At 31.9% G+C, this 69,446-nt stretch overlaps 10 protein-coding genes across 18 annotated transcripts; 5 read left to right on the forward strand and 5 right to left on the reverse strand.

The window, feature by feature from the left end:
* The first annotated feature begins 672 nt into the window (after window positions 1-672).
* Window positions 673-5,186, forward strand: LOC109340146. 2 transcript variants are annotated; one of them, XM_019577729.1, is made up of 8 exons: window positions 673-847; window positions 957-1,154; window positions 1,976-2,236; window positions 2,733-2,767; window positions 3,129-3,230; window positions 3,322-3,493; window positions 3,601-4,238; window positions 4,455-5,186. In XM_019577729.1, the coding sequence occupies exons 1-8, from the start codon at window positions 748-750 to the stop codon at window positions 5,040-5,042; spliced, it is 2,094 nt and encodes a 697-aa protein (XP_019433274.1). In that variant the 5' UTR covers window positions 673-747; the 3' UTR covers window positions 5,043-5,186. The 2 variants fall into 2 exon arrangements, with proteins under 2 accessions (XP_019433274.1, XP_019433275.1); XM_019577730.1 differs by having other exon boundaries at window positions 3,325-3,493.
* A 1,322-nt stretch (window positions 5,187-6,508) lies between these two features.
* LOC109340148 (40S ribosomal protein S23) lies at window positions 6,509-8,622 on the reverse strand. Its single transcript, XM_019577732.1, has 4 exons — window positions 8,503-8,622; window positions 7,455-7,610; window positions 7,228-7,354; window positions 6,509-6,864 (listed from the first exon to the last, which is right to left on the reverse strand). The coding sequence occupies exons 1-4, from the start codon at window positions 8,505-8,507 to the stop codon at window positions 6,724-6,726; spliced, it is 429 nt and encodes a 142-aa protein (XP_019433277.1). The 5' UTR covers window positions 8,508-8,622; the 3' UTR covers window positions 6,509-6,723.
* Window positions 8,623-9,467: 845 nt separating this feature from the next.
* LOC109340154 (interactor of constitutive active ROPs 2, chloroplastic-like) lies at window positions 9,468-27,768 on the reverse strand. Of its 3 annotated transcripts, none has more exons than XM_019577741.1 (5): window positions 27,764-27,768; window positions 15,477-15,482; window positions 12,437-12,489; window positions 10,392-12,058; window positions 9,468-9,787 (listed from the first exon to the last, which is right to left on the reverse strand). In XM_019577741.1, exon 4 carries the CDS (start codon window positions 11,753-11,755, stop codon window positions 10,409-10,411), a length of 1,347 nt encoding a protein of 448 aa, XP_019433286.1. In that variant the 5' UTR covers window positions 11,756-12,058; window positions 12,437-12,489; window positions 15,477-15,482; window positions 27,764-27,768; the 3' UTR covers window positions 9,468-9,787; window positions 10,392-10,408. The 3 variants fall into 3 exon arrangements, with proteins under 3 accessions (XP_019433286.1, XP_019433284.1, XP_019433285.1); XM_019577739.1 differs by lacking the exons at window positions 15,477-15,482; window positions 27,764-27,768 and adding exons at window positions 13,698-13,754; window positions 14,925-15,114 and having other exon boundaries at window positions 12,437-12,581; XM_019577740.1 differs by lacking the exons at window positions 15,477-15,482; window positions 27,764-27,768 and adding an exon at window positions 13,698-13,993 and having other exon boundaries at window positions 10,409-12,058; window positions 12,437-12,581.
* Window positions 16,447-22,063, forward strand: LOC109340155. Of its 2 annotated transcripts, none has more exons than XM_019577742.1 (6): window positions 16,447-16,921; window positions 18,419-18,607; window positions 18,762-19,001; window positions 19,652-19,869; window positions 20,364-20,618; window positions 21,693-22,063. In XM_019577742.1, exons 1-6 carry the CDS (start codon window positions 16,537-16,539, stop codon window positions 21,942-21,944), a joined length of 1,539 nt encoding a protein of 512 aa, XP_019433287.1. In that variant the 5' UTR covers window positions 16,447-16,536; the 3' UTR covers window positions 21,945-22,063. The 2 variants fall into 2 exon arrangements, with proteins under 2 accessions (XP_019433287.1, XP_019433288.1); XM_019577743.1 differs by having other exon boundaries at window positions 16,447-16,913; window positions 18,411-18,607.
* Window positions 23,220-27,569, reverse strand: LOC109340156 (protein IQ-DOMAIN 1-like). Of its 2 annotated transcripts, none has more exons than XM_019577745.1 (6): window positions 27,405-27,569; window positions 25,977-26,076; window positions 25,564-25,884; window positions 24,955-25,176; window positions 24,754-24,873; window positions 23,220-24,207 (listed from the first exon to the last, which is right to left on the reverse strand). In XM_019577745.1, the coding sequence occupies exons 2-6, from the start codon at window positions 26,049-26,051 to the stop codon at window positions 23,548-23,550; spliced, it is 1,398 nt and encodes a 465-aa protein (XP_019433290.1). In that variant the 5' UTR covers window positions 26,052-26,076; window positions 27,405-27,569; the 3' UTR covers window positions 23,220-23,547. The 2 variants fall into 2 exon arrangements, with proteins under 2 accessions (XP_019433290.1, XP_019433289.1); XM_019577744.1 differs by having other exon boundaries at window positions 27,360-27,569.
* Window positions 27,769-30,436: 2,668 nt separating the features above from the next.
* On the reverse strand, window positions 30,437-33,908 carry LOC109340149 (probable beta-1,4-xylosyltransferase IRX9). Its single transcript, XM_019577733.1, has 3 exons — window positions 33,103-33,908; window positions 32,237-32,468; window positions 30,437-30,691 (listed from the first exon to the last, which is right to left on the reverse strand). Exons 1-3 carry the CDS (start codon window positions 33,750-33,752, stop codon window positions 30,563-30,565), a joined length of 1,011 nt encoding a protein of 336 aa, XP_019433278.1. The 5' UTR covers window positions 33,753-33,908; the 3' UTR covers window positions 30,437-30,562.
* Window positions 33,909-39,890: 5,982 nt separating this feature from the next.
* On the forward strand, window positions 39,891-40,871 carry LOC109340152. Its single transcript, XM_019577736.1, has one exon. It carries the CDS (start codon window positions 39,891-39,893, stop codon window positions 40,869-40,871), a length of 981 nt encoding a protein of 326 aa, XP_019433281.1.
* A 6,205-nt stretch (window positions 40,872-47,076) lies between these two features.
* On the forward strand, window positions 47,077-48,816 carry LOC109340151. 2 transcript variants are annotated; one of them, XM_019577734.1, is made up of 3 exons: window positions 47,077-47,277; window positions 47,440-47,579; window positions 48,559-48,816. In XM_019577734.1, exons 1-3 carry the CDS (start codon window positions 47,196-47,198, stop codon window positions 48,577-48,579), a joined length of 243 nt encoding a protein of 80 aa, XP_019433279.1. In that variant the 5' UTR covers window positions 47,077-47,195; the 3' UTR covers window positions 48,580-48,816. The 2 variants fall into 2 exon arrangements, with proteins under 2 accessions (XP_019433279.1, XP_019433280.1); XM_019577735.1 differs by having other exon boundaries at window positions 47,081-47,277; window positions 47,443-47,579.
* A 4,736-nt stretch (window positions 48,817-53,552) lies between these two features.
* On the reverse strand, window positions 53,553-60,995 carry LOC109340161 (E3 ubiquitin-protein ligase MBR1-like). Of its 3 annotated transcripts, XM_019577751.1 has the most exons (8): window positions 60,906-60,995; window positions 59,675-59,728; window positions 56,351-56,522; window positions 55,475-56,221; window positions 54,996-55,390; window positions 54,718-54,816; window positions 54,486-54,623; window positions 53,553-53,868 (listed from the first exon to the last, which is right to left on the reverse strand). In XM_019577751.1, exons 3-8 carry the CDS (start codon window positions 56,448-56,450, stop codon window positions 53,716-53,718), a joined length of 1,632 nt encoding a protein of 543 aa, XP_019433296.1. In that variant the 5' UTR covers window positions 56,451-56,522; window positions 59,675-59,728; window positions 60,906-60,995; the 3' UTR covers window positions 53,553-53,715. The 3 variants fall into 3 exon arrangements, with proteins under 3 accessions (XP_019433296.1, XP_019433294.1, XP_019433297.1); XM_019577749.1 differs by lacking the exon at window positions 60,906-60,995 and having other exon boundaries at window positions 59,675-59,936; XM_019577752.1 differs by lacking the exon at window positions 60,906-60,995 and having other exon boundaries at window positions 56,351-56,541; window positions 59,675-59,936.
* Window positions 60,996-64,099: 3,104 nt separating this feature from the next.
* LOC109340147 (syntaxin-71-like) lies at window positions 64,100-68,028 on the forward strand. The gene is made up of 9 exons (XM_019577731.1): window positions 64,100-64,384; window positions 64,910-65,035; window positions 65,674-65,833; window positions 65,943-66,028; window positions 66,166-66,234; window positions 66,315-66,359; window positions 66,476-66,538; window positions 66,641-66,717; window positions 67,711-68,028. The coding sequence occupies exons 1-9, from the start codon at window positions 64,229-64,231 to the stop codon at window positions 67,724-67,726; spliced, it is 798 nt and encodes a 265-aa protein (XP_019433276.1). The 5' UTR covers window positions 64,100-64,228; the 3' UTR covers window positions 67,727-68,028.
* Window positions 68,029-69,446: the final 1,418 nt, after the last annotated feature.

Consider the following 69,446-nt stretch of genomic DNA (forward strand, 5'->3'; position numbering starts at 1 on the left):
CCGGTGTCTCATTAGTTATTATTTATATTTAAAAGTTAATAATAACTAATATATATTACTTTTAATTAACACATTAAATGATTAAAGATAATTTAATAGTATAAAACTTTGAAAAAGATTAATATAAGAGTTATTTACTATTTTATTATAACATTTTATATTTTATTATAATTAATGATTAAATATAAATAATATAAAATTAATATTATGATGAATATAATATATGTAACTCTTTATATAAAGAGCATACCTCATAGAGTATTTCCCATCTTTTTATAGCTTTTATACATAAACAATAACATGTAAATTTTTAAATAAAATAAGAGTATCACATTTATATATTATCAATCATTCTAATAAAAAATGTACGAAATAATCATTATATTATCTATATTTATATTTAATTATTATTGATTTTTTAAAAACTGAAAAAATATAATGTATGTATATAAATATTTACAGTAACACTATATAAATTTTATATTCTTTAAAGACATATATATATATATATATATATATATATATATATATATAATCATAATACCATTCACCAAACTTAATTAGAGTATAAAAGATAATCAATTATAAACCGGATCTGATATAATTACAGTATATAAAACTCATACATTTTTTATTCTCTTAATATAATTTTGAATTCAATCTCACTAATTCAAACAACGTTCAAATTTCAGAACTCAAACTTCTTCTCCCTCCTCCGTTCCTTCAACCACCGCCGTTTCGCTGACAATGACGGACGCCGCCGCCGTAGTCCAAAACCGACGCCTCAGTATAATCGACGTTTCCTCCGCCGACGATTCCCTCATCCTTCCCCTCTCTACACTCTCAGGTCAATTGAATCAAAACCTCACACTCATAACTCTTCATTCAAATTCAACCTACTCAATTTTTTTTGTTTTTGATCTAACTTTTTTTTATTATCTTTTTTGTGTTTTCAGAAAATGAAGAACAATTAGATATTTTCTACACTCCGAATTCCAAAATGTTTGAGGATGCTACTACCAAATTTGAACACTGGGATCGGAAACTTAATTCAAACGAAACAACACCGTCTGAAAGAGAAAACCCTAAGAAAAATACTAAGTGTAACTTGCGTAAAAGTTTAGCTTGGGACACTGCTTTTTTCACTAATGCTGGTACCTTTCTTTTGAATTATGTGTGTCATTGTTATCTAAAGGTATCCATTTTTTGCTACTGATCGGAGAAATGTAGCCGATGTGGTTGTAATTGTGGTTGCTACGAAGTTGTGGGGACTATTAAAAACATAAACTGCAGCCTCAACTATCGGTGTTGTTAAGATAAGTCTCACATCGTCAATATGACCGAGCTAATGCTTACATGGATTAGATAACCCTCACAACTATGGGCTAGCTTTTGGGGCTGCTTCTAGCCACTCTAATATGGTATTAGAGCCTGACCCTTCCGACAAAGCATTGGTCTAGTAGTGTAAGGTCTCGCTATATCTCCATAAAGACCAAAAGGTCAATGGTTCGATTCTTGGGAGCGACACTTGTTGGGAGGGACAACAATGCACCGCGAAAGAAATTAGTTTCTTACTCATAGGGTGAGGGGATACCCTTGGTAGTATACAAAAAAGAGTCTGATCCTCCTGATCAGTCCTGCAAATTTCATGCTCTCTAGATGTCCACTCGTGGGTGTTAGCTTTTGGGTTGAGTTAGGTCCGCCCATTCGGGTAGGTGTGGACCCAATTCAAGATCTTTCACCAGGTTAATGTTGTATGAATTGATGGTCAATGGCATATATTTGTTTAACATGTAGAACTTAGGTTTAAATGGTTAACCCTCCAATACACATGGGAAGCCACAAATTTATACATCATCAGCCAGGTGTAAATAGTGTAGTATATAGGGGTTGGTTTGTTAAATAGGATGTTGATTATGTATGAGTGCAAGTTAAAGTTACAATTGTGTTTGATGTGATTCATGTGTTACTCCAGGGGTTTTGGATGCTGAGGAGTTGTCTAGTATAATTGAAGGTGTTGAGAAGGATGAAAAGCGTGAAAATGAAGAGGATATGTACAAGTCATGTGATTCAATCTCTACACTAGGAAGTGATAGCTTGACCTTTGATGAAAGTGTGGAGGGCGATTTATTTGAAGATATAAGAGCTTCTATTCAGAAATCTTGCAAAAAATCCAAACTTGCAAGTGATCACTGCAAATTACCTTCAGGGATATCGGGTTTACAAATTGATAGCTGTAAGTCTCCGTTGTTGCACTCTCAACTTAGGTGTTTTGGCTTATTTGATGCAGATGTCTCTGCATTTAGCATATTTACAATCTATTTATTTACCTTGCCATATTTATAATTATAATCTATTTCTTTACCTTGCCATGTAGAATTTTGTGAACTATGAAATAAAAAAAGGATTTGTTTTTAAAAATATGAACATGGGAATAAATGTGGTGATTGTATGGAATAAAAAATATGATCGAAATATGTTGGTTCGATTCTATGTCACATAATTATTATCTAAAAGTGATTTGAGTTCTTGATAGAAGTTGGTTCTTGGTGATGAGGCATACAATAACCTTTTGAAATGCTCTTTTTCTCTTGCCGATTTGCACTTGTTGAGAAGTTTAAGAATTAGTAGGTTGGATTTTATTTATTCTACTCTGCTTATATTCTGGATTTCTGGTAAACTGATTTATCCTCAATTAGACAATTTAATGATCTCTTGCTCCTATTTTTCAGCTTCAAAAAAGGTTGGCATGCCTTCTCGCAACAAGGTACATTGCTTCAGTCAGAAACTAAGAAATTACTGTCATATATATGTTTGGAATTGGATGGTTCCTTCTTATCCAAATAATACATAAAGAAAAATGTCGACAGTGCCCCCTAATGGGTTGGTTCAGTTGTCTCACATCTCTTGAAACTGACTTAAATTCCACTTGTAGCTCTTTGATGTTGGGACATATCTAGGTCCCCGAAGTAACCCCATGGCTAAGGCGCCTAATATAAATTCTGGACATAGGGGCCATGACATGGTGGTGAAAATAGGCGCAATGTTTTCTGTTTGAAATAGTGATTTAACCTAAATGTTTTTCATTTTTGTAAAAAAAATCAGCAATACTTTTCTATTGATTTTAGATGAAAGCACAACCCACTTCTAAGATTCCAACTCCAAGTGCTGGCATGCAAGGATTAGGGAAGATGACAAAGAGGAATCCTATTGTTCCACAACTTCCACAGGTAACTAAAGAAAACCATTAGAAATCAGAAGTCATGAAATGAAGTTTGACTGACAATAACAATACCTGACTAATTTATTTTTATTTTTAAGAAGCCGGTTGCTATGAGGAGAGAGTCATCTATTTCAAGGCAATCAAAGGTAGCAGGAAAGTCTAGTTTAAGTTCAAGCTCAAACTCAAGTTCAATAATATCAGCCAAGAAAGTGTCAATTGGTGATATACATGACAAAAATGAAAAGGACAAGGCAAAACGAATAATTGGTGGTCAGAATTTTTGCTTCAACATGATTTTATTTTTAACTTACTCTTTGGCATAAGACTTGAATTTCTCTGAGCTGTAGTTAACTTCTAGTTTTATTTGACTTCTTCAGGTAGAGTTAGTTCAATGTCAAAAGCATCTGTTATTGGAGGTTCCCGAGTTAATGTGCCTAAGCCCACACCACCAGCCAAATCCCCTTCAGGGCCATCAGTATCAACCAAGACAAAATCAACAACTTTCTCACCTTCTGCTAACAATTCATCTGTCGGCAAATCTCCTTCCAATTCCATCAAAAGAAAAGTTGGCACTGGAACTTTAAAGCTACCCTCATCTATCTCAACTGTCAGAACACCATCAAGAATTGCTTCAAGCAATAAAATTGACACTGGGAATTCTAGTCTCTCACGCTTGACGCCTGTCACCAAACTCTCTTCTAGTATTTCACCCACCAGTTCTGTCAGTGACTGGTCTTCGGAGTTATCGTCATCAACTTTTATGACTAATCATATGTGTGATAGCTCAAGGACCAGCATTGATAGTTGCTCTAGCAGAAAAATCTTATCAGACAATGAGGCTGATCAAGGTACAAATTCTCAGGTCCTTCAGAGCAATAGCTTAGAAGGGCAGGAAATTACTGGGTTTATCAGTCAAACTGCAAGGAATTCTCCTGGAGGAACGGTTCTTCCTCCAGCTCGTGTGAAACCTTCAGGCCTTCGATTACCTTCACCCAAGATTGGCTTCTTTGATGGGGTAAGTTTTGCCCTTGTTTATATCTGATTTATTTTGAAATGAAGTTTCATAGTGGCTTAATGCTATTTCTTAAAGTTTAGAGATTCTGTATCATTATGGCTTTTGTCACAGCTTAAAATCTATGTATTTACTTTTCTAGCTGCAATTTTTTTCCATTTCTTTCTTCATCTATCCATTACACTGTATTTGTTGAATTAGTGTCATAATGTTATGCAGGTCAAATCTTCTGTGCGCACTCCACGCGGGGCGACGCAACCACACCCGGTTGTACCTCGTGGCTTGCGAAAACATGGAGTAGGAAGTCCAAGTAAATGCCAAAACAAAGCAAAGCTTGGAAAGCTGCAAGCAGTTAGATCCATTGTGTCAATTGAGTCCCGAAAACCCAATAATGAGCAAGTAAACGATTTGCATCCACTTAACGGTGTCAATGACCAGGAAAGTGCTCAATACGGCAATCAAGTTGATTGTTTGAGCAAACAAGTCGGACTTATGGACATAAATTTTGAGAAGGGGGAAAAGTTGAACGGTGATTCTCTTTTTTTCTCTCAGCCTGATATCAGCTTCGAAGATAAATCCAATGAGCTAGTGATATCAAGTCACAAAGAGCTATTGAAGAATTCATCAACTCCATGTCTATCTATTTCCCCTACCAGCTTCGATATGGCAGCTTCAATACGGACACCTTTAGCTGTCAAAGATTCCTTTTACAATATGGATGAGAGTGTTTTTACAGAATCCGCAGTGCCGGAGGTAAAACTGACCAACTTGGCTATAGTCGAGAGCATTATGGAAGAAAACAACTGAGGTGAGTTATTGAAGTAGAACTATATATTCTTAGAATTTGTTGTTTTGTGCCAAAAGTGTAACTAAAGGAGTATTGGATCTTGATGTGCTTTGTCCAAGACTCCAAGTCATGAATAGTAGCAAGTCTTTCATTTTGAAGGACACATGCTCTATAATGTAGTTGATTTTGATATGGGTGTTCTAGATTTCTTTCTATGTGGATTGTCTTGTATCCTTTTTTGGATTTTATGAAGGACGTGATGCTGTGTCTTAGTTGCCCATTATATTTCATTTTCTGCTTCTTACCAATGCCTTTTGGTTCAGCATTGTTGTATATACCCTTTCTTCAATCCCTTGGGAGGGGTAACCAAATACCTCGGAAGAAATTAATTCCTTACCAAAAAGGTGAAAAGATATCATTGGTAGTACAAAAAACAACAACCGTATAATCTGCTTGTAAATTTAGGCATGTTTGGGGTTGAAAATCTTGTGACAACAGCAAATCCGGTCCGGAGAAGAGGTTTGTTTTGCTCCCAATGATTTGTTTGCCTGGTTCAAGTGAAAGGTGATCAGTGATGATTAACCACACTCCATAAATACGCAGTTTTCCAGCTCATAGTTACAATGTTTCTTCTTTTAACCTATGTACTGCATACTATGGATTCGACTTACCACATTCTATGTACCAAGTTATAAAAGAAATCTTTGTAATAATAATGTAAAAATTGACGAAACATGTGGAGTACCAGACACCAAAACCGACACCACAAACCATGTAATTGAGTTCCCAGTAAATTGATTCTGACTCATCCACACCCACAATTGTATGTATGGAGAGAAAATTACACTCATGGAAATAACTACTGGACATTACACTGGGGTTAGCATTTCAATTATGCTGCTTTGTGAAAGTTGGTTTAATTTGCCACTATCATGCCATGAATTTGATCAATCATGCATTTTGAAATTGCTGTGTTTTCAAAGCCAATTATCTTTATGTTTTTTCAGCTAATTACTTAAGCCTAAATGGAGTAGAAAATTTAACCACTTGTAACTAGATTCGTCTACACTATGTGGCTTATTTAATTACTGCTTTCAGAACCACATGATAATTACCTTTAATTAATTTGGTGTTCCTTTCATTTCTATCATCTATGTAAAACCATCCCATTTTTTAAATCAAATATTCTATTTTCCTTCAGATTTATATTTCCATTATACTTGCACTTCGAAGTTTATTATTACTCATCTCAAAATATATTGATATATTTACATCCCTTAGTTTAAAAGGAGTTATGTGAAATACAACTAGTTCAAAACCCTAGTAAACAAATGAGTTTAATATCTATATATTATATTATCTGATGTGTGATACATATCTATTTCTCTATAAGATAGAAACATTTTATTCATTATAAAAATATATTATATTACATTTTGTATAATTACTACATAAACCCTTTCTTATATGAGAGATTGCGAGCTAAGAATAATAAATCATGACAAGTATTTGAAGCTGAACTTAACATTGATCTCATTACAAACCATAGTTGCTAAGATTCTAATCAAATGAAATTCAGCATAATAGCTATCAGAGATACAAAATTGTTCATAAAACTCATTGAATTCAATCTCATGAAGCAAAATTTATCACAGTTAAGATAAACTAGCAAAAAATATAGAGGTAAGTCATCCCATAAATTTAAGACCTTGGCTTCTCTTTCTTCTCCTTGAAGAGAGCCAAGAGAGATACACCAGACACTTTCACAACCTTGAATCTGACTCCGGGAATATCACCGACAGCATGACCTTTCCGTCCAAATCCAGCTATCAAGACTTCATCCTACAACACCATCACACAGCCCATATTAAACATTTGAATTCAATAGATTAGCAGATTTAAGAGTAGAGAAATGTAAAAGAAAACAGGAAAGACCATAGATGGAAGCATTTGGAAAAAAAGCTTATTCCGGCTTGAGATTTACTTATTTACATAACCATGTGAAATTTGCTAATGACATCACTATAAAGTATAAACTAGATAAAAATAAGCATTTGCAACTTCATTCTAAAAAACTTGTTGAATCAAGAGCTAGTTAAATTGTTTATCAAAACACACGCATAATGAATTTGAACACATTTGTAGATTTTACAGTGTATAGATGATAAGCAAAATAGCAAAGACTATATAATCAAGATCACTCACATTTTCTTCGATGTAGTTTAAACAACCATCATTTGGCACAAATGCAGCAATCTTCTTTCCATTTTTAATGAGTTGAACTCTGGCACATTTACGAATGGCAGAGTTGGGCTGCTTAGCCTCAATACCTCTGGCACATAGAACACCATAATAATTTGTTAACATCGGAAACTTCAATCGATCAAATATTTTTCAAAAATGATATAAATAATAAGTTAAACTGAACTTACATCTTTTCAAGAACAATACCCTTTGCATGGGATGAACCAGCAAAAGGCTTCTTCCATTCATTTCCGAGATGAGATTTCTTGTATGACTTGTCTGCCCACCTTTGCCTCCTACGGTGAGACTTCAGCTTGCGGGCAGCTCCCATTCCACGCGTCTTCCTGTAAAATCGATACACTAATAAGATTTAATTTTCAACATTTCATGTTATTATGTACATTAAAAACTAGCAGACCCTACACTTAGAAGAGCACAATTCAAAGAACAACAATGGAATAAGGAAATTACATTCCATTCATCTCAAAACCATGAATAGATAACGGAAGCTAGTGAGAGCTTATTTGAGCAAATGATCATAAGCTAACATAAATAGCTCATGAAAATATCTTATGACATTTTATAAGCTCTTTTCACCTTGCTCCAGTAAGCTTGCAATAAAAACTTCCAAAAATCAGCACTTTTAGCTTATTGAGCTATGTAATAAACACCAAATTAAGCTGCTTAATACAAATTCACCCGAAATTCAACAACAACAACAACAACAAATCCTTTATCCCACCAGGAGGAGTCAGCTATATATGGACCGAATGATGTTACAACACACTATCATAAATGTTGTTCATTAACTAAACATTGAGGTCCAAGTCCTTATTTATCATTGCCCATGTGGTTTTTCTCGGTCTCCCTCTACGAAGAGGACACTGGTGAATCTGTACACCGGTTAATGCAATATACAAGAAAAATATAATTTTTTTAATGTGGGAAGAAGCAATCAGAGAAGATTGAATTGCTACAATAAACCGAAGACAATATTAACTCCAACAACTCCACCATACCCAAGTACCCAACACAAGCCAATTATTACCATATTCACCAGCTTCATTTTTATAACAGATAAAAAATGATTTTTTTCCGACAAAAGGATCAAAATTGAGCTCAGAATTTAGAACCCTACATAGGCAATAATTCCCAAAGAGGAGTATAACATAATGAGTTTAAGAAAATGAAATTGTAAAGATAATTGGTGAACAATGTAGTGTAAATTTGAATTACCCCATGGTGATGTGTGATTATCTGGTCTTGAAGGAACTCTATGAAGATGGAGATTACCCAGTAGCCGCAATTCAAAACCCTAACCCTAGATATGGTGTGTCTTGTGTTTATATAGGCTCGGTCTTATGATTCTTATATTTCATTTTTATTTTTATGTTAACGTTCTATTGGGCTTACCCTTTCATTGATTTTAAGATTGATTTTTATTGAAGCCCATTGTTTCTTAAACATATTAAAGTATTTAAATACTCCACTAGATAGTTGAGTTTGAAAGTTGCAATTTAGAATATCTTTATGACTTCAGTTTTTGAGGAGAAAGAAGAAAAAAATAGAAGGTTCCATAACCATGAAATATATTTGGAAGATGGCTCCAAAGCCTTTGAGTACGAGTTGGAGTCATGTTAATTTGGGTTAGAATTGCCTAAGATGTATCGAGAAATTTTTTTATAAGTTAAGGTCCACCTATTTATCGAATGGGTTCTAATCGACTAAACTGGACAATTTTATTAGCTCTAACTAGAGAGATTTGATCATTGTTCATGTATATGAAAGTTTAGTTTTGTTGAAAGGCTTTGTATTTCATTTTGATAATTAATGTGTTAGTTTTCAATCATGGATTGGGAAACATATTGTAAAGTATATATGCCCCACAAGTGATACTACTAAGACATTTTATTTTGTCATTCTCTAACCATTTGATCATCCTAAATTTAGCATCGAAAATGATTTGGTAGAATAATTATCAATTTATACTCGTGTCAAAGCCAAACTTATTTGTTTTTATAAGTTGAACCTTTTATTTTGTCTAGATATCTCTCCTAACAAGTGTTGCTCCTAGGAATCAAACCCTTACAATTTGTTCATGCTAAAGATCTGAGCAACGCCTTGTTGGTTGATGGAATAATGTTTGTTACTACACAAGAGTGAATCATTTGTTGTGAAAACAAAAAATGATGATAACATACCATTGAATGAAGGATCTCTAATACTTACATGATGGATAAGTTCATCACAAAAGACCCACCAAATAAGCAATACTTAATTATAAAACAACAATATAAAACATTTCTTTAGTCACATTACCTTTTTTCATACATAATCTTGCTACTTACTAAGGATATAAAACATGAACACAAATATGACTTATATAGTAAGGTCTATAAACAATTAAACATTCATTGCATCATTAATAAGCCCTTTCATTTCAGTATATTTGATGCACCATGGTGAACTCTACAAGTTTCTTCACAGATATTTGATATTTCTCCAAGAAATCATATAATACCTGTCAATAACAACAAAAGAAGTTAATACGATACAAGCTATGAAGCATGATTTCAGAAACGTGTGTCGGGATACGATCGTATTCGATACGTCGATACACATTTTAAAAAAAATGTAGGATACGATACATTCAGTGATACATGTATAAAATAGTAAAAAATATATAAAATATGATAAAATTATAAGTGTAAATTAAAATATATAAAGTAAAATATATAATGGTAGTTATAAATCATTTTTCTCCAAAATTTTAAAACTAGAAAATATAGTAGAATAATTCATAAAATTGATAAAATGTATCTCAACTTATCCTATTTTTTTGTTGAAAACGTATTAAATACGTATCTTCATCTTCATTTTATTTATTTATTTATTTAAATTTTTGGATACTATAGAGATATGTATCATTCACGAATCCGAACATATTTGTATCGAATACGTGTCTCACACCAACACATGAGGGTGTTCAACGTATCCATGCATTAGAGGAAACAATGTATAAGTAAAACCATTTGGTCAAGAAAAGGTTAACATGTAGTCGCGTGACCGAAAATCGAGGCTCAATTTTCGGTTACACAACTCATGTATATTGAATGATACACTACCTGGGACAGATATCTACCTATTGGTGATTTTTCTTCCACAACACTCCAATCTTCTTCAACATGTTTGTATTTTTCTTCTTTGGCGAGTCGTCATCCATGTCTTCCGAGTAAGGTGAATTCACCTTGCCAGTAACAGAATTGAAGCTACTATCGAGTAAGCCATTCCTCTCCACAAATTTCCCATTGTTTCCGGGAGAAAGCATAGACGCAGCCGCTTCAGCAGCCTTTCTCCACTGATCTGATTGCACTTTCAATCTCCTTAGCTCTGCCTCCAACTCCGAATTCGCAGCTTGTGCAGCATCTAACTGCTCATTCACTCGCGCCACTCTTCGGTTAATTTCGTTGGCTTCTTCGGTTGTGCAGCCAAGTTTCTCCAAAGCCTCTTGCTCCGCAGCCGTTGCTGAATCAGCCTCATCAGCAGTTTTACTCTTCCCCAAGTCCTTCTTCATTTCCATCTTGAGCATACCGTTTTCCGTGGTTATATTTTGCAGCTGTGTCTCTCTATCTAATAATTTTTCCTTCAACTCAGAAATATCATCATCCAACGTTTTTAGCTCCATCACAAGTTCATATTCTCTTTCACTACATGGGTTTTCCTCGATCCTGGAATTTAACACCCCTTTCTCCTCTGATATACTCAGCAATTGAGATTCCTTGTCCAACAAGTTTTCCCTTAGCTCTTCAATATCAGCCTTAGCCCTCCTCAATTCCTCATACAACTCAGCCTCTCTCTGACCAGATTCGGATTTTGCACGTTCGAGATGTTCAAAAGCACATCTAATCTGCAGCGTGTTCTGTATATACTCTTCGTGGTATCTTACCTGAGCAACATCCAGTGCAGATTTTAATTGCCCTACTTCGGATTTGGCAGAGTTAAGCTCAGACTTGAGGTGGTTTATCTCCTCATTTTCTCGGGTAAGTCCTTTTTCATTAGTTGGACCTAAAATATTTTTGTTTGCAGCACTAGCCAAATCAGCCTGTAGTTTGTTCACAAGTCCTTCATATGATTTTGCTTGAGCTCTTGATTGCTCTAACTCTAGAGCTAAGGATTCGTAAGCTTCCGTTGCTTTGATACCATCTAATCGGAGTGTTTCCACGGTCTTGTTAGCCGTCTCCAATTGCATTTCCATTTTACTAACCACTTCCAACGCTTTGGATTCAGATTCTTTGCAACCACTTGCCTCATTTTTCAGCTTTTCCACTATAGATAGAGTTTCAGCAAGCTCCATTTTCAAGTCCTGAATCTCGGCATGAGCTGACTCTACATTATAAGTCTGAGTAGCTTCGGACTCGCATGCTCTTTCGAGCTGAATTTTCAGTTTCTGTATTTCATTCATGGCAGATAATAAAGCAGCTGAATCCATTGAATGCTGCTTCTGTACAGCCTCTAGTTCAGATTGCCATTCTCGATCTCGGTCCTGAGAAATTTTATGAAGCTCTTGGAGTCGATCTTCTTCAGAAGCAGAAAGGTCTAGAAGCTGTTGATGGGATTCCTCAAGCTCTTTTGACACAATTAAAAGCTGCTTTTTTGCCTCTTCACTCTCTTGTTGAGCTTTTCTCTTCCATGACTCGGATGAGTTAAGTTGATCCTTAACCCTCTTCAGATCTTCTTGAAGCTGAACAATCTGAGACTCCAAATCCTTGATCTTCTTAGTAGGTCGCTTCGTCTAGAGCCAGATGATAAAAAGAGTGATTATAGAGTGAATAATAAAATTTAATATAGTAAAACCTTAATATAGTCCTCTAGAGATTATGATGTGCCGTATAGATCCTTGAAAGTTTTTGCCACCGATTTCGTCATTGAAGATTTAAAATGTCCCCGCATTGGTCATAAACGAAACTTTTAGATTAACACTCTTTAATCTTTAAAGATCTTAATCCGTGACCAAAAACTTTGGAGAACCTATCTGGTGTCATGATAACCTTACGAGGATTAAAATGAGGTTTACTCAATTAAAAACTACAAGAGTATCAATATTTCGGATTTTATACATGGGAATCAAAGTGTGGAAATTCAGATTCAACCAAGAGTTAACTTCAAATACCTCAGCTATTGGACTTTGTGGTGCCCTTTGTTCAATCACCTTTGGAATCTTATCTTTGTCAGAATCCGATTTTGGTGTCTCTAACTTGCGAACCGTCTTCCGAGTTGTAGGAGATTTCTTTTGAGGCACTTTAGAAGTACCAGCTCTGCTTACATTCAGCCATAAACCAAGTAGTATTAGTATGCATATACAAATGTAGAATGTGGATAAACAAAACAAGATGACTTAAGATAGCACACTTATATAAAATGAGTTGCACCCCGATTTTCGGTTACACGACTATATGTCTTCAGGATATACAACCATATTCTCAAACACCACCATTCAAATACAAATCATGTGTTTTCAAGAATAGCTCAGTAACAAAATTTTCTGATTTAGCTATTTTTTCCCAAATGAATACCATATTACTACAATATGCATATGTTATGAACTTGAGCTTCAGTGTCACAAGATTCAACCCGATGAAGATGTAGACTAAAAGTTTTGACACTGAATTGTTTTGGCACGCTATCTTCTCACCTTATGGTAAGGAATTAATCCCTTTCGGGTTTCGTGGCTGCCCATCCCAACAAGTGTAACTCCTAAGAATCGAAACACTGATTGATATTATGATCATGAGCTAGTGAGAATTACTAAACAACAAGAATGATATAATGTTTATTAGAACAACCTATCTTCACAAATTTATCTTCCTTGACACCTTCAATTGAAAAATATCCTAACATGAAAATTAATAGTTTATATGTCATCCAATCCGAGTGGATCAGATAACATTAAAATTTTCACATTAAGTGAAACTAAATGAGGTCATGGTATGGTTGTTGCTTAGTAACTGTGATGTTACAGGTTCAAATCCTGGAAACAACTTCTCTCCTTACAGAGTAAGACCATTTTTTAAGTGAAACTAAAACCTTGGGCCAATTAAGCACCCTGGATTTGGCAATGGAGTAAAGAGCCATAAAAGATTGCCTCAAGCCCAAGAACTGGAGAAGTTCATTAAAAATAATTTATATTTTTTTTACCAACAAGGCATTGGTCTAGCAGTGTGAGGTCTCGCTAAATCCCTAGAATAACCAAAAGGTTAAATAAGTGCATCCATAATTATTTTTTCATTTTCTTTTTACAATGGAAAAATCCTAAATTTTCTTCATACATCCAAATCTAAAGAGGCATAATTAAATGTTGATAAAAAGTCCAAAAATAGCTATAAGATGTTACAAAAACTGGAATGCAGAAAAAGCTATAATGACAAACTTACCTTGATTTTGATGTCTGCATATTTGAACCTATACTTTAATGCACTGACCCACTCTTCCTACAATAGGAATCTGAGTAAGAAATAAAGACAAAAAAGACTATGATTTATAAGTATGAGAATGAGAAAAAGCAAGAATTAACATTCAACAAAAGAACCTAACAAACTTTTCAAACAAACAGCATATATTCCCTTCAAAGAAACTCTAAGTAATTAAACTAACTCCACTACTACCTAACAAATCCAAAACACAAGTAAATAAACAAAGTGAAGTAAAGAGAACCTTGAACCTTGTCAAGCTTTTCAAAATAGAAGATTATTATAGGTGAAGCTCAGAAAAGTTGTATCAGATTTTCTAGATTTTTTCTTTTGAGTTGAGTGAAACTTAAGTTTAGGAAACACTGTTTCAAATTGCTGACTGTAATATTACGGTTGCGATGACTGTTGCAAAGGCATCACACCGCAATGACGGTGTGACACCAAATCACTATGATGGGACTGTAACGCAATCGCGTCAGACCGCATTTGGGCCGCATCAGGCTGCAATGCAACTGCATCGGCCGGATTAGACCACATCGATATCAAAAATAGTTTTTTACTCACAAAATAATTCAAACCCCAACGACTGCAATCCACATTACAACGGCCATAATGACTACAATTGCAGTAACCACAACCATGACCATAATCATGACCGCGACCACAATTTAAAACACTATTAGGAAATGATGGAAGATACACAGATTTGAAGCATCCTATGATTGCACATGAATGTTTGTCCAAAACAAACCCAGATCTGCATGCAATCTGAAAAAATATCATTGATGGAATGAATAGTAAAATCAACATGTTATGTTGGCTAGAGAAAGTAGCATGAATCATAAAATAATGAACACACAAAAGAACAAAACAAGAAGATGAAAAAAACTAGAAAATTGTGTCTTCAACAAAGACCAAAAAAAAACACAACCAAGTTTTACATAGTGAGTTCTTCACTCATTCAAAACAAAAATGAAGTAACAGTTCTTGTTTGGAGCAAAATTAACTATATTAACTAACCTACCAACCCACAAACCAAAATTTACTAAAAACAAAAACTTTAGTGATAGATATAACTCTAAACTACATTACCCAGATGAAAAAATCAAATTTTGTTTGCAAAAATCATGAACACGTTACAAAATGTAACGAAATGCAAAATGGGAAGAATTAAGGAACACATAGTGTCACCAGAATTTTTGAGTGAGAATGTATGAAGAATGAAGCTTATGAAGGCTTGGTTTTAATGAAGAGAGAATGGTACTCTCTGAAAGGTGAAGATGATAGTGTGTGGGGATAGGTGAGAGTTTCTTTCTTTCATGTTCAGTTCAGTTCCAAAGTGAGTTTCCATACAAATAGCGTTGTTTCTAACATGGTGTGGCATCAACCTCATCATTACATTATTATTAATCGATTTTTCAATGTCTAACATTTGATTCTTAAGAGTGAAATTTGTTAATAGAGATAGTCATAAACTCGAAAATGATTAATCTCTTAGCAAAAGAAAAAAGAATATTTTTGCTGGTATAAAAAAAAAGGTACACTAAATTCTATCAAATTAAATTTTAAAACTTTTAATTTTGGAAGTCACATTTATACGACAATGATTAGTTTTTTTTACCTATAAATGGGTGAGGGGTGATTATACAAAAAAAATCATATATGAAGATCTTATTATCTCTATTTTTCTAACCTTCATATATTTATTTTTGTTGTTTGTAAATCTTCTCAAACTTATGTTACTTATTGCTTCCTTTTTTTGTTGGGTTTTTTATGTTACTATTTTAAGACTTTTCCATGATTATTTTTAATTTTATCAACATCCAATTATTATATCCATAATTAATTTTATTTTTCTTATCCCTTAAAAATAAATATGGGCATTTCAGTCAAAAAATACAATACAAAGGGATATGAGAAATAAAAGAGTTACTATTCTAAAATTGTGTTATTTGTTATGATTAATTAAAAAAAAAATAGGTTAAAAATTTAATATTTAAAGATTTTATGACTAATGATAATGACATGTATGCATCTAATTACACTCTACTATTGACTTATTTCTCTCACAATTTATATTATTATATGTATCATCACATATGATTAATTGAAAAAAAAATTGTGGATTAAATTATGAAATAAGAGATATACTTATTATGTCTTTAGAGAGATAAATAAAATTATGGAATAGGAAATGTGTTTACTTCTTTCTTCCATGCAACACGTGTCTCACTTTTCAAAACTTCAAACAACCACAAACTACTGCTTTTTTGTTGGCTTTATTTAGCAACCTAGCTTCCATATCAAGCATCAATAAAATAACAACTCTATTTGGTTAGATTCATATAATGATCAAAAAAATTAAGAGTTTTATTATCAGAGCGATATATGTGTTAAGAGAGGTATCTAGAAAACCAAAAAGAATTAGTTCTTATTCAAATGATGAAAAATAATATTGGTAATACAACAAAATATCAAGTATCAATAAATAACTTTTTATAATTTTTATTGGTACTATCATGTATAGGTAAAGGAAATAATCATTTTCGATGTGCATAATATTGCATGCAAATAAGTGTCACTCCAAGAATTCAAGTACAACAATTAACGACCTTATACTACTCTGACTAAAACTGATTAACTTTTTTTTACAATCTATGCATTCTCTTCATCATAATCTAATTTTCACAGCTTATCTTAACTACAATCACTTATTCAAATACTAACTAACTTACCTTAATCTAACTTCTTTTCTATTTTCTCACACACATTCACTTCCATCACTGTTATTTTTCGAGTTTCAATGGCGACTACCTCGTGGAGCGAGGAGCTAGCGAGTCTAGTGGAAGATCCCGGAGTTCGTTTCACCGGAGATCCAAATCCAACGGCGTCTTTCAAAACGACGTCGTTTGATGCAAGCAATGTTGAATCCGAGGAGAGTTTGAAGGATCAAGCTATTGGATTCTTAATGGCATGGTGTGAGATAGTTATGGAGTTAGGAAGAGGTTGTAGAGATATTCTTCAACAGAATTTGTTGAATGAAGATTCTTATGTTGTGAGAAAAATTGGAGGACCTTGTTCTAAGGTTTCTAAGAGATTGAGTTTTTTCAATCATTTTTTGCCTGAAGATCGTGATCCTCTTCAAGCTTGGTTTGTTGTATTCTCCGTTTTTGTTCTTGCGTTCGCAGGTTTTTATTTCTTCTTAATTTATTTATTTTTGGTTTTCTCATATCAACTTTCGATTCTAAGTTCATAGTCACTTGATACGTGGTTCTCTTTTCGTACGGGTGCGTGACTTGATACGTGGTTCTCTTTCCGTACGGGTACGGTTAGTACGCTACCCTGTCAAATACTGGTCAGAGGTATATTCAGTAGGGTTTTTATAGCTCTCTGCATAGTCGTTTCTAGTGGTATTTATTGTAGGTTTGAATCAAATTTTGTTTCACCACAAGAGAAATACCCAAGGATAAAAAAATGTATTGTTTGTTGTAACTCATTCATCTAGGTGAAGATACATTACCAATTATTCTTATTTTCTTTGACTTAAAATATAGGTAAAAATCCGGTTCGTTTCTTAAAGGGAAATAGTTCGCAAAAGAACCATTAATTGGTACGAGCAAACCAATTCGCGGTTCGCTACCGGAATGAGAGAATTGTGTTTTAATGTTCATAACTTGTTTTGAATGACTCTGAGCTGTTTTTGGTAAATAATGAATGGTTACTTCCTTGGTTCATTGCTATTTTGTAGATTTTGTTAGTTATTAGTCAATTTGGCCTTATGGGACTAAGGGGTGTTTGGAAGAGCTTATAGGGGCTTATTTGGGCTTGTGTTACTGTTTAAGCACTTGTGCAAGTGTTTGGATATAAAGAGCTTATGAAAATAGATTAACGTTGTTATAAGTTTTTTTAGCTTATTTTGATAAGCTAATCAAAGAAGCTTAGAGGGTGAGTTTGGCGCAATGTCAAGGTTGTTGCTTAGTATGGTTACATGTTCAAATCCTAGAAACAATCACTCTGCTTACGGGGTAAGGCTGCGTACATTTACCCTCATCAGATCCCACTAAGCGAGCCTCGTGCACTGGGCCATCTTTTTTTTAACCAGAGAAGCTTATGAAATAAGCATGTTAGAGCTTATAGGAAGGTCATAAGCTTAAACGCCTATTGAATTAGCATTTAATTAAGCTACATGCCCTAAAACTTTTAGTTATTTTACTGTTGCAACATTCCATTTTCTATTTTAAGCTTACTATCTAAACTTAGTTGTTCTAGGCTGTTGATTGTTTTGGAAGGATCATTCATTTCACTAGTGATCACTAATTTAGGTAGTAAATTCTTCATTGCTTTTTTCTCCCATTAGTATGTGTTGATGAGGAGAATATATGTATGTGTGTTCAAATGCTATTACCTTATATGGCTCCAAATCTTCAATGATAAAAAATACCATATGTATGACATATTTGAATTGCTATAACTGTAAACCAATGACTGTCAGCCCATTTCTTGCGATATGAACCTTGCATTTTTCCTATTATTGATTTTCTATCTCTCTGCCACTTCAGTCGATTCTCCTGTGTACTCTATCGTATTTTGGAACAAGTTCTGTGCAATTTCTTAGCAATGATCTTTTCCCGAGCGATATATCAATCTGGTATGATATTTACTGACTTTGTATAAGTTATTTGCAGCTATAAGTGTAGATCTCAATCGCGATCCATTAACGAAAGTGATGAAGGTGGCCATGCATCCTCCTAATGCTAGCCGCATACTACTTCCAGATGGTAGATACTTGGCTTATCATGATCAAGGTGTTCCAGCTGGCAGAGCTAGATTTTCCCTCATTGCTCCACATTCTTTTCGTTCATCTCGACTAGCAGGTATATTATGAGTGATAGTTTTTGTCAATCATAAAAATTGGCTTTGGTTAGAATGACATTTACGTTCCTATCTTTATCAGGAACTTAAACACCTATAAATTGTATACTTATCTATTATCTTGCTCTATTGCTTTTTTTCCCTGTCCAATTGAAGGTATACCTGGAATTAAACCATCATTGCTTGAAGAGTATGGCGTTCGCTTGGTCACATATGATCTTCCTGGTTTTGGGGAGAGTGATCCTCATCCTGGCAGGAATCTTAACTCATCAGCTATGGATATGTTGCATCTAGCGAATGCTGTCAATGTTAGCGATAACTTCTGGGTACTATGCCACTCAAGTGGATGTGTCCATGCTTGGGCTTCACTGAGATATATTCCTGAGAGAATTGCAGGTACACTCACCTTTTTAAAGCTTTTAGTGTCTACATAACTTTGGAGTGTTCATTGTAAATTTAACATCTGAAAATTGCTTGTAACTTATAGCAAACTAGTAATTTGTAAATTTTGGGAAGTATACAAATCATTAATGTTATGCATGTCCCATTTAACTTATAGCTTTTAGTGTCTACATTAACTTATATGCTGATTGTGGTTTTACCAATATAAGTAATTCCAGTTTCATTCTTTGTTCTATTGAACACAATTTTCCCCCTTCTCTACCCACCAAGGTCCCAAAATAATGAAAAGTGACATCATTGATTCTGATGTGATATATATGTGAAAACAACAACAACAATAAAACCTTTTCACAGCAGGTGGGTCAGCTACATGCAGGGGTGGAGTTAGGGTCAGATAGATTGATAGAATAAATTGCGGGAGGGGGTTCACCTTTAAAAGAATAAACAATAACAAAATTTATTACAGTATAAAGTATCAAATATTCAAAAGTTTCATGGGGTTGCCAATGCCTCTCTTCACTAATGCTGAGCTGTCCCGAGCTGCAGAGATCAAATGATGCCGCTTATTTTAATTTAAACCGTGTTTTCAAATATTCCCGTTAAATCTAAAGCAATGTGATTTATGATATTTTCTGAAATCACAGGTGCAGCAATGTTAGCTCCTATGATTAGTCCATATGAACCACACATGCTTAAGGATGAGTTGAAAAGAACTTGGGGCAGGTGGCTGCGTAGGAGGCAATTTATGTATTCCTTGGCTTATAGATTTCCGAAACTTCTCTCTTTTTTCTACCGGAAAAGCTTCTTGCCAGAAAACCATGATCGGATTGATAAGCTGTTATCTTTTTCACTAGGAAAGAAGGTGAGTGTGAGATAACCTTGACTTAATGTTGATAAGGATAAAAACATTCACTAATGCTGCATTTTTCATCAAATGACGTGAACACACTTTTTTGTATTGGCAATAGTTAAGTGGATTCATGTCAGCTAGAAAGAAACTATTGTTATTCAATGAAGTTGCCTGATATGTCAGATTGTGAAAATAGTCTCAATCAAATGACTAGAGTCGTCCCAATATATTTGTGTTTCTTGAAATATGCTTTATCCAACATTTGACTGGAAATATTTATTGTTTTTAATTATAAAATATTAGTTCGTGTTAAAGTTCTTTTGCTTTCTCCCTTGCCCCACTTCGTGAAACTAACATTTGAATTTAAATCTAAATTTTGAAAATAAATGTAAAACATGATACTAGGTACACTATCTCAGTTCAATAGCAGTTTTTGCAGGCATCCATGGAAGTTAAACATTTAGGGCTGTCTTGATCCGTTAACATAATCTTTTTTAAGTGTTCAGGACGAAATTCTGATCGAAGAACCAGCCTTTGAAGAGTTTTGGCAGAGAGATGTGGAGGAGTCAGTTCGTCAAGGAAAAGTCCAACCATTTATAGAGGAAGTTGTTCTGCAGGTATCGAAATGGGGTTTTGACATCGAAGAACTTCACGTGCAGAAGAAGTGTCAAACAAGAGGCATACTTCTTTGGTTGAAGTCCATGTACAGTGAGGCAGAATGTGAATTAGCAGGATTTCTTGACCCCATACACATTTGGCAGGTTCGAATACACGTATCTTTCTGCATTTCTGTTATTACTTTCTGTGTTTTCTATGATTATTTCTACAATATATTCTATTATTAGTTGCAATCTACTACCTAAGAGATACTTGAATTGACCCCTTATTTGCACATGTATCTCTAGTCATTTCTGACTCTGCTGGCTAAGTTGTAGATTTTAGAAGGTTCAGGAAGGGTATTGAGATAGCATACTTAAAATACATATCTTTAGTAACTTTCAAGATCAATAAATTTTTATAAATGCCAATTACCTTCCAAGAAATGTTTATACATTTGAAGACTTTGGTATTCAAGGTCATTTCTTTAACAACTCCATAAGACTTGACCATTATGAGCCTTCAAGGAATAAAATATATTGATTTCGGTCAACCAAGTCTTATACTAGCTAAATACACATTTCAAATTTAGTGGGCTTTTGGAATAGTTTAATAGAAAGCTTATTTGGGCTTATGAGAATAGCTTATGAAAATAATTTATAACCTTCCTCTAATCTCTTCACTTTATTCCAGCAAGGTTGTCAGAGAAGCTTACGAAAATAAGCTCTTTTTAGCCTATTTCAAAGGTGCTTATACATTGGAAGAGCTTATAGAGAACTTATTTGAGCTTATGACAATAGTTTATTTCAATAAACTTATTAAAGAAGCTTATGAAAATAGCTTATGACTTTCCTACGATCTTGTTTTAGCTTATTTCAAAAAACATATTGAATAATCACCAAATTAATCTGTTTACCAAACACGCTCAAGTTTGTTAAATATACACTTAATTAAGTTGTTTCCCTAAATATATCCCTATTTTGTAGTATGGAACAAAACATTCATAAATGGAACAAAACATGTATCTCTATTTATCCAATACTTCAATATCTATGCATTGTCAAGGTAAATATTTATACATGATCAATACATCATCCACCATTATTTTGTATTACTTTTTTGAAGCTTGAACGTAGAGAATATTCATTACGGTTTGTTAAATATACTCTTCCAATAGAATTCAACATGTTTCTTTACTATGTGTGTGAATCTCACCTTTCCCTTCCAATTCTCAACAGGGATTGGATGATAGGGTGGTCCCACCATCAATGACAGAATACATAGGACGGGTCCTACCAGAGGCCATGATCCATAAGCTCCCAAATGAAGGTCACTTCTCCTATTACTTTTTCTGTGATGAGTGCCACAAGCAAATATTCTCTACTCTTTTTGGAACTCCTCAAGGTCCAATAGAACAACAAAAGGAAACTGCATTTGAGGAAAATAATGAAGATGTCTTACACAAATCTTCACTTTTTAATATTGAATGACAAGAAACTGCTGATATAATACACAAGTTGTTAGGTTTGATGTAAATAACAACTACAGTTCCTTTGCATGGTGGAGCTTGAAAGAAGAGAATATTCACTATGGTTTCCAAAAATTGAGTTATAAGAGTTTTTGGATATAGGTAAAAGCGCTACAGATATTGATTTTTAATGCGTATCTTTGTTGTAGTGTGAGATTAGTATTCCTTCGATTTAACACTTAACTCAGAAGCAAGATCATGTCTAATTTGGACCACTCTATTTGTACACTTCGAATGACATATTTGGACAACATATATGAGTTACAAGTTATCCTAATCACTAATGGTGTAAGCCTACAAACATAACTTTAAAGGGGAAGAACATTTTTTGTAGAGAGATAATCGTCCATGATCTTCAACTGAGCCAGCAACTCTGCTCTTTTTCTTCCTGAAGGATGAGTAGAGAGATGATCTTTCGCCTATGAGTTGCCGCCGGTGACTTTTCCTGACTTTTTCATACAGTTTGGGTGCTACCCTTGGATCATATCCGGCTGAAGCAAGTAATAGCAGCCCTATGTAATCAGCTTCCATTTCCATTCTGCAAAATTGTGCATAAATAAGGTGAAGTAATGAAACTCTCTTAACACAATCCATGAAGATATTGCCACCATTTATCCCTGTATAATCAAAGATTGCATCCAAAGAGGGCTATATAATTACAAGGTTATGGTATTTCAACATAAGAATAAGATCTTGGGTAAACTACTTAATTAAGTGCTTATCCAATAAACCTTTTCTGAAATAGGCTTGAATGAGATCATAAGGAATAGGCTTAAACAATTATGATTGCTTAGTGCAATTTAAAACATTGGTATTTACCATGACTCTTATGAGTTGTGTTTAAGAATATAAATATTTGAGATTATTCTTCAATAAAATTATTTTAACATAATTTCCATTTGGCATTATTTGAACATGAAGCCGCTCCCACTTAATGAAATTAAGGTTTAGTTGTTGTTTTATTCTTTAATAAACTATAGTGATAGAGAGATCCTATAACTATGCCTAGCAATATGAGTTGGGAGATCCAATCATAGAGTTCCCACTTCAACCACCAATAGGTAAATGCCTATCCCCATGGAAGTTTCAATTTTCAAAGGAAAACATAGTGACATCAAAGAAATGAGACAATGAAGTTAAATTTACATTTACATCACAATTATTAATCAATAACTTTAAGAAAATGAAACTTGTCCTTAAGAAAATGAAATTTATATATATATATATATAACCATCATGGAAAATAGTTTGAAAGTAAAAATACAAATAGATTAGTAGAACAACTTTCACCCCAAATCAATAGCCTCCAAGAAACTATAGAGTACACATAATAAGTGTTATAAATAAATAAATGGAACACTCCAAATCAAATAAACTGTTCATTTATTTCTTCTCTAGTTATACGAGGAATGCTAATAACACACTCTTTTCGGCACTCTCCTCAACGCACACTTTGTTATCCGGTGAAGTTTATGTGAAACCTGAATTTCATCCGATTATAAAGAGTGTGTTGAAGAGAAAGTGTCGATAACAATGTATTGTTAGCATAACTCCCGGATATATAATCAACTGGCCACACTACTGGCTGCAGTGAATTCTGCATTTACCTTTGGTGGACCTGAATGCCTCCTTGGTCTGGCAGGCGAAGCTGGATAAGAAAGACGTTTCTTTGCAGTCCCGAAGGACCCTTTCTCCAATTCACCATTTTCTGTGGCTAATGGACTTTGTGTCCTAGACTTCGCTTTTGCAGATTGAGTTGGTACCATGTAACTTGGAACGGACAGCGAGCTAGTGAGGCTCTCATCATCTCTCACTGATGAACTAGCAATGGAATGCCTCCTGAACCGGTCGGATTGTACACTGACCATGCTTTTGGAGTCATCATCCATAACCCAGCTTCCTTTCAGGCTAGGCTTCTTCGTATTCTTAGCAATTGATGGAGAAGGCGGCTTGGAAGGAGTTGGATGAGACTGATTTTGGGTGGCTATTGGAGAATGCTTTTCAGAATTGAGCTGGAAATGTGCAAATGATTTGCTGATTTCCGCACCATTGTTGCGGCTTGACCTTCTTATAGATGAGTGGTCGTTCGGGTCTTTATCCATTAGACTACGGACCTCCCAAGTTTGACCGGCTGTCCATCGTTCCAACCAGCTCCAACCCCAGCTAGGATTGGTTGGATCCATGAACATTGGATTTATAGATCGACACGTGTTCTTCCCGTTTTGCTGTCAAATAAGTATTTCTACAAATATCAAACTCTGAACTTAATTCATTTGAAAAGTCAAGGAACCTGAACTAGTAGTGGCTGCAACTTAAATCATATAGGAAGATTCTGCTATTCATTCAAAATAGATTAGGCGCATCATATAATATTGCATCTTATTTGAGGTAACTAAATACTGCCATTGATGACAATCGAAGAAGTTACGGTGCAATTTGACCAAACATATCATTGGATTATGCACACACACAAAAATAGTAGCAGTGATAGAGGAGAGTTCGCAAAGGTTTAAGCACAGGATATGGCCCTGAATAGAATGACAAGATAGAAAAGGGTTCATGCATATATCAAGCAAAGTTTCATCAGAGGAAGAGTCACACAACAAATATTGGAATATTAACAACACGACATGCATGCTCGGGTTCTCCCTTTTAGTACTTTGAGATATCTGTATGTACTGTGCCTTAACAAAGACTAAGCCAATTTTCGAGTTCGTATAAAAACTTTCAATCATTTGCTCTCATGTAAATTCATAAGAAAAATAGAAAACCTGATGAGTGAATGCATAAGCTAGTGCTCTTTCTCTTCTCATAGTAGCCTCGTGCTTGCTTAGTAACTTAGCTTCAATTTGTTCTTTTGATTGTAAGCTTTGATCCCATTCCTCTCCAATCTATTATGACAATTTGATACAAATTAAATAAAGAAACAATATGTCTTAAAGTTGAATAAACATAGGCTCAATGTTAGATACCCGCATGCTCTCGAGCTCTTTTGCGTGCCTATGTAAGAGCTGTCTCTGCAGAGCCTGATTCTCCTCTATCATTCTGATCCTCCTAGAACGAATCTGAGATTGCACGCGAGCTAGAGTCTGCATCGAGCGGAGGGTACTCGTGGCTTGTCGTTTTACAATGGCGCCTTCCATCAATGATTTCAACCTCACCAGACCTCTTAAAGCATGCAATGCTCTTCTTGCCTAAACAATTTGCAAACAAAGTTTAGTTTTAAAGTTTACCATTGATAGCCTCATAAGTCATATCTTAACTTTTTTGTATGAATTTGTATTTAAAGAGTTTAAATTTGATCAACTGTTATACTCACTTTTTCCGCTATTAGTAAACAAGAAATCGCCACATTACTTCACTAAGTAAAGTTTTCCACTTATAGTAAAAATCTTCTAGAATAAATCATCCCTAGTATTTATTTTTAATACCCCGATCATTTAATATGAAAATCTACGCAAACACCCTCGTACACAAAATGATGTTAGACCTAATTCACTTGTTAAATGAATTGTTAGTTCATAAACATTTTGAACTAAGAAAAAGGTAAGTATTGGTTTAAATCGAAATTGCAACAATACCAAGTATCCCCGAAAAGCAGTTTGAATCTTGATTGCTGCCACTTTGTCATCTGGTTTACGGACTAACCGCGAAATTTTAGGACCTTCAACCTTAACAGCTGTTGTTTGAACAACAGGAACTGGAACAGGAACATGTTCCTCAACAACCAAGGATGTTGCAACTTCAACAACATTATCATAACTGCTTTTTTTCTCACCATGAGTTAATTTAATCTCTTCTGGTGGAGGAAAAGCTGGTGATTTATCAGTTCCTGAGCATGACTCTTCTAAAGTCTGCAACTTTTGCTTCCGAAACCATTTCTTCTTAGATGAACATGATTTCTACAGAAGCAATTGATAAGAGTATAAGACTATAAGAATTAAGAAGCATTAACAGAAAACTAAGATAAGTTGAATATAAGTTTTATATAAACCTGATCCTTCTTTTCCTTTGAGTCAGGGCTAAGAGCTTTTTTCACAATGGAAAACAAATTTCCCTTCTTTCCCATTATCTTGGCATTCCTCAATTTGATCCTTTATACACCAAAAAAAGATTGAAACTTTGAACATCTCAAACTCCATAATCCAAAAAAAATTATTTTTGAATAGGATATCCGATGGCATCTACTTATATTATTAAATGGAACACCAACAAGATGTTGGTCAAGTGGTGTAAGATATTACTCAATCATTTTCAAAATGATCAAAATGTCAAATGTTCGATTCTTGGGAATGACACTTGTTAGGAGAGACCAGTGATTTAAATTGCGGTCACAATATTGCGATGCAGCCGCAATATTGCAGTTGCAGTGACTGCCGCAACCGCATCACACCGCAATTGCGGTGTGATTCCAAATCACACTAATGTGACCGCATTGGGCTGCAACGTAACCGTATTGGGCTGCAACGTAACCGTATTGGGCTGCAACGCAACCGCATTTGGACCGCATTGAATTCAAAAATAGTTTTTTAATCACAAAATAATTCACACTGCAACGGCCACAATCCGCATCGCAACAGCCGCAATGACCATAATCGCAGTAACCACAACCGTTGCTGCAATCGCGACCACAATTTAAAACACTGGGGAGAGACAATCACACACTCCGAAAGAGAATAGTTCCTTACTGGTAGCCCATAGAGTGAGAGGATACTCTTGGTTGCAAAAAATATATTATTAAATGAAACTAGGACTTTCAAAATTAATATTGAAAATGTAATTTTGTTTTTTCTAGAAATAGAAATGAACAATAAGCTTATACAAGAGAAACTCATCATGAACACAAAGGAGAATAAGGGGTGAAATAGAGCCATTCAAATTCTTAACCTCTAGGCTCTCTAAGAATTATGCATAATTCTATATGGATAAAGACCACATAAATGAAAATAAATCATGTTCTAAGAAACAAACAACAACAACAAGAGGCTTGTTAATTATAATACTCTTTCTCCAAATAATATTGAATCAAAACAATAAAACTAACAAGTTTAACTATCTCCCCTTTAGAAATTTCATAGAATGCATATTTATCTAATTAAATTAGATAAGGTAAGCTGAATTTGAGAGATTTATTCTTTTTTTATATAATCAAATCTATGATAAGGAACTAATCCTTTCGAGTTGCGTCACTACCCTCGTAACAAGCTTACTCTTAGGAATGGAATATTTGACCGTTATTCTGAAGATCTAGTAGTCTTACACTACTAGACCAATACCTTGTATTATGTAAAATCAAACAAATTTACAGAAAGACATAGAATTAAACAGAAATGAGTTAGTAAACAAGGAAGTGCAATGGCAATGAAAATGAGAGTACCTGAAACTAAAAACAAGTGACAGATCTCAAATTTCTAGTTCTGACCCTTTATTCCAGTGAACAAAAAGATTGAAACTTGAAGATCAGAGTTGCACAAAACAACACATTTTCTGTTAAGTTAAATGTTTCTCTTTCTGTGTTCTGTGCTGTAAAAGAGGGAAAAATCAGATCTTGCCAAATGCCAAAGACAAGCTTTGAATTATAGTACAAGTTGGTTCTGTTCATATTATTATTAATTAGAGAAGAACTTCTATGCATATATATACACGTGACATCATATTTAAACCTTAGTGTATTTATGTTTTTTTATGTTATTATTTATGATAAAATTTTAATTGAAATTAAAATTTTAATATATTGATATTGTTTTATTAGTTGTCTCCACAATATATATGTTTTCACACAAGTCTTTCTTCTATTACTTTATTACTTGGGTTAGTTATGTGGGGCCCAACATCTTTTATCCTATTTCTTAATTTTTAGTGTCATTCTATTCATGTTGTTAATTTACTGTAATTTTTTATGGAGTTGTGTATAATTAGTTTGTTGATATATATTTTTCTTAATAAATCATATGAGATTAGGAGATTATAATAACATATATGGATATGGGTTGAAGAGAAACATAAAATGTAAAACTCTTTGTATTACATTATCTACATTTCTTTTTTGGTACAATTATCTACTTTTCAAACAACTCATACCAACATTTCGTTCAAGTAGAACATGTTTGATTCTCCTTAAGTAATGTCTCGGGTTCGAGTATTGTGGATGGAAAAAATACTCGCTGAGAGAGTTAGCCTCATATACTTATGAATGTCCCAACTCGAACATGATTGTCTCCAATGAAAGAATACTTGTAGGAAACAAAAAAACTGATACACAAGAGAATTTTAGTTGAGTTACAATCATATGTAAGAACTTATATATTTGGTGATGAATTCTAGTAAAATCTTAAAATTAATTTAATTAGGTATATGGTACCTATCAATTCCCATATTAATTAATCAGTAAAACTATTTTGACATCAAGGAGACATACCAAATTGTAACTAACAATATGTTGATTTAGTTGTATAAAGTTTCATTAGATTTTTAGGATGACTAAAATGTCAAAAATTCGATTCTTGAGAGTCATAATTATTGGTAGAGACAACTACGCACTCTGAAAGAAATTAATTTCTTACCCAAAAAATGAGATAATATCGTACAAAAATACTATACAAGACTGCATTTTTATCAATGAAATGATGTTAACAAAATAAAACAACACTAAACAATTGTGAAATAATATATCAGTATAATATATGTATTTAAATTGATTATACAAATAACACTACTCTTAATTAATAATTAAAACTTAAAAGTCATTATAATATTTATCTCAACTTTAGATAGTTACCTTAGACCTAGACTAATATGAATGAAGTTAGAAAAACCATTTTAAACAACCAAAATTCCCCCAAAACCTACTTCTTTTAACTCTCAAGAAATTCAATCCACTTTTTGTTATTTGACCAAAAATATATTTTGTAAATGTCAAAAATGTTGATTATAGATATAATTTTTTAATGAGATGTCTTAATTAACCTAACTATTTCAGATTTATGCATAAAGTTGTCAAAATAATATCTATGCAATTATAACTTCAAAATTTATACATAATCACTACATTATCCACTATTAATTTAAATTATTTTTTAAAGAATTAATAATAATTAAAAATAAATAAAATGTAATATAATAACAATGTATATGATTATACACTGTCAATACATATATTTTTAGATGAATATATTCTTAATGAATAATGCACTGATGTGGTGGTGACAAGTAACAATTTCATATGTATCATACTATCACATCACAACCTCATTGGTAACTTGTTACTTTCTGTCAAGTGTTTCTTAACTCAAAAGGATAACCTTGATTCATGTCACCCTCTACCTTTTCTTTCTCATATAATAAATAGTTAAAGATATTATTTACGGTAATCGTGAATATCAAAAATGATTAGTTTTTTACTCAAACAGATGAGAAATATTCTTAATAATATTAAAAATATATATATAGTTTTTATAATTAACTAACTTCATTATTTGATTTTAATTAGAATTAACATTTTAAGCAATATAAAGAATTACATTGAGATATATAAACATTGGTAAACTAAATCTACTTGATCTACCCAAAAAAAACTAAATCTACTTCTTCTCGAAATTATAAGTTAGTTGGCCATTTTCCAATACAATATTACTTTTGTAGACCTCTAATGAGTAATCATCCGAGTCAAACTCTTTGTAAGTAGTAAAGATTTTTATATTCTAAGTATATTATTTATCACTTCATTGTTAACTATCATTAATTATTGAATCTATACTACTTATAAAGAGAAAACCTAAAATAACCACCATTGTAGTGTAATTTGTGATTCTCCGTATTTTCTAATTTTTACTAAAAAAACCATATATAACCCAATGTTCTTCTCCAATTAATATATGTTTTATATTATTTGGTTAAATATTTCTTCTTAAATTATAACTATCAGTTTTGAATGTAGAACATGAATGTTCAATTTTCTAAATTGAACATTACAATTCGAATAAATTCAACTGTAGATTACAAATATTTAACATAAAATATTATACTTGACATTTATGACATACAAACTATACCTTATAAATTATCGGAAAGTGGGTTGACAGACATGACAGTGCATGTCAACACGCTAGTAACAATAATATAAATAAATAATGAATGATATATTGTATATAAATTTTTACATTATTAATATATAGATATTACACTATTAATAATAATAAGGTAATTTATATAAATTCTAAAATTATGAGATATGAACAAGAACTTCACATTGATCTCGTGCCAACATTTGTTTTGATGAGTGTCATCTGTTTTTCAAAAACCTTCATATTTAGGATTCTCATTTTCAAAGGTTCAATATAAAATGTGGTTCAGTGCATGACACTCTTTTTTAATGAGGCTAGTTTAACGTACAAAAAATTGAGAGAAAATTTCCATCCAAATGAATTAAACTCTGGAAGAATATTTTGAAGAAAAAAAATGAATAAATCTATTACAGTAGGAAATTAATTTTTCTATTGGCAAATATTTGTATTGCTTCAACATTCGATTATTTTGTTTGCCCCTTTATCTTGAAGGAATAAATGATATAATTGTCAAAAATTAGTGATTTGAAATATGGGTACGAAAATTGAAACGCCATAGCATGATTTTAGAACAATCCTCTGATGGAATTCCCTTTAACTTAGCTTCATCTTCTAGAACTACTTGCTTCACAAACTTTATTGAATTCTACAAAATAAAAAAAATACAAGCCCAAAATAAGAGTGAAAAGGTTAGTTAGTGTGACAGTGTAAAAATTTATATACAATTATTATATTATATATCATTCATTTGAATTACTTTTTTGAAGAACGAAAGATATTTAAATATAAATAATGAATGATACAATAACAATGTATTAAATTTATACATTATTATACGTACATTTTTTTTCCACATATACAAAATCTTAAGTAACTCAAATAATTGTCATAACAATTTTGTTGACATTGTCAAATTGTCATTTTAATGATGTAGAAGTATTTAATTGATTATGAATTTGTGCATGACAAACATGGTGCATGTACATGATTTATTGACATAAATGTTATTTCAAAAAAGTCACTTGGTTTTTAATTGAGATAATGTTAAAAGGGTTGTGATCACCTTCAGTAACAGATACTCCAATGTTAGAATATAAAATAAAGTTGAATTTTAAATTTAATTTTTTTATATTATCAAATATTTTAAAATTTAAATAGTTAAAAATTTTCAAAGATATATATCATCATCTTCATCTAGTAGCATATATGGAGTATAACTTTATAAGTGAGATTATGTAGAACAGTAGAAGTAGAAAGCACTATGTGGCTAGTATTCTGATTAGTTGAACTAGTTAATCAAGTTGTCATTATATTACCTAATACCTACCTCTTTTTTTAAACTTCATTTTCATATCAATTAAGTAGTTGGAGATTGCCCAAACGTTAAATATAATTCTAGGAATAACATCACATGTACTACTATGTAAGTTTTTATGTCATTCTATCTAATTGTTGGAATATATATATTGTCCCACAGTTTGTGACACTATATGTGTTATGGGTTTGTGATTGGTTAGAAAAATATTTAATAATTAAATTTTAACTTAAATATTTTTTTGACCAATCACAAGCTCATGACACGTAAAGTGGTACAAACTGTGACAACAAATGTGTACCCGTACTTGATAGCATTTTTTATTGCGTTATGAAATACATTTCAATGATTTAACATTTATACACAGACAATATAAATATTTTTTACACTATCGGGATACAATTACCATTCATATGTTAACCATACTAAATTACTAAACAAAAGTAATACAAATCAATATTAAATAATATACTGATAATACAAAAAAACATTTGTGATGGTGCATACATATTAAATTCATATTTCAATTATAACTTAAATTTCATTTTATTGAATAATTATAGGGAGTGATGCTAAGATAAAAGATTTGACACTATGTTGTCCCATGTTAGAGCTTACAACCTTATATCATAAATTTTGATTGGTCGATTGATAAAATATCTAGAAAGACAAATCAGAATTTGTAATATAAAGTTGTCGGTTTGTCGCACACTTTTTATACAACAGTTATTCCTAAAAGTAATATTTCTTGTAAAAAACAATCATGTATTCAACATATTTTAGTTCCTTTAGGCGATGAGGATATACTCTCGGTTATACCAGAAAACATTGTTTTCCTAATGTGCATGGAAAAAAAAATATAATTGTAATGTTTACCTGAGAAGTGTCTTGAACAGAGGAAGTGCGACCCCATCTTTCAGGATCCCAAAGAATGGAACTATTGAATGCAAAACTTGAAATATGAATAGGAGGAGTAAGTGCTTCAGTTTCATTGTTCATATTCCTTAAATGCCAACCAATAACATGTGATGAATCACACACAGGTCCTTCTATTATCACTTTCTTTCTATTTGCAGCTAATAATGCCATTGGCCATGTCCCAAACACCCTATTCAACACATAATTAGTAAAGGATATCTTAGTTTCAATTCACTTTTGAGGTGTCAAATACATTGCATAATTCACTCAAGTTTGGTGTACCTAAAGATTTTCAACTACCCTTTTCACCATTACTTTTCATATAAGTTTTTGAGAAAAAATCCGTATAAGAGTTTTATATACCGTCACTTTATTATTTACCATCCAATTTTAATCATTGACTATTCGAAAAAGTAATACAAATGAATAGTAAATGATATACTGATTATATAAATATTTAAACTAACTCTATTGCTTCCTATAGTTTAGGTCTTTGTATCTATCTCTCTTTGTATGATTCATCATGTGAGAAAGGATACATAAAAATATATAAGAGTATACCTTAGTCTTCAAAAAATAGAGTGGCACTATATATAAGTCTTTCTTAATTAACTCAAATATATATAGTGATATCTCTAATATTGGGTATATTTATTCTCCTTCTACTAAATAGGATTCTCGTGTATCAGACCACCATATATCATGACATTTTAGATCCTCAAGTATTTAAGTAGTGACAATTTCTAGTTTTAGAACTAAATTGAGAGTTTACTAGAAGTAATTAAAGTTTGTATAGCAAATAAATAGAAGGGTGAAAATCATACTCAATATCTCTAAGCTGTTGGAAGAATTGAAGATCATAAACATTTGAAAGCTCAGCAAAGTGCACAATCCCATTCAGCCTATGATGCTCAATGTGCTTAAGTGCAAGATTTCTCTGATGATTCAACTCAGCTTCTAAATCACTAAATTCTTCAGTAAAAACCACATGCCTATACATGATTCCAGTTTTTCTTAAAATCTCTGGAAATTCTGTAGATTCTGTTTTTGCTTCCACAACAATCCACAACAATGGTTGATGAACTAGTTTTATAGTATTTGCCAACCTTCTCAAAAACACTGCTTGAAATGGAAGTTTTGTGCTTGTTGGAGTTACAATTATTACAAGTCTTCTAGGCTTAAACTTTGGCAATGTTTCTGCATGCACTTTTTTTGCACTTTTTGTTTGTATTGATGAGATTTTAGGACCTACCCAAGTTTTATTAACACTTGTTTTGAGGTTTGAGAATTGAGTACTAGGTTGTGGTGCAACTTGTGTTGTTATATTTGAGACACCAACTTTGTTAGAAAAGAAAGAAGATTTACCTGTTGGAGCTAAACCTGTGAAGAATCCCATCACAAAACAAAGAGAAAAATGGACCATGGCTTTCTTCCATAACTGAGCTTTTTTCTTTGATCTTTCTACTGAACCCATCTTATGCAAAAAAACCTCAAAATTTGACCACAATCTTCTTAGTATTGAATGAAATCAAAGACTAGTTGTTGGTACAGAATGAAGAAGAATATAAACTTTGATGCTTTAAGAACATAACATGTTTGTTAAGGAAAAAAATTGTTGGAACTATGATTGGTACTTCCAAACAGAAAGTTTGAAGTGTTTCATAGTTTAAGGTATTGCTTCAATTAGTTGTAACTTGAAGTAAAAGTAATATAAGAAAAATAATAATAAAAATAGCTAGGGTGAGAGCATGAGTTACTATCTACACCAAATAGCTGTTGGGATAGCAACAATCTATCTATGTATTAAGAATATTTTATATATGTCCTATGACCGAGTTAAGTATCGGAGAGTCTAGTACTAGAATATGAAGATAAAACTTTATTTAAGAAATTTTAATTTTTTATTATAAAATAATTTAAAATTATAATCGTTAACGGTTTTTATTTATCATGTGACACAATCTCTATCCAATATTGGAGAGGATCCCAATGCTAGTGATTATGCCTATGATTATTATTATTAGTTGGAGGGTTGATTATAATCCATGTTCACTTGGTTTAATAAGGAATCAACATACAAAATTAGTTATAAAAGACTTGGGGATCTTATGTTAGAATAATTATTAGTTTTCTGAAAAAGAATATGATTATAAAAGCAATTATTATGAGCATAATGAATCTTTTGTTAGTTAGCTATTGGATTATATTATAAAGGGGTGGGTGAGGCAGAGTAACTAACAAATTTTTGGTGTTTTGTTATGTTATGATTTCATTTCTTCCACCAACTTTTAAGGCTTTCATATTTCTATTGTTAATAGAATTTTAAGAAGAGTCTTAATACAAGATTTACTTGTAATATGATTATGAGTTTTAATTTTAGTAAATCATTCTAAAACTTTTGCTTAACATAGTTATCTTATTTTGGTGTGAATTTTTAATATTTTGGAAATATTTACTTATGAAGTTTCTAACTTTCTATATACTTAGTTACATTGATGGGTTTGTTAAAACATTTTTATTTGTATTATCATAGGTATGCATATGGGAGGATCTTCTCTAGGACAGGTGGGGCAGTTGTCCCCCTCAAATATTTCAAAAAAAATATTATAGAGATATTGTTTTTGGTATATTTTAAAATTTAACAACAAAACTTAAGGATAAGAGTGTAATATTTATGTATTATTAATGTAAAAATTTATACACATTCACTGCATCATCCATCATTCCCATCATTCATTTAGATTAATTTTTAAATAGTTAATAAAGATTGAATATGAATGGTAGGTGATGAAGTGAAAAAGTATAAAATTCATACATTGTTAGTGCATATATTCTTCTCTCAAAGAATAATACTTCTACATGACTCATTGGACAATAAAAAATTCAATATTCTCTTCAAAACTCTCACCTTTTATGAAGTTTCACTCTCTTTAGTATCATATGATATATTTCCCCCTAATATTGCTTTAGATAACTCTCCAACCCAAGCCCATTTATTTTTTCACCTTAAAAATGTCATATTTGCTCTTTATAGATCAGTTTTCTTCAATTGCTTTTTTCATGGCATATTATCATATGTCTATTAAGTCGTGACATGATTACTTATGATTTGTTTGTTTCTTGCATCAAATTTTATTCATGGAGGTTGTTATTCTCTGTTAGTGAACTATTTTTTTATTTATTAATTTTAGTTGGGTTATTCCATTGCGTAGTTAATTTCGTTATTTCTATCTTTATATATTTTTCTCTTAAAAAATATTTATATTAATCTCAAGCATATATTATTTTGATTCTCTATTTGAAATGATTGAAAAACTAACTTTATGCTTGATTTTTCTGAATTTAAAACACATATAATGTTTATAAGAGATAATGAACTTATGTGTGCTTAGGAATATTTGGAATTTCTTCATAGATTTGTTATGTTATATTTTTATCATGTTTCTTAGGAATTTAAATATGAAAGAATAACTCATTTTTACATTAAAAATTTATATATATTCTAATGATTTCATATGTTATTTATGTATATGCTGTCCCCTCTAAAATCATGGTCAATATCCGCCACTGGGTATGCAGATATATAGTTTTTGAAACTTCTAGTGCTTAACTTTAGAATGCAATTCTTTTGCAAAATAGTTCTTTGAAAAATGGCAACTAAGAGAATTAGCATGAAATAGCAAAGTCAGTTACTGACATGTCTCATTCATGTGATGTGTATTAACATTTGAGAAGAAAATAATATAATTTTCCTAGTTTAACAAATTTAACAAGATATAAAGAGCATTAGGAAACCTTATGAGTATAATTTATGAAAAATAGTTTATGATTTTTTAGCTTATTTAAGAACCAAACAAAAAAACTAAGGTTGAAGTCATCACTTTGGGAGGGCTTGCACCAACTCTAGATCTCTTGAATGGCAGAAAAACACATGATCACAAAATTTATACTTTGTAAATGAACATGATTTACGATATAGAGTATTATAGAATCATTCGATCAATATTGCCAAATTCACTTAATAAGATTAAAACTTAGTTGTTGTTGTATTTGGTGGTGTTTACCAACAATGCGTGTTAGTCTAGTGTTGTAAGGTTTCCGCTAGATCACTAGAAAGACTAAAATGTCAAGAATTCAATTCTTATGAGGGACACTTGTTGGGAGAGATATCCACACCTCTAAAAGGATTAGTTTCTTACCTCAAAGATGAGATAATACTCTTAGTAATACCAAAAAATATATTTAGTGGTGTTTTTACTTCTTGCACCAACAACATTCTAAAATGGATAAAAATTCATTGTCTCAAAACCTATCTCATACCAATTTGGTTTGGGACAACAAATCTTTGTTCCGAACTAACAAAACTTGGAGTGTATGCTAAATTAGGTTTATGGAGTAACATTTTTGTTGGATGCTCCCTTTGTGATATGTATGCAAAATTTGGATTCTTTTTGTTGAGAGGTGTTGGGAAGTGCATCAAAATACAAAGAAGCCCATTCACTTCAATGGCTTTGGGAAAAATTCTTACACCACTTACCAATTGAAGGTCCAATTCTTCAAAACAAAAATCTATATATCAATCTCGTGCTATTAAAATCTACATCATGAAATAAAACTTGTTAATATCTATCAAGACACTCGTTCAAGGAACAAATTTCCAAGTTCACAATAAAGCACCTATGAGTTAATAATAGGAGGTGCTACAATATTACACACTTTAAGTTCAATTGGCAAGTATTATAGCATTAAGAATTCTAAGTACTATACTCATAGTGTATAAATATTTACATTCATATTACATAAATATTACACTTATATTTACTTATATTTGGAGTAACCACAATGACTGTTCTTAAGGTTGTTCCTAATGAAATAAGAACATTATTACTCCATTCTCCACTTTATTATTCTTATTTTCTGATTTTTGTTTTTAAATGATAACAAATCTTGGTTGTTCTTAGCCAAAGGAAATTGATGAAAAAGATAAATGATGTGGGACTAAATAAGAATGATGTTTGTCTTATGAAAAAAAAATATGTTGTTCTTATTTTATAAGGAGTTATAATAAATTATAAAATAATGTGTGAGACCTAAATAAGAATAAAATTATTCTTCTCTTTTGAGATGCATTTATCTAGCACCACTATGGGATAAATGTACAATTATGTATATTCTTTTGATAGATATGTAGTTATAAAATGTAGCACCTCTTTACATGTGGATACTTTATAACTATGCTCTACTAGTACAAAATCTCAAGTTGACCCACTTTCATATGTTTTTAAATATGCAAGTTGCAAGTAGTGTTGTACACTAAGTATATTATGGAATGTGAATTTTATATATAGTGATAGATCTTATATAAGGATATTATATTTCAACCTCTACTTTGTAGGGTTGTTGAACTAAACTCCTGTCAGATGGGTTTGAAATTGTGTTGGGGGCCATACATATTAAGGTCATTCCTGTTTTGAATCTCTCATGAATCTGAAAACCTTTTGACTTTGTTGTTCACTTGTTGGGAGATTATATTCCTCACACAAATCTAGGATATACACTGAAATCCCCAAAATTGTGACAAAGTTTTGTACATCAATAATGCAAAACATTTGAGATTATGTGGAAAAAAATGTACTATGCATTCTAATTTGGTGTTTTTTTGGGTATAAATAAAGTTATTTTTTCAATGACTTCAACTAATTTTTAGTACTAAGAGTTAATATTAGAATATGAGAAGAAATTTAGACCGTCAAAATATTTTTTCTTATATATTATAATCTTTATCTAATAATCAACTCTTCAATATTGGAGATAGTTTATATCATTTTTCACTCTATTAGAAAAGAAATAACTCATTTTTAGAGTGAATGATTATCTTTCCGATAAATATTGTTAACAAGAATAAAATTATTTAACTTATATGGGATCTAGTATATCAATACATTATTAATCTTTTGTGTCTACAAGGAAATGCTTTTAACACTAGAAAAGCACAACAAATAATGATTCTTTGATGTTGGAAATTGGGTATTCCTTCTTTTATGTATGGATGATGGAAATTGCGTTTTATGAGGCTTACCTTGCAAGTTCTCTAGAAGCACTATTTTTGAGAGACCATTGCACGCAAGCAATGATATCTTTTGTTGGTACGTGCAACAATCATAAAAATTATCTTGGTCAAAAACAAACAATGATATTTCATGTACAATAATAACCTGTCTTTAATTATGTTTTATTCTCTATTCTAAACTTATTATATTTTACCATATGAGTAAAAAAAAAAATTTAAAAACAAAAAGTAATAAAAAAAGCACGTCTTAATTGATTTATGACATGTAATGGGACATCATTCAAAATATCTAATCCAACCTTTTATTAATAACATCATCCATCCATCAATCCTACACATATTAATACAAATGCTCACCATTTGTAACATTAGGAAGAAAAAATAATGAATAAATTTTATATATAATTATATTATCTTATTGACTATTTAAAAAAAATATTTTAAATAAATAGTTGATAATATACTAATGTATTGATAACAACTTTAATATGATGGCAAATGTGTATGTAAAAGTAAATTTTGTTATAAAAAGTCAGACTTCTCTCCATTACTGGAAATGATAGTTATTAAAAATAGTATTGAAAAACCAAAGGATAAAGATATTTATATCCTTTAATCTATCTTAAATTTATATTTTCATCATTTAAAATACACTATAAAATTAAACTACTTTCTCCTATAATAAAAATGAATCTAACTCTATTATACAGTCTTTGTCCTTAAATTTTTGTATCATATCCCTCAAAATGGAAACTTGAAAAGAAACAATAAGTGACCTCGAGAGTAGGGCCAAACAGAACCTTACAACCTCGGTATCCTATCAATTATGTATATGATAATAATAAAATCTTCAAAGCAAGGTGGATTTACACGTAAGAATTTATAAGTGTAATATTTAGATATTGTATAAAAATTTACACAAAGTCCGTCAATATTTATAATTTATTTGTATTATTTTTATTTAAAAGTCAATGATCATTGAAATATGGATAATATACAATACGATAACATTGTAAAAAATGTTAGCATACACATCTCTTTCACAAGTTTTATAAATATTAGATATGAGTTAAGATCTTTTTATTAATGGAGAGAGAAATACATCAGAAATAAAGGAAAAAAACAATGTGATGTAACATTTTTATTCCTTAAAATATAATATAATATTTATCTCCTTCAAACTAAGTGCAAAATTAATAACACGGAGATAGTCTCATTCATCAGATATATCACTTAACTAAATAAATATGAATAATTAAGGTAGATAATGGATATCAATATATAACTCTTTAACTTTATATGCATTTCCCCCTCAAATTATAAAGTCCAAAAATGGGAATGCAAAAAACAAAGGTCCCCAACCAAACCAAACCAAACCGCACCATATCTTCATCGCATTTCACAAAACAACATCAATAGCCACACCAAACATTTCACACAACACAACCATAAGGCAAAAAACACAACATCAACATAGTGAAACTGAAAATAGAGTGTTATTCAACATAGAAGAAGAAAGAAGAAGCAATAAGCAATAACATTATGAAGCTATCTTCAAAACCCATTTCAAGTCCTGGTAGAACTGACAAATTCCCACCACCATTGATGAGATTCTTGAGAACCAATGTTGGAAGCAAAAGCAAAGGAAGATCAAGGTCAAAGTCAAACTCAAGAACCATGTTTCTAAGGAAGAAAAACACAAACATTGAAACTACTCAAGAACCATCTTCACCTAAAGTCACATGCATGGGTCAAGTTAGAGTTAAACGTTCCTCCAAATCAAAACAACCAAATACAACAACAACAACACGCGCCGCCGCAAGTGACGGTGCTCCGGCACGGTGTCCATGCTTGTGGATTAAAAAAAATGCTTTTTCAATCAAAACATGCAAATGCAGATGCAAACCCTTTTGGCCTAAATGGGGTTTCTTATTTTGTGTTGGAAGATTCAGAAGAAAGTCCAATAAGATGAAAGAAGCTTCAACAAAAACAGAGTTAGAAACAGAGCATGTTGATAAGGAACAAGATAAATCAGAATATGAAAAGAGAGCGATGAATGGTGATGATTTTTCTTCTTTTGCTTCAAATTCTTCTACTCCACCGATAAATGCTTTGTTATTAACAAAGTGTAGATCTGCACCTTATAGATCTTCTTCTCTAGCAAGTAGGTTTTGGGGTTCACCACTGAGAAATGAAGAAGAAACAGAGGAAAAACAGGGGAATGAGAATGAAAACAGAGGATCCAGTTACTCAGAAAATGAGTTACCCCATTTGGAAAGAAATTCAGTTTCTGAAGAAGAATCCAAAAGGGTATCTGAAAATGAAGAAAAGTTGGTATTTTTCAAAGAACTTGAGGATTCACTAGTCAGAGATAGAGTTGGTTCAATGAACAAAACAGAAAAGGTTGAAGGATTGAAGAAAAGAGAAAATGGAGAGGGAGATTATGAAGCACCATGTCCTATAGTGCTTACTAGGTGCAAATCTGAACCTGCAAGAACAGGGTTTAAACTTATTCTGAGGTAAATAATTTCTTGAAGAAGAGAAAGTTGTGTTTAGCTGATACTTCTGATTAATCAATTTTACTTAGTTTGCTTTTATTTTTTTGAAGTAATGGTTACTAGGTTGAATATAGTACACAAATTTCATTTTTTCTTAACTCAAAAATTGTTTCCATTGTGTTGATACTAATAAGTAATAAGTGTCTTAGTAACATGCTCCAAAAAAATTAGTTAAGGGCATTGTGCCCTTGATTAATCTCATGTGATATTTAGAGTATAAGGGTTTTATTCCATTGATATAGTAATGGCTTGTTTTGACACATGGAGGTGCAAGAGATATAATGTTTGTGACTCTATGGTAACATGAAATGAAAGATTTATCATTCTATTTCATCTTAAGGATAATTTCTTTCGAATGGATGTAACTTTTAACAAATATCGAATCTAGTGAATAAAGTGTTTTTGTAGTGTAGTAGAGTAGGACATAGAAGAAACATGGTGGGTTGATTTGTTCGATGTGATGTAGTTAATGCTTTTATTGTGATTAAGTAGACATGAGTTTCTTTTCCCAACTTCCAATGTTATGGAACCTGAAAGTTACTGATATCTGTAATTTGCTTTCACGTGTGTTTTTGTCTCTTTCACTTATCGAACTTTGAAGGCTTAACCTGATACTAATATAGAATTAGGAAAAAATATACATTATATGGTTTCAAAATCAATTTACAAACACTCCTAATATGTGTCATCATAAAGTACATATCACTTTAAAGTAAGAGAAAAAATTATATCCATAAGAGTTTTATATATTATTAGTCTATCATCTATTATTTATTTTTTATCATTATTAACGATTCAAAAAAAGTAATACAAATGAATTATTGGTAAATGATGTACTAATAGGTTATATGGGGGCATAGATATTGATGCATAGTGGGAGACGTTTTTTTATAAAGTTAGTGCATCATTCTATTGGCACTATGCATTTTTCCTATTAAATAGTGTGTGTACAATTTTACATATCTTAATTGATACTTGTATCTTTTTTTCACTTATATAAAAGTACAGAATTTGCAGCAAGTGTTAAATGTAGTGCACATAAGCTGTTTAGACAGCACAAACACTCATTCCATAGAGCACATCTTCTATCTTAATCTGTATCACTTTTCTTACTCTTTTATTCTTGTTCATTAAAAAATATAAAGTTAATATATATTAAATCGGATATTATATGTGAGTCCCTCATATCCAATGTAAGAATCCACCAACTTTCCAACAAGTAGGAGGAGTAATTTATTAGTGTCTTCTTTATGACTCTGACTTGAATCTCATCCTATCTTTAATAATAGTACTTGTGTTTTCTTATTTTATTCCTAGATTCAAGATGAAATTTATGTTGGGTGTTAGCCAAATTGAAAAAATAACTAGAAGCTTTGAAATGTTACATTACTGTTTATATTCTTAACCAACCTTTAGTCAGTTTTTAACCAATTTCACCAAACATAATCATTGTGTTATTCAAAATGTGATACATTTTGGAAATGCATGTGCAAGAGTGAGTTTAGGAATAGCCATGGGGCTGGTCTGGATTTGTGTTTAACCATTTCCAAATCCGAGTTTGATGGAGTTGAAAACAATACTAGCATCTCTGACTCTGTCAGATTTTATGTAACCTAAATCCGAAGAAAACTTGCTCAAAACCTATATTATTAATGAATATGTTCTATATGAAACCATCTTCTATCTCTTTCTTCCTTTATTTGGTAAACTAACTTCATTCAAAATGGAACTTCTTCAGTTATAAAATATAAAAAAAAAACTGAACTCAATCATAACAGATTTCTCTTGTTAAATTTTTGGGCTGATTCAAATGGATATCAACAAGTTTGGTTATGATTGTGATTCATAAGTGAATTGAATTGTGGGATTTGATGTTTGTGAATTGCATGTGACACTATGTGATAGTAGCATTTATGATAAGATCATGAAGAAGTAATAGCAAACTTGACATAATTACTACTAGTTGAAAATTGGGTGGTCCATTTTTGTCCATGCCTTGGTAATTATTAAATTACTATACATTCAATCTCATGTATTTATTTTTCTATTATCATGTATATATAAGTAAGTGATAATGATACAAATGTAGAAAGTTTCAATTAAAAATTATATCAGAAATGCAAAAATGCACTAAATACTTTCATCAAATTTCACTTTTAATTTATGATTATAAATGTATAATATCTAAGCATTGTTGGTGTAAAAATTTATACACAATTAATAACATAGTGACAATGTATAAAAGCTCTTATACTGTTAGTGAATATCTTTTTTTCTCTTGATTTTTATCTTTATATTCAGTCCCTTAGTATTTAATGTTAACAAAGCCCTTAATTTATTAGTATTCTCTAAAGATGCCCCATAGATCTTGAATTCTCAGTCTCAATAGGCCACTAGGCCCAGGCCCAGAGGCAAGATGTCCACCTTCTATAATGTAAATTATTTAAGAGTATATTTACGAGTTGAATATTATAGGAGAATGAAAGGAGATGAAAAATTGAGAAACATAAAATATATTGTAAAAAATAGTTCTGAATTCTTCATTTTCATTTCAAAACTTAATTCACAAAATAATCGTATGATAACGGATAAGTAAATTAAGGAGTTGAATTCTTCAATTAATTATGCAGTTAGGGATTTAAGAGTATCTCATAAGACATATCAATCAAGTCCATGATACTATCAATAACTTCAAACTTTGTAATGAGAAAGTTTCCTAGGCATAATAATGGCAATAGCTACTCATAACTAAGGGTGGAAACAGGTCAGGTCAGGCTTTGCCTTAAACAGGTCCAGCCTATATAGCATATAGGAGCCTGGGCCTAGCCTGTTAGCCTGTTTAAAAAAAAATTCAAAGCCTGAGCCTGACCTGTTTAAAAGCCTGGTCTGGCCTGTTACCCTGTTTAAAGGCCTATTATACTATATGGTCATGAAATAGGCCCTGTTAGGCTTTATAGGCCTTTTAGGTGGCCTAAAGCCTGGCCTGTTAAGCTAAATAGGCTTTTTAGAAAGCCTGAGTCTGGCCTGTTAATGAAAAAAGTCTGGTCTGGCCTAGCCTGTTATAGGCCAGGTAATAGGCCCCTGATAGGCGGCCTGGCCTGTTTCCACCCTTACTCATAACACACTTGCATGGGGCTAAATAGGTATTGATATATAGCTGTTCAACTAGGAACAATAATATGTTGTCCTTGAGCATTTCTATATACCTATTCCGAACCAATTAAAATATAAAAATTAGAGTGTTTAATGTAATGTTTGTATAATATATGTACAAAAATTAGGAGTTTTTTTGTATGGGTAAAAAATGGAGGGATAATTTATATAATTTCATTAAAATTCAAGATATGTTAATGTAATTTACTCCAAAAAAATTAAATATTTATGACTTTTTCTATTTTTAGCTGATTTTAATTGATATAAAATAGACTTACGTTTTTAAGGACAACAAATATTTGTCCTTCAAGTAAACCAATTCCATTAAATCTAAGCCACTCCATAGTTAAAACCATGGATTATTAGTAGTAGCTTTTCAAGTTTATTTAAATCTTTAGAATTCTCTGACATGTATTAAACAAATAGAATCATACCTAAATATATTGATAAGCTCTTCAAAGGCTTCTAGCTACTTAAGGTTTTGCTATTTGAAAATTATCTAAGTGTTATTCAGAACCTTCTTTATTTGTATAAATAAGCGAAATTTTATTTATGATAATCTCAACTTAAGCATCATAGGAATTACATTCTCCATCTTCTACAAATGGTTGAAAAATAATCACGAATCATATGCTCAGAACCTCTCATATTTCATAAGTAATTCAACTAAAAGTATTAGATTTACAAAAATAATTGGAGCTAATTTATTCCATGATATATAAACTTTTAAATTTTTTGTTATATGTAATTGAATTTTTTTAACATTTTTTTGTATAACCAAGAGTATCCGATACCCTGTGATTATTTAATATTTGTTTTTCTTTTGTTGCTCTACAAGGTACCTAGTTACTTACACTCATAAGGTACTTTACATGTGTGATATTAGTAGTAGGTATTTTGCACTTAAGTGATATAAAATACTAGAACAAAAGGGTCACTATCATCTCTTCGAAATAGGGTTTCTATCATGGTTGTTCAAACTTTTCATTATTATGTGGATGACACAATTGTAGATCCTACAATAGGGTCTCATTTTGGACACATCATCACTACTAACTATGCACCATATTCATGTTCATCCAGATATAAAACATGCTCATAGATATGCATTTTTTTTCTTTTTGAAAGGATAGATATACAATTTGGTGTAGGAACGGTGGTTGTACACATCGAATACGAAGTCGCTCATAGGAAAGGATTGGCAGGATTTGAACAAGTTGGTGTCTGATGTCAGAATGATCGTTATTATACCTTTTTGGATAGGGAATCGGGACAACAAAGTAAAGTCATGTCTTTGTCGTAAAGTATAAGCTTTTTAGGCCATCTTAGTCCATTTTAGGCCCAAAAAGAATGTTTTAATATTTTTTGGAATTTTTGCTTTTATTTCTATTGTAGATAATTTCATATTAGGTTTTTCGTTTACTATTTAAACACTTTTGATTGAGGCCGTAATGATTATCTTATCCTTAATAAAAGTTCGAGAGTGTTTTTTAATGGATTCCAGAATTTATCTATGAGATTTGTGCTTACAAACTAATATTTATTGTTCTAAGTTTGTCGTTTGCAATCCTCTATGCTTCCAAGTGCATTACAAATAATATTAAAGTTATATAGATATATATTTGTTGTTTCTAGTTTCTATGAAGGGGCCAGTGACAGCATGTATATACAACTAAGGTGGTGTGTATATGTCCCACTATATGACAGCTTTCAATTATACACACATGGAGTTGTCTCAACCATCCTTCATCTTATTTATTCTCTTTCAAGATTAAGCTTGGAAAATGGATTCAACTATTAAGCTGGTATGAATTATATCCATAAATGGGTGAGTTTAGATTTATAAAAGTTCTCTAAATTAAGTCTCAAATTATAATAGCCTTAGTTTAATCACAATTTAACCTGATTAAGTTGTGGGTCACTCAATGGGGTCCAAAAAAGCATCTCAATCACATTAAAAATTGAAAGGAAATAAATCACTTTGTATCCAATAAAAAGTATCTCAATCACTTTGCATCTCAATTACTTTGTCTCATTTTCTATCTCAGACTAATCACATATTCCTACATGAATAAAAGAATTTTTTTTAAAAATAAAAAGTAATATTCTGATTGACTCTAGACATGGAATAAGACATTCTTCAAAACATATGAGCTCTATCCAAATTGATGTATTATCATCCTTACATAAATATCACTATAATAATAATAATGTTTATGATGTTGAGAGGAAAGTCTCAAGTCCTCAAATATTTGATTCCCGAGACTAAAAACAATATTTGTTGGATAAATAATTATGTATCTGAAAGTGAATTAATTTCTTAACATAGAGTAAGATAATATCACTAGGTATACGGTATACCAAAAAAACATCACTAGTAATGAAGCCAAAAGTTGAAACTTATATATTATGATACATATAGTAGTATAAATTATAATTAGTAATGAAGCAAAAAGTTGAAATTTTAGTGAAATTAGTATATGTTATAGAAACTTTAATCCTCCAAACCAAACACAACCACATCCACATCAGTTTCAATATTGCCAAATAGCTAAAGCAAGAAAAGTAGAGAAAAAACAAAGAAATTTACACTCAAATTCTCTTGCCTCTTGGCTGTGCCTTGGTCATGTTTCTTCCGCTAACCCACTAACAACATCTATAGGGACATACATCATTATGTCCTCAAATGTTTCATTCCATGTTCGGAGCCGAACTAATAATATATGGGTACACATTTGTTGTCTCATTTTTTTTATGTCACTCCATGTGTCAGGAGGTGTGATTGGTTAGAAAAAAATTAATTACAATTTTAACTTAAATAATTTTTTTCAACCCATCATAATTAATGATACATGAAATGGTGAGACAACAGATATGATTCCATAACATAATGTCATATGAATAAAAGAAAACTTTAGAAAACAAAAAGTAATATTCTAATCGATGTATGATTCAGGACATGTAAACTTTGTTCATATATGATATATAGTCGTCACTCCAATTTTAATTTCATTAGAACCCTTCCTCTTCATTTTTTACTCTTTCAATTCCCTTCTTATAAATCACTCAAACCTTAGTCTGTATTCTTCTTATATACTTATAAGTTTCAACAAAAAAACATTAAGAGATTTTGTGCATGTCATATATGGAGTACAAGTCCACTTTCATCACATGTTTCTTTCTCTTTCTCTTCCTCAATCTCCCTTATTTCTCCATAGGTTTGCATCTTCTACTAACATACACACATTATTTCTCTATCTCTTTTTGCAACCATATATATATTATTGTATTTACATATATGCATGTGTGTTTATATCTAATTATTAAGGTATAGGACTATATTTTTAAATTTTTTGGTGTTTATTTAACTTTAATTGTTGTAGGGGTACCCCAATATGAAGCATTGGATTCAAAGATATATGAGATTGATTATAGAGGTCCTGAGACACACACTTCTGTTCCTCCTCCTCATGATCATTCACATGGCTTAATGGGTAGCAATGCTATCAAGGAAGATAAGGTAAGTTAGTGATCTTTTATGTTCTTTGAAAGCCATTGAATTTCTCTTTCATCATGAAGTAGTATTTTTTCGGTATTATCAAAATTATTCTTCTTTATAGGTAAGAAACTAATCTATTTTGGTATGTATGATTGTATTTCCCAACAAATATCGTTTATAAGAATTAAATTTTTACCTTTATGTTTTTTTAGGATCTAGTGGAATCTTATACCACTAAACTAACGTCTTTTGACATAGTATAATTGAGAAAAAAAATGAATTTTTATTCTTTTTAATTTAAGCTACTTTGTTTGAAGAAGAAGATAGAATGTGGGTTGGGAAGTTTGTGTTGTTTTACTATCTAAAAAGGAAATTGTATACAAGTGATGCAAAAGAGAATATTGTGCAAATCTTAGGATTTTATTATAAAAATAGGTAAAGGAATAGTAAAAGGGTGATGATATTCGAGAAAATTTAGATCAAGTTATTTTAATATAAAAAAAATTCTCATCACAAAAACCTCTCTTTATTTTTCTTTTTATTTTAAGATCAAAATCATTTGAAGTGTTTATGGTTGGTATATGAGAAACAAGAGAGAAATTATTGTTAGTATATGACTCATACCTCTGCTTCAAAACTCATGTTTTTATGAGTGTTTACACAAATTTCGATCTTCTCCCCTGTACTAGAGTATCAAGAAGATTTACATTAGTTTTATCATTTATAATATACTTTTATCTATACATATTTTAAAATTTACCCCGTTAAAATTTAAATTGTAATATTTAAATTGTTCTTTTTTCAATAATATTAACTAAATTTGACTACTTTAATTCATAATGCCTATAATAAACATCTTAAGGATTTTATATATAACCAATATATTTCCTTTTTGTTGAATATTCCGAGTATAATTTAGCATATAATAATTAGTTTCATTTATATGCTTTTCTCCTCTCTTTGTATAACTCTTTAGTTGTTAAATGCTTCTCTACTACAGGTTAAGAAAGTGCATGGATGAAGAACCTTTACAATAAGTGTGGCTAAGATAGCTCTCATATACAAACAATATATTTTTTCTGTAGAGAATGTAATTATTAAGAACTTGGCATATTGTATTATATAGAATATATCTTTGTATATTGAGAATTGTGTTGTGATTGCAAAGACAGAACAATAAAAAAAAAACTTCTAGTTCTATATTTTAGTGTATATGAGAGAACACTTTGTCACTAACAAATTAGATGACAAAGTTTATGCTCCTCATTGATATAATAATTAAAGTTTATATTTTCAAACTTATTCAAAATCTTAGCTATCAATTCTAAGAAAATCCAATGATTGAGATCTTCTCACCACTTCAAACCATCGAATTTTCTTAGAATTAATGGCTAATATGAGGAGCAAGTTTAAAAAACTTACATACAGCATGAGCAACTTTTTTTTAATCTTCAAATGGTAATGGAAAGCAAAAGCTAGTAATCAGAATTGAGATTAAAGGTGTGTATCTAGTCTCATATTTTGGAGAGTCGGAATCATCTCTAATATTAGACTCTTCGGTACTTGGAATGTGAGAGAAAAATAATATTTAAAACTTTTAAATTAAAAAATAAACGTAGATCTAAACCATTGAAAAATTTGGTATCACATGTCATAATCTAAGTCTAATACTAGACTCTCTATTACCGAAGAGGATCCTAACCCATTATTGGATGCTTGATGGCCATTTTCTCCTTACGTACAATAATAATGGAGAATAGAATATACCTAAATCTAAACTATAATAACGTAATTGTTGTTTGAGAACATAAGCTACCTACCTTTAAACAAATATATTTGTTGTAAGAATTTTGTAGAAGAAAGGATTAAAGAGGGTGATAAACAATAAAATCAAGGTATTTTAATACAATCACATAAAAATTGAGTTTAGTTTTCTCTTCCCCAAAATCTCTTCATGGTTAATATTAAAAGTTTGTTATTTGAACAATTCCGATTCATTATGATTGACAAAGTTGGTTATTTCATGATTGACAATCTGTTTTGAAATAGTTGGTAACAAGTTTATAAGCCATCGAGATGTCAAACATCCGACAAAACAGAAAAACTTGTCTAGAGACGTATTCGACACGTCATATTTGGAGACAAGCACATCTATGTTTTTTGGGTGCAAAATGATGAGTTAATCATGACACCCCTTCCAAATATATTGCTAAAACACTGATTTATGAATCCAAGCATGATAGAATATGAAAATTAATGTAAATTTGGACACCATACTAGGAGAGATTTTTCTGAAGAGTATAGTTCAAAGTTAAAAACTACAGACACAGAACATAAAATGAGTACAAAGTCTCTTCTACTCTCCCGGTGCCGAAACGCCTTGCTTCAGTCTCTCTTTCTTCAGCTTCTTCTTTGAGATCGGCTTCTTCTTTCGAGGAGCGATGGTCTTCTGTGCATATAGGTAGAGCACATAGTTTCCGATGAGGAATGTCAATACTAACCCAACAACAACAAGGAGAACTATTAACCCTGGGTTGAACCCTTTGGGTCCGGAATCCTTAACCTGAGTGTAATAAAATAGAAAAGCATTTCTGTAAGGACATATTAGAGAGCACTAAGCAAAAAGAAATTGTAAAGGCAAAAAAATGCACTTTTGTGAGAAGGAAAATAGAGACGGAATTCATGATCATTGCTAACAATTCTCGCTAAAGAACCATCCCCGAATGCGATAACAAGAATTATAGTTTTCTCCATTCATTTGAGTAATCAAGGAATGACAACAAATGTTTTCAAAACTTTTTTCTAGCAAAACAATTGTCTGATTCAACTTGTTTGGTATTGATCATAAAGTTTGTGAATAGTGTCAATATGCAATATATGCACTATTGAAGAGAAAACTTCGATACACAAAATATGCTGAATATATAAATCGGAAGCTGCAATCCAATGAATTTTGAAGAAACAATGACTTCCGATTGAAAGGAAATTACTATTGCAACTTAAAAGGATTTAAACCATATTATGCAAATACCTCCTGAAGCTATATTTGAAGCAGAAGTCGCATTTTACAGCAAGAAGAAAATTGGAAGATCTTGTCACAACATTATTCTTCACTTCCATAAACCAGGATGGTTATAAATTCATAATCACACCTTATTGGTTGAAAAATTGAATTATAATGCATGACGCTGGAATCTCTTAATACAAAAATGAATTTTACGCATTCATATAAAAGTCATAACCTATTTAAACTCAACATTCAGGTAGGTATGCAAATCATCAGAGTCATTCAATCCTATTCAAACTCCAGGTGTTGATTGAAGTTGAACACAGCGAAAGCCTATCTATCTGTTCCGTATTATTTTTATAATCTAAAATCGAAAGCATGAATTGCATCAACATAAAATAGGCAATACAAAGCATTGAGCAAATGGAAATTTTAACCAGACACAGCAACACTTGACACTATTAAGTATTAAACATTGCTTCAATCTCATCACAACAGTTTTTCAACAAACATTAAAGGTGCCTCATAGCCATAAATATGAAACACATATAACCACGATAAAGGGCTCGTTTGATTCGACTGGCCTATACCAAAGGCATTTATCTGGGGCAAAACCTGAAATTCAGCTTATAGGAAAAACTGAGTTTTCCAACATAAACCTTTCTACCAAAAATGTTTTCTTTTTTGGAGAATCACTTTTTTCAGAATCTTAAACAGAGGCTTTTAAATGGTTAGATCTGAATACGAACATTATTTACCTGAGCCAAATCCCTCATTGAAAAGCAGAAGAATAAATAAATAAGATTCCTAATTTACTTTCCACTGAATAATGAACAGAACTATATAAGTGACCCAACAAATCCATTTGCTTTAATATTTAGCAACCATGCATAAATTCTCCACAGCATTAGCAAAATGCCCAAAATCAATTAAAAAAATCATTTTTTTTATGAATACCCTGGAAAAATTAGGGTTTGGTCTTCATCCCAAAGTTCAAAAAAATCATAAATTTTGAAAATAAAACCATGATCTGAAACGCATGGAACATGTGGGTACCACATACAAAGGTATATCAATGTTTTTTTTTTTGCAGAATTTAATACAGATCAGATCTAATTAAAAGAAAAAGGAACAATTATGAAATTAGGGTTTTGAAATTGAAATTGGGAATCGATAGAAGGAAAAGGAACTTACATCGGCCATGTTTCAAAGCTGAGGATCTGAGCAAATGAATGAAGTAATTTTAGTGTTCTTCCTTCCTTGGAATTGCAATATATTATAAAACTAATGCAAAATATTATTATGGCAAAAAAAGTAATAATGGTGGTGAAGGAGAAAATACTTATTTTTTTTTTTTGCAAAATTTCAAAATAAGCAAAAGCTTAATGATAAATTTTAGATTTATTGACTAATTAATAACTTTTTTAGTTACATAATTAATGTTGTTTGACCAAGTGGATGGGTATCTTGCTTAGTACTTTAATACCGTTAAATAATATGTTTTTTGTATCATCAAGAATATTTTATTACTTTTTAGGGTAAAAAACTAATTTGCAAGGTTTATAATTGTCAATGCTTTGTTGGTGGTTAAAGAATAAGTTAGACATATTTAAAATTTATTATATTTTATATTATTTTTATATTTAGATAGGCTAATAAGTTTGTTTTTAAATAAATTTATTTTAATTCAAAAAATAAATTGTAACTTTAATGTAAACAACATTTCATAAACAATAATTCTAATTACATTAAAATAGTATAATATAAATATTATTATATAATTTTAGATAGTTAGGATTAATTTATTTTTTTAAATATTGTAAAGTAAAGTATTAACATGTTTATGAAAATGTTAGATCTAATATATTATAAGTAAGATAGAGATGTGAATAAGTGATTGTGTGAAAGTGAAATTTTGGATATGAGATGTTTAACACTTAGTAGTAGCTAAATAGAGTAATAGCATGTCGATATGTAAGGGGGACAACTTGAGAAAATGAAAGATGTGTTTATATATAAAAGTCAACTTTAATTTTATTTGTAATAAACTACATAATGATATTATTATATTATATTATAAATTATATTTATTGATAAAGTAATTCTAATGATTAAATAAACCAAGATTTTACATTGCTACAATTTTAGAGAGATGCAAAATCAAAATCCTATGGGCTCACTTCTGTACCAAGCTATGGGGACATGTTCTAAACTCCACATCCTATAATATGAAATAAATGATTATTCTACCCATATCTAAACCTACTTAAATTTGAAGAAAATAATAACTTTTAACTTTTGATCAATGTTTCTTTAGACTCATTCAAAAGACAAAAATTGTTTGAAATTATTATAAGTGGACTTTGACACTTCACAAATCCATCACAAACCGCAAGAGTGTAGGGTAAAGATCCTAATTAAATAAAAAATGTTTTCAAGATTATAAAAGAAGCAAATATGTGCAGATCTTAGTTTTAGGTGAGTAATCCAAACATGGATTCTAAATAATAAAGTTGTCATGCCTACAGAATAAACTAATTTGCAAGCTGGTTATGTTCACCCAACTTGGACTTAATTGCATGATTGTATAGTTAGATTCACCTATGATCAAAATGTTAAAAGTTCGATTCACAAGAACAATATTTGTTAGGAGGATCAGTCACGCACCCCAAAAGAAACTAGTTCTTTACCCATAAGATGATAGAATACCCTTAGTAGTACAAAAAAAGAAAGATAGATTCACACAGAAAAACAATTTATTGTTTAATGCTTCAGTCTAGTAATAATGACAATAGAAAATTGTTCTATTATCACCTCCAATCTATTCATTTTGGATCTGCTCAGGTAAATGCTTATTGACAAAAGGAAGGTACAAAGTAAATTCATCTATGCATATGATGATAACATGTCCTTACCAAATAAAGGTAGTAAATTAAATGTTATAACATGGACTTTTATAAGCTTCTACTTTCTCATCTTGGGATAAGGTTTTTGGATGAGTTATTGGAAACATGTAATTGATAGAACAATGTTATTTGTACTCAATACATTGACCCTAATAACATTTTTGCAGATACAACATCTCCAAATATATATTATATATATATACAAAATGAGATAAGCTAAGGTACAGTAGAACCAATAAATTATTCAATTATTATCCTTCTTATCCTCAGACAAAGCAGAATCTTTACAAATAGGGCATAACTTGTTCATAGATAACCACTTTTTAATGCAGCTTACATGGTAGTCATGTCCACAAGTTTTAAGTGTTCCAACATCATCCATGTTATTGTATTCTTCCTGCAATTTTCAATATAAGACTAGTAAGCACCTAATTAAGGGTATCTAAATTATATAGGAGAGTATTAACCAATGCCTATAGGAGGACACTGATTAAGGAATAAGATAAAGAAAATTTGCATGGTAGTGTTATATTAAATATATTGAACACTAACAGTTTCCCAAAACAAAAGTTGTTGTTGATTCCGTTTTCGAGTTGAATTTTGGAAGTAAGAGAAGGGAATGGAAGGCTTCAGAGCCATGAAATACAGTTTGAGATGAATCTGAAGTCTTCCATTTCCCTTCATTCCCTTCCAAAACTCAGCTCATAAACAGACCCCTTAAACCCTAAGCATGACCGAGTTATTTTATATCATAAATTTCTTTCCTTCCCCTCCAAAACCCAGCTCATAAACAGACCCTTAAGCCCTAAGCATGACCGAATTATTTTATATCACAAATTCCTTTTCCTTCCCCTCTAAAACCCACCTCATAAACAGACCTTTAAGCCCTAAGCATGACCGAATTATTTTATATCATAAATTCCTTTCCTTCCCCTCCAAAATCCAGCTCATAAACAAACCCTTAAGCCCTAAGCATGACCGAATTATTTTATATTATAAATGGAAGAAACTTACAAGGCAGATTACACAAGCTTCTTCATCTTGGCTTTGCTCGGATGAACAATATATTGATTCAATCAAACATTTGGAAAGCAAATCCTCACACAATCCTGTGCTCACATGTCCAATCCTCTCACCAAGATTAAGCAGTTCCTGGTCAAGCCAATCATCAAAATTAAAAACATTCAGTACATAATACTGATAATACTAATAAAACAAGAGACAATATACAATAATAAATAATCACCTCATAGCTCATGTTGTCTATGTCCATCCTCATGTCACTGTGCTGGTCAAGCATATTCCTAGCACCATACAGTGATGCACGATGGACAATAATGAAACCCTGAAAGCATAACAACAACAATTTCAGTTTGCCATTCGAACTTTCGAAGTTATGCAAGAAAGAACAGTTTAGAACACTGTAACTAGTCCACTTCATAAAAATATAAGTAAGATGGTGCAAGGGCACAGAAATACAGGTCTCATAGATATAACTCGGGAAGATTGATAGTGAAGACCAACCTCGTCAACCAAGGATTGATATCTATCACTAGATATTCTTGACCTCCCATTTCTATCATTGTTCCGCCAGCGGCTGATGGTCGACGATCTTGGCCTTGGATGTCTAGAAGTGTAGTTTTCAGCTACCACAGGCAATCCATCATCTGAAGGTGTCACATATCCCAAACATAAGCCTGAAGAAGCCCTAAAAGTTGGAGTGGATCTCTGAGAATAATGACTTCTAACTCCCCTAACAGCCTGAGTCGGATTATTATGAAAACTTTGAGGGGCGGTAGGGTTTCTGCTTGTACTAGGTTGCTCTTGATGATAAGCCCCAACATCTACCGAAGCATTACTGGCAGTAGCACCACTTCCAACAAGGAAGTGACTTGCCTCAAGACTGAAAGCACTTGTATCTGCATATTCAGACAAAAAACTCTTTCGACATATAGAGGAAGGGGAATGGAATGTGTACTAATATTTGCTAATCATAAACTAACCTGCTAATAACGGCCTTCCGCGAGCAGGAGATATACTCCTTTGGCTCCAATCCCTCGCCAAAACGCTGGAAGTCTGGCCAGAAGGATCCACCATGCTAGAATGTTCAACTGGGAGGGAAGCAGAGTAGTTGTGTGAATGGTTACTCGATAAATGGGTCCTAGCAATGTTGGATTCCAAATCAAGTGCAGAACGACTCCTCACGTTCCTTAAAGAACTCTCACCCCTAATTGAAAGGCCACCACCTCTGAATGTGGGTGTCAAAGTAGCATGATCCCAAGGCATATATTGGTAATCTATATTTGGCTTCTCTGGCCGTAATTCTGAAGATATAGGCAGATCAGTTGAACTCCCGGCATTGAAGTATCTGCTTGTACTGCCTCTCTCAAAAACTGGAGGAATTTCAGGGCTCTTACGCTTGCGAGGCCCTCTTCTACTTCCCCTTGTAAGATCAATAAAACCATCATTAATATGAAATGCTTGCCCATCATAATTGGAAGAAGACGGGTGATGTGCATAATTTTCAGACACTGCAAAGAAAGCTCCAGCACTAGACGAATGCATAAAATGATTATTAGAAGTGTCTGATGCAACCCATTGATGAGGAGGCACTTCAACGTTGAGACTTGATGTTGCATATCCATTTGACCTTGTGGTAGAGTTCCAACGAGAGGGAGAAGAAACACTATCTGTAGACATATTTTCCACAGGATAAATTAAAGAACCATTCTCTGAAGTGTTAGGCATACCTGCAATATAGGTCCTTCTGATATAAGTGATATGATTTTGATGCAGTGAAAGAAGTTTTTTACCATGAAATTAGATTGGCTTATGAGCCGAAATACAGGTGGAACTGAGGTATATAGATTTAACATTACCAGGGAGCAAATGATGTTGATCTGCATGCATATGATTCCAATTCTGGTCAGGCTCGCCCTCAAACATTGGAGTTGTGTTATAAAAGTGTCTATGCTCCATTACTGTCGTTTGCTGCAATCTCAGGAGTCAGAACAGACAGTGCAGCCAAACCGAATCCGTAAATAACTCAGCCTGTAAGGCAAAAGAGCAACTGGAGAATTCAATATAAAAAAAGTCAATTTAATTCAAAACAAACAAGCAATAATGCTTCTAAGCCATAACATCTATAAGAGACCAAAGTACGGTATGAAATAACAGCAAAACAAAATAAACTTTTATCAATACTCAGTTGCATATTAAGTATTCCCGTTCAAACAAGCTCAATTGGCATGTAAACCCAATCAAAATATTTCCGGAAAAGAAAACCACCATGCATAGTTTAAAAACTTGCCTGGATGCTAATTTCAATTCAAACGCACAAGTGCCAACCTAAAATACTGCATGTAGTACCATGAGCATGAACCTAATTTATTAATCATTTGCACGGGATAAATAATTAGAGTAAAGTATATCAATCAAGCCCAGTTGAATCATAAAGTGTAGCCTTACAAAAACTCAACTAAAAAGGACGGGTAAACACTAGCAATTATTTTTGAAGGAGAGAAGGGATTCACAGCCGATCTACGAGCCAGTAAACACTAAGCCCTTGCCACTCATGGTCTCCTTAATCATAATAGATTATAAACAACCCAGAATAATCCACTCACTTGAAGCCATTTTACTCATGCCGCCCCACTGGTACAGAAAGAGCACCTTCTCTAGTCAGAACTAAGAAAACAAATATGATTGAAAAAGTGAAGAAGAGGAAGGGGGAAATGACAATGTGGAGATTTAAACAAGAAGATGGATCCTCAATCGACACTCTACCGTATGATGAATGGCAGCAAGAGTTCAGCTTTACCAAATAGAAAGAGGAAGGATTGGGAAATAGGATGACTAACTTAAGAGATATTACCTGGATATGATTTAGCAAGTGCTAGGACTTAACATTTTCTAATCTTTTCCTGCCCTTAAAAAAGATAATGAACAGTGCACATGCATCGAGCACATTGGAGGGAACCCTTGTATGTGTGCCTTACTGTTGTATCAGTAATCAAGATAAGGTCAATTAAATACAAATAAGTAAATCCTATGTACCAGCAAAAACACAGTAATTTACAGTAAAACTTGTTTCACAGAAAAAATTATACAAAACAATATGGAGTAAAGTCCGATTGAATTACAAAACCAAAAAAAATCCTTTAAAAAAGAGATACTAATATACAGAAGGTAGTCTGAACAAAAAATTGTTAGCTATAGTAATTTACTGCAAGAGAAATCATAAATGATAAATACTAAAGTGGAACCACAGTATACTAAAAGCTTTTCAGCTAAAAGCTCTCTCTTGAGCATTTTCAGTTTAACTTTTTCTGAATATAAAATAATCTCAAATGTTATAAACACATTACGAAGATGATACGAACTCACTTAAATGTGAAGCATTATTAAACTAGGAGCTATTGAAACTAGTGAACATAAAAAATAATATGGATATGACTGACCATTCACCTAACATTAATAAAATTCATTTTAATTTCAAATTTCACTGGAATCCAAACAATAAATAATTTCTGAACAAGACAAACAATCAGTAATATATATGCCTTCAAATGATATTTATTTTTATCAATATATTCCAATCTATGTTCGTCTTACAAGCTATAATCATGTGGCATAGAGGTTTTACATAAAAAAACATGGAAATTTCCAAATAAACGTTAAAGATTCTAAAACAATATGCCTAATTGTCCCCCATATGGGCTTTACATGGAAATTTGTCCTTTACCAGAATATTAACAATCAAAAGATGTCCCCCATACCCAATTCTAATGAATTCTCTTCACAATTGAACACAATTGTTTATCCAATTATGAGGGAGAGTTTCCTTAGCCCCAGTAAGGTGTGAGAATTAAAATTTAGTGAGTATAGACCTGAACATGGAAGTAAAATGGCTTCCATCCCACATAAATAGGTAAAGCAAATGTCGAAGTGCCCTACAATTTGGTTAGACTATCAACACCTTGCACTAGTGTCGCTTCATTCCTCAACATTTTGGACCACGGAAGGAGATTATAATCAACTCGTGATAATCAAATAGCATCCACGTCAACAAGCTCACAGGACCACAACCAAATAAAGCATCACCCAGAATTGCACCAGTCCCAACCATGAATTTTTGTATTACAGGAGAAACCGAATTTTGGCAGACTCATAAACTGCACCAATACAAAGGGCCACATATGTCATTTGAGAGAGGATACCCAGAACTAAGTAGTCTCCATCGATGGCATGCACTAATGGTTCAAACATCAGAATTGCAGCCTGCATAGTGCATAGGTCTAAAACCACAGCCTGCATAATGCATTTGCATGTCTAGTGAATACTCTACAAAAACTGCACTCTTAACTCATTACACCGGTACCCTCTAAATAGGACCACCTTCATATCAATTACCGCAAATGTCAAAATCAAAACTAAGAGATCCGGAAGAATTTGACTTGAGCATGTACAAGTCACGGGGTATATAGTACTGAGGTTTACCAACATCCAAATCTTAGCAACTCAGAGCACCACCACTTAGAACTATAGCAATAATATATGTAAAGACACATGAACCTCCTGAAATTTCCTGTAACAGTCCATTCCAACTTCTTGCATCACTAACCATTCTAATAAATCTATGGCCACAAATTCCTCAGCATAATTGCTAAGCCAATTTGATGCCAAACGAGCATACACTCACAGAATATGTATTTGACCTTGATCTAAAGGACACATTACAGTTGAAGAAGGCCTATACAATTGTTCCAATTAACCGAGATTCTTTGGTATAATACACTTTCTTCATCCTATATGAACATTGGATTATGACACGCCATAGCAGCAACTTATCATGCTACTAAATCTTGACAAAACAGGAGACGCCAAAGTCATCGATTCTATAGTAACCCCATTTATCCAAGATTAAGAAGGTCTTGCAACACCATCTGCAATTCAGACAATGTGATTGGATAGGCCAAATGAAGAAGAAATCACCCACTTCCATAACCTGTGCAATGCAAATGCAACAGCAAAACCAGTTTTGCCACTAATAATAATGTTATGTTTTTAATATATCAACCCAAAGCTCTAAGGGTACATGTAACTGAAACATTTTTAGAAGAAGACCTGTTTGGAGTAAAATTATAATTAAAAAGGTTGAAGAGAGAGACTGAGGTAGAAATGCCCATGAAATCAAAACTCACCAGTATACTATATAGATGCAATCATGTACTAATACACCAACAGCCCCAAGAAACCTGCATGACAAAAAAACGATCTAAACCTAACTGATTCGAAGGAAATCTAAGAAAAATCAGACCAACATTATCTGCTAGAGTGTCCAACACAAAAACCATAAAGCTTGATAAACAATTAGTATTTAGCACAAGCTAGTTAAATTGAAAAGATAAACAATTAAATCAAAAAAATGATGGTCCAATACACGAGACTTCCACTTGGTATGATATGTGGAGGATAGATGTACGCAACCTTATCCGCCAGAGTAAAGGTTGTTTCGAGGATTTGAACTCGTGACTTCATGGTTTGAGATATGAGTATAGGACAAATATAACAAGACCCAAATGTGTTGTTTCCAGCAAACAAACGCACTACCACAACAGGACCCCTCTGCGAGGCACACTACTAAAAGATTTTGTGGGGTTTCAAGTCACACAATTTCCTAAAACAAGGGACAATAGATTCATCCACTAAGAATGGGGATACACTTTAAAAACAATGAAACCACCACATTCCGAAATATACTGCTAAGATGGACAAGCGTTCGAGATTCATGTGAGTGATGCTTTTTTGGGAGCGGCAAACACGCCCAGACACGCATCCGAAATCCGAAATGGATTAATTTCTTACCAAAAAGTTGAAAGAATACTTTTGGTAATACAAAAAATAATACTAAGGTGGACTCATTTAGGTGTACAGTTGATCATTTTTACAATATTATAAGGGCAGGCAACCCGGTACACGAGACTCTGGTAGATGTATACAGACCTTATCGTGAAAGGTCCGAAAGCGAAGAAGCTGTTTCCAAAATGTTTGATCCTATGACCTCCACGTCATCATACAAACAAACTTGCCTCTATATTTTAGAATATTATAGGAGCTTTATTTGGAGAACAAAGTAACTATGGATGAAGTTTCATATGATACTTGAGAATATATCAATCAAGCAAATTAAGGAACAAAAGAAATCACAAAATAGTAATAATAAAAATATAATAAAAACCACAGATTTTTTTTCATTTTCCAAAGGAAAATCCAAAACTCTCAACCAAATGAAGAATCTGAGAATAAAATCATGATGATAACATAAAGCAGGAGATTCACACAATGAAATCAATCACACAGAAACAATTGAAGACGGTGATGATTCATCAAAAACATAAATCAAAGATGAGAAGAAAAAGGTGTAACTCATACCACACAAAAACTTAAGAAAGAGAAAGGGTGGTGGGTTGAGTAATGATCTTAGATACGCAAAATGATATAGAGAGAGAATTGGAGAGGAAGAAGAAGAGAATCAAATGAAATGAAATAAATATAAGCTACCGATAAAAATAATATTATTACAAGTAAAGATAGAAAGATATAACTATCGTTACAGTGTACGATGTCATTATATTATTTATCATTAATATTAAATTATTGTTAACTTTTTAAAAAAATCTAAATAAATGGTGAATAATTGCATGTGTATAATCACTTATAATCATTTATATTTAATTATTATTGACTCTTTAAAAAAATATTACTTGTAGATGATGTATAATATCGTAAATGTATATAAATTTTTATAGAGTGTAAAATCTATACACCAATAGTGTAAAGATCTATACACTTGTGCTTCATTATCCACTACTGATTTGAATTACTCTTTTTGAAAAGTCAATAACAATTAAATACCAATGGTGAAAAATGCAATAAAAGTATATAAAACTCGTACAAGCGAAATGCATTTAGTAAAGGCATGGGGAGTTCCATATTTTTTATGTATAGCTCTGTTATCTCTATTTAAACGAGTAAGTCTTCCCGTGATCTCTCTCCCACCAAAAACCATCCCTTCCGGCGTTAGCGCACAAGAAGGAGCTTTTGCATGTATCTTTTTCTCATTTTTATATCCATAATGCATATATATTATATTCTTTTTATATGAAGATGTTTTTCAATTTGACCTGGATAAAAAATATAGAGTTAAAGTTACTTGCAAAAACTTTATCTAACTACCTTTTAATTTGGTAGGGTTAATATTTAATGGAAAATCTAAATTAATTAAACAATCAGATGTAATTTTTGTGGTATAAGATCTATTAGATTTACATTCTCAAATCTCAATAAACAGGAAGGAAAGGAGTATTTCCCAAATTTGGTTTTAAGTAAAGGAAAGAAATGTTCAAACTTCAAAGCCTATTGGTTTTGAAAAAAACTTCCATGAAGATGTATGTATGTGGAGACAACCAATTAAATCTTATCAATACATTAAAAATTTAATTTTGATTAAAATTTAATTATAAATGATAGCACTAACAAACATAAATGTATTTATCTTTAAATGTGTCATGTTATATATATCTTCATACAAGTTTATTTTTTGATTTTATGTAAAACTTTAGCTACCTTCCCTTACACTGACCGACACGTCCTTTGTTAGGGTCATGGCATGCCAGCACGATGCTTAGTTTAATATTCAACTTTTTTGAAATAATTAATTTAGGTAGCATTCCTTTTTCCCCCTCACCCTATGAAAAGAATAAAACATATTTGACTTTTAGCATAATGAAAATCAACTCATGGCCACAGAAACTCAGAAAGGTACATTAATGAATAATACTTTGCAATGCAATGCAATGAGGAAAATTGAGATAAAAAAATCAACAATGATCAATTTTTATTAATGAAAAGACAAATGTATGTTTCTCATCTTATTTTTAATGACAAAACTATGATTTCGTTGTAATCAAATGATAAATACGTTATTGAAAGTTATATTTTTCTATGTTTTTGAAGCATTTGTCTGTTTACTAATGGAGATGATCCTATCTCATAAAAAACAGTTGTTAAAAGTGTGAAAATGGACCTAACTCACCAAGATAGTTCACCAAGCTAGAGCATATGTATTTTTTGGATGATGAATTAATCTATTTTAGGTGTGTGATTATGTTTGTCAACAAGTGTCGCTCTCGAGAATTAAATCGTTGACATTTTTTAGTATCTATAGAGATCTAACAGATTTTATACAACTAGACCAATGTCTTATTGGTATATAAATTTAGTTGATCAAACAAACAAAAGAGGATGACATGCTTGACCATACAATTTCAAAGAAGCATCTTAAAAACAACAAAGATGGATGCATGTTTCACACTTCTTTATCATCCATGGGAAAGAAACAAATGCACTTTTTTTACCATCCATTGGAAGGAAAAGTTAAGTTGGTGTGTGCCGGAAGGTCAAGGAAGTTGGTGACCTGATGATAGGGGAGTTGGCGACCAAAGCCTCGGTGAACGGCAGCCATAATTATAACAGTCCTAAGGTAGCGAAATTCCTTACTATGTAAGTCTCCCTATCTCAGAGAAAAAAGAAAGGCTAGTCTAGAAACCAATTATGGTTTCTCTAATTTAGAGTTCAAAATAGGCATGCAATCTCATCTTACTAGGTATTCAACTTCCCCATTAGTATTTATCATGTGCATTTGAACCGTATGACCTATCTTATTTTTAATGAAATTTAAGTCTAAATCGTGTTTAGTTTTATTATGTGATTAGGTATGAACCACACTTATGAAGATTTTACATAACTTATATTCTAGCATGCTACAAAGGTCCTTAATATAAGGAATTTATATTCAAACGTTTTGTTTTATTTTGCTAGTACAGTGGAATTAGATCATTAGGATATGATAATGTAAGAGTTGAATTCTTAAAAGTGACACTTATTATGAGGGACAATCATATACTTTAAAAGAGATTAGACGATTAGTTCTTTACCGAAAATGCGAGAAGATACTCTTAGTAGCTAGTTATTGTATTCATTTAAATATTAGCTAGTAATTGTATATTCTTGTGTGAAATCCAATTTAAGTTTCATTTTCGGTTAATGGATATTTATTGTATTCACTTTTGTGTGAACTTTTGAGTATTAGCATAATGTTGTAAAAAAATGGACACTTGACAATTTAAATTGTTATGAAATTTTCAATGTCTTATATCATTTTCAGTCACGTGATAGTGATAGTTTTTAGTTTGAAGGATTCAATTTACCGTTTGTAGTTTAGAGTTTGAAGGATTCAATTTACCGTTTGTAGTTTATAGTTTGATGTATGTAGGATGCAGATTTGAGTTGATATACAAATTGCGATAATTTTGATTGTATATGTTTAAAGATTTGACGAGAAAAAAAAAACTACTTTAGTCTATGTCATTTTCTAACGTGGACCCGTCCATATATTGATTTTTTTACTCATCTTTCACACGTCTCATCCTAACTAGGACGAGTTAAAGTTCAAAAATTGACCCAATCAATATTTAGGAATAGATGATAAATATGTTTAATCCATCCCCCGTTCCACGTTGACCTCGAATTGCACTAATCGCAATCAGGAATTTAGATCATATACTAAGTTGGCAGTTGGTAGTTGCTATAACAGGCTGTATCATAATCTTCAACCTCTTCTCTACCTACTTCATCTCTCACTCCTCAAAAACTATACTCAAACCATAAAAAGATCGAATTTTGATTCAATAATCATGAGTATCATCGAAATTCTTACCAGAGTTGATTCCATTTGTAACAAGTACGACAAATACGATGTCCAAAAAATTACGGATTCCAATATCTCCGGCGATGATGCTTTCGTCAGACTCTACGCCGCCGTTGATTCTGACATCGATGCCGCACTTCAGGTTACTTTTTTATTCCGTCATTTAATGTTTGAGTAAATGCTCATTTTAATTTCTCGTGTTTTTTCGAACTTACCTCTCCAGAAATTTCAAATCTGGATCAAAATAGGTTATTTTTAGCATATTTTATAACACATGTCAGAAAATAATTTCTCCATAAAATGACTCATTTGATAAACGTTTGAAATTTTGACGGACCAAACTGATGACTTCGAAAAAATCGAGGAAATAAAATGAGTATTTACTCTTAATGTTTTAGATCGTGGGTGGTTATGGAAATTAAGGAAATTCACATAGATGTAACTATAGGTGCAATTTGTGCCCTAATTGGTGGAAAATTATGGAATTGGGGTTTTTTTTGGTGGAATTAAATTTTGTGCATTAATTGGAAAATTGAGGAAATATATGTAGGTGGAGAGTTATTGGGGGAATTTGAACCATAATTGATGGAAAATTTTAGAATTTGGGTTTTTATTTTTCTTTCTCCCTTCAACTTGTGTAATAGTATGTGAGGTTAATTTTGTGTAGAAAGCAGAAACTGCTTCGAAGGAGAAAGGTAAAGCATCTGCTGTAGCAATCAATGCTGAGATTCGTCGTACGAAATCTAGGTTGTTGGAGGAAGTTCCCAAATTGCAGAGGTTGGCTATTAAAAAGGTTGGTTATTTGATTTTATGCTATTTCTACTATATATTCAAAAGTTGCTGTTTTTGTATTTTTTGTTTTGGTTTTTGAGTAATAGTATGTGAGGTTATTTTTTGTTTTCAAAAATTGCACTGCATTATAATTCTGAACTTTGTTATTTGCTATTTTTGGGTTTAGGTTGGGAACTTGGGTTGATGTTTTTTTGTATTCTATCTATATATGTCTTAGGCATTAACACTTCTGATTAATTGAATTCGCAAAGTTTTTCATTTGTGATTTGTCAATAGTCTTGTAGCTCGTACTTTCAGCTGTAGTGAAGAGCAAGTTGATGCTTCACTTATAGAGATCTAACTAATGACATGTTAACAGAAAATATATCTACTTAATCTAATTGATAAGTATGAAAGCAAAATTTAACAATGAAAACGACAGAAAATAATCCAACTTCTGTTTTTACTAGTGCACTTATCTATCCCGGAAAAGGGCAGATTTGTTGTTATATTTGTGAGTTATCTATTTGGCGTGCATGTTCTCTTAATAGTTTGTTTATCCTACTCTTCCTTACTTGGTAACTAATTGGCATGCAAATATTCAAAATTGATGACTTTCCGTTATGCGTTTGTGTAATGCATGGTACAATGTCTTCACAGGTAAAGGGCCTTTCATCACAAGAATTTGCTGCCCGTAATGATTTGGTTCTAGCTTTGCCAGAGAGGATCCAAGCTATCCCAGATGGGACCCCTGCTGTGCCCAAACAAAATGGAGGCTGGGCAGCTTCTGCGTCACGGCCTGAAATTAAATTTGATTCAGGTAGTTGAAGTTATCCATGCCTACTACTGATACAATTACACTAGTTAATGTGTTCGATATTTTTTAATTAATGGCCTCCATTCATTTATGTGAATCATGTTATTTACAGATGGACGATTTGATGATCAATACTTCCAACAAAGTGAGGAATCAAGTCAATTTAGGCAGGAGTATGAAATGCGTAAAATAAGACAGGCAAGTCACTTTTAGCACTTGTAAGTTGTAAAAAGATGGACACCAAGAGTTTTTCTTGTTGTCTTTTGAAACGATATATAGATTGAATGTTACTCTGGCAATGGTTGCAAAATCTAATTATATGAAACTTCTTTTAGGATCAAGGTTTGGATGTGATCGCCGAAGGATTGGATACTTTGAAAAATATGGCGCATGATATGAATGAGGTCAATTTCTTTATTGTGTTTATCTTTCCTACTTTATGTGTATTTGACTTTTAAGCTCATTATTCATGTGCCAAATGCAGGAACTGGATAAACAAGTTCCACTGATGGATGAGATTGATACTAAGGTGAGAATCAACAATTTCTATGTACTCTGAAGCCTAAGAACTTGGAATTATTAGGTTGCAGAACTGAGATTAGGAAGTTGAAGTTTATATGAATCAATTATTTGCCATCTTTACAGGTGGACAAAGCATCCTCTGACCTTAAGAATACCAATGTTAGACTTAAACACACAGTTAACCAGGTTACCTAACTGCAACCCTTTCAATCTTTACATTTCCATTTGAATCTGTGTTAAGTGATACATTTTCTGTTGTTTCTTATATGATTTTTTTGTTTTATCCAGCTTCGATCCAGTCGAAACTTCTGCATTGATATTGTTTTGTTGATTATAATATTGGGAATTGCTGCCTATTTATACAAGTAAGGCTTCTATTCTCTTTTCCGGAACTCAAAATTTTGCCTAGCACTTCTGCTTTCTTGTGATTTTCAAGTCCAGTTCTGTCTAATGTACCTCTTTTTTACTTGAATACTGGAAATTTCGGTCTACATATTAATACATGCATGTTTGGAAATTTCGGTCTACATATTAATACATGCATGTTTGGAAATTTGAGGTCCATGTTTAATTTTTTTTCTTCTTAAGATTTAAAAGCTACAAATTTCTTTGGCGATTTTACGCCATGTGTTAAGTTTTAAATATGGTGCGTGGTTCCTTAATTGCATTCATAACTATTCCTGTTATGGCCATGCTGCCTTCGCTTCAGAAATTAATCTCATTAAGTTCCTTCTCTAGTCATGGCGTATGTAGTTTTCTATAATGCAATTCTCGTTATCTTTTTCTTTGTGATTCATACTAGCATATTCTCTATTTCCTCTCTACAGTAATCATAATATCCTTCGCTGACACTACTGTAATTCTCCGCTCTATTCGGTAAAATTTTGGTTGGGGTGAAGTGTAATTAAGGTCCTCCTTTGAAATCAAAGGATCTTTGTTTATGGCTTTAATTTCCGCGCATGATTGGAGGAGCCCTAAAATTTAGACAAGTTCACTGATTATGGTTAGTTTCAAACTTCCAACAAATTGGTCAAATGAATTTCTGAGAAAATGGTAATGATATCATCACATTTAAAAAAATATATAGCCATCTTTGTAGATCATAATCATGTTATAAGAGGGACTATTAATCTTTTGACTTAATAGCCATGGGTGTTGTCTTTGTATTTTCCATCTCTTCCCATATATAGTTTCTTTTAAATATAAACATAAAGCTATAGTATGAACTAATTTCAAGTGCAATGGTACTGAAATATGGTGTGTTCTTTCTATGCTTAGAATATGAATATTATTATCAATTTGATGTTATGATTTTACTTCTTGAGATATCTTTCTGACTTGCTGTGCTTCTGTTGCAGTGTGCTAAAGAACTGATATTGTCATATGCAAGGCTGTTCCATGTTTTCGTATGGCTTGCGTGTATTTCTCGAGAATATCGTGTCTGATTCTTTTATTAATATTTTTTGTTAAATTTTCCTACCACTTCATAGATACATTTGTGGAAGCCTCATGCATTGAACCATCCTTTTTCGTCTTGAGATACACTTGTCCTTTATGTTGGCTTTTGTGTGCGATATGTGAAATGGTTGCGGATTGTTCTATCTGTATATTTTGGAATGTATTGACATTGAATCTATCTCATGTATGCTAATCTTTAAATACTTATGGAATGCACAGACTCAATTTTTGCATGCATGATGTTTCAATTTATAAACATTCATTTTCATTTGGAATAGAAGGGGATTAGGAAGGTGGGTTTCAAATTGAAATTAGCAATCTACAAATTCACCTAACCTTTCTTATGTTTGATGAACACATCTAATAGCTATCATTTTTAAGGAATTGTTCCTCCTTTATATGATAATTTCATTTCTTGATTAACATATATGAGATGAGAATAAAAAGTATCTTCTGATGTCAATAGATAAGTTATCTCTTATCGCCATTAAAATCATGACATGTGTCATATTTAAACTTTTTCTACACAAATATTTATAAAAACTAAAAAGGACATATGTCACGATTTTAGTGGCGGAATGAGATAATTTATATCTTGATATGATAAGGTACTTTATTCTCATATGAGATAGCAAACTTCTTTCATTTCTTTTTAATTTGGGTAACTTGTAGAACAAGCTTAGTTATTTGAAAGACAAAAGCCTTAAAAAGCTTCAAATGTTGGACATTTTTAAGGCTTAAGATAATGCCAATCTATATAAAAGATGTTGCTTTGGTTCCTTTACTCTAAATCTTTTTTCAATAGGCTGCAAGCACCAATGATTCCTTGCTTGGTCACTTAAAATCATATAATATTAATCATATTTTTGTGTTGAATACCATGTTGTTTCTGAACTCATCCACTCTTGAATCTTGATTATTTTGTATGTAACATATGGTAGATATATCCTAATATGAAGAACATGACATATTATATATTTATTATGTTGGTGTTTTGTGGATTTTAGAAATAAAAAATACAAGAGAAACAAAAGGGAGATATTTTGGAATACCTCATAATTCTCTTCTATCTTCTTCTCTTTCTCTCTGTGCTAGCTTCGAACCAAGGACCTGAAGGTTGTAAAGGCTAAGCTTCAAACCATCGAGTCACTTAGGAGCCGGCAATTCATGAACACAACCATATCATATTTAGACCATACAAATTTCCGATTACTTTGTTTTAAGAGAAAAAATGTATACGATATTTAAGTTTTATACATGTATCATATACTATTTATTTTTAATTATTGTCAACTCTTTAAAATGATATAAATTAATAGTAGATAATATACTGACTATGTATAAATATTTACACTAATAATACATATATATTATACTATTGTTTTAATGCAAAATTCAAACGCACCTCTTTCTAATATAATTTCTAGACATTATGGCATATGATATGAAGTCCAATATTTATAAGAGTACAAAAAATATATATATATTATCAATGTAAAAAATTAAATTATGTAGAGTCTGTACATCATATAAACATTAATAATGAATGATACAATAAAAAAAATTTATAAAAGATTATGGGTAATTATAAGTAAATATGGTCGAGTTTAGTTTAGGTTTCCAAGTCCCCTTAATA

Source organism: Lupinus angustifolius, unplaced genomic scaffold, assembly GCF_001865875.1.
Source record: "Lupinus angustifolius cultivar Tanjil unplaced genomic scaffold, LupAngTanjil_v1.0 Scaffold_145_3, whole genome shotgun sequence".
NCBI classification, from domain to species: Eukaryota; Viridiplantae; Streptophyta; class Magnoliopsida; order Fabales; family Fabaceae; genus Lupinus; species Lupinus angustifolius.

Bases quoted from the DNA above. Each gene is read 5' to 3' on its own strand.
- LOC109340151 (XM_019577734.1), top strand. From the start codon at position 47,196: ATGTCATATATGGAGTACAAGTCCACTTTCATCACATGTTTCTTTCTC. The intron at 47,278-47,439 runs GTTTGCATCTTC...CTTTAATTGTTG, and splicing joins TCTCCCTTATTTCTCCATAG to TAGGGGTACCCCAATATGAA. The intron at 47,580-48,558 runs GTAAGTTAGTGA...TCTCTACTACAG, and splicing joins ATGCTATCAAGGAAGATAAG to GTTAAGAAAGTGCATGGATG.
- LOC109340155 (XM_019577742.1), top strand. From the start codon at position 16,537: ATGGCGACTACCTCGTGGAGCGAGGAGCTAGCGAGTCTAGTGGAAGAT. The intron at 19,002-19,651 runs GTACACTCACCT...CTGAAATCACAG, and splicing joins TATTCCTGAGAGAATTGCAG to GTGCAGCAATGTTAGCTCCT. The intron at 19,870-20,363 runs GTGAGTGTGAGA...TTAAGTGTTCAG, and splicing joins CTTTTTCACTAGGAAAGAAG to GACGAAATTCTGATCGAAGA.
- LOC109340149 (XM_019577733.1), bottom strand. From the start codon at position 33,752: ATGGGTTCAGTAGAAAGATCAAAGAAAAAAGCTCAGTTATGGAAGAAA. The intron at 32,469-33,102 runs GTATGATTTTCA...TGTGTTGAATAG, and splicing joins CAACAGCTTAGAGATATTGA to GGTGTTTGGGACATGGCCAA. The intron at 30,692-32,236 runs GTAAACATTACA...TTTATTTTGTAG, and splicing joins CTGTTCAAGACACTTCTCAG to AATTCAATAAAGTTTGTGAA.
- LOC109340161 (XM_019577751.1), bottom strand. From the start codon at position 56,450: ATGGAGCATAGACACTTTTATAACACAACTCCAATGTTTGAGGGCGAG. The intron at 56,222-56,350 runs GTAATGTTAAAT...CCTATATTGCAG, and splicing joins TCAACATCATTTGCTCCCTG to GTATGCCTAACACTTCAGAG. The intron at 55,391-55,474 runs GTTAGTTTATGA...CTGAATATGCAG, and splicing joins CGGAAGGCCGTTATTAGCAG to ATACAAGTGCTTTCAGTCTT.
- LOC109340146 (XM_019577729.1), top strand. From the start codon at position 748: ATGACGGACGCCGCCGCCGTAGTCCAAAACCGACGCCTCAGTATAATC. The intron at 2,237-2,732 runs GTAAGTCTCCGT...CCTATTTTTCAG, and splicing joins GGGTTTACAAATTGATAGCT to CTTCAAAAAAGGTTGGCATG. The intron at 3,494-3,600 runs GTCAGAATTTTT...TGACTTCTTCAG, and splicing joins GGCAAAACGAATAATTGGTG to GTAGAGTTAGTTCAATGTCA.
- LOC109340154 (XM_019577739.1), bottom strand. From the start codon at position 13,717: ATGCAGACATCAAAATCAAG. The intron at 12,582-13,697 runs GTAAGTTTGTCA...GAATGTAAGCAG, and splicing joins ATGCAGACATCAAAATCAAG to AGCTGGTACTTCTAAAGTGC. The intron at 12,059-12,436 runs GTATTTGAAGTT...ATCTGGCTCTAG, and splicing joins CACAAAGTCCAATAGCTGAG to ACGAAGCGACCTACTAAGAA.
- LOC109340147 (XM_019577731.1), top strand. From the start codon at position 64,229: ATGAGTATCATCGAAATTCTTACCAGAGTTGATTCCATTTGTAACAAG. The intron at 66,235-66,314 runs GTCAATTTCTTT...TGCCAAATGCAG, and splicing joins TGGCGCATGATATGAATGAG to GAACTGGATAAACAAGTTCC. The intron at 66,360-66,475 runs GTGAGAATCAAC...CCATCTTTACAG, and splicing joins TGGATGAGATTGATACTAAG to GTGGACAAAGCATCCTCTGA.
- LOC109340148 (XM_019577732.1), bottom strand. The intron at 7,355-7,454 runs GTAAGTTCAGTT...TCTATGTGCCAG, and splicing joins GGTATTGTTCTTGAAAAGAT to AGGTATTGAGGCTAAGCAGC. The intron at 6,865-7,227 runs GTGAGTGATCTT...ATGGTGTTGTAG, and splicing joins TAAACTACATCGAAGAAAAT to GATGAAGTCTTGATAGCTGG.
- LOC109340152 (XM_019577736.1), top strand. From the start codon at position 39,891: ATGAAGCTATCTTCAAAACCCATTTCAAGTCCTGGTAGAACTGACAAA.
- LOC109340156 (XM_019577745.1), bottom strand. From the start codon at position 26,051: ATGGGAAAGAAGGGAAATTTGTTTTCCATTGTGAAAAAAGCTCTTAGC. The intron at 25,885-25,976 runs GTTTATATAAAA...TTGCTTCTGTAG, and splicing joins CAAAGGAAAAGAAGGATCAG to AAATCATGTTCATCTAAGAA. The intron at 25,177-25,563 runs GTATTGTTGCAA...CAAATTGTTTAG, and splicing joins CTGCTTTTCGGGGATACTTG to GCAAGAAGAGCATTGCATGC.